The following is a 70,699-nucleotide window of genomic DNA, read 5'->3' as shown; positions in this document are numbered from 1 at the left end:
CTCTCTCTCTGCTTTAGTGCACTGGTCAACCATGCAACAATTAAGCACCAAAGCAAATATCCTCACCCTCAAATTAGTATATATCGGTGACGACTAAATCGGATTTTGAGTCACCGAGACAGGGCAATTTCCATAAAATTTAGGCCACTCATGCGTGCCGCCGGTCTGGCGCACGAAGGGGCATGCCGCAGCGGCCGGCCGCGCGCCATTGACGGTTTTTCCGATCCGCGACTCTGAACTCTGGAGCATGTGGGCAGCAGGATACTACCCTTGTAACCGTCCGGTCCGGCGCGGCCTGCGCCGAAAAGAAGCGCGCCGGTCCAAGAAGGACCAAGCTGGATCGTCTCTGTAGCTTCTGGATCGCCCGTCCCGACACCGCGTTGCATTGCATGCTGAAAGGCCAGGCGCGTACGAGCTAAAAGCGACCGCGCAAGGACCGGGCCGGGTGACTGGGGCGTGCGCACAGTGCTGCCGGAGTCGAGAGTTGGGTACTTGGGTAGTGGGTACTCTGCTGGCTGCTGCCTGCTGCCTGCTGCCAGTGCCAGTGTAGAGATCAGGGGCAGCTGGGATGGCAAGAACAAGAAGCTTGTAGGGAGGGAGAGGAGAGGGAGCGGGGAAAGCGAGCTGGTCAGCCTGCGTCGCCCACGTGGGCATGCAACCCATATCCATGGATGGAAATGTGTCATGGAGGTGGAGGGAGGGCCACGGCGGTCATGTCCCCGGCCGGACGCTGTCGCGCTCACACGGCCGGGCCGGCAGGCGGCAGGGTAGCTGCAAGCGACCCAGCATGCTAGTGTTGCTAAGGCTAAGTAGTGGTGCGTCCTACGACTACGAGCGGCACTGCGCTGCGCACATGGCTACTTGGCTAGGCATATGTGCCTGCGTGCGTGGCATAGCAGGGCTATAGGAGCACGGGCCGGAGTGAGTAGCTCTGGTAGCCTCTATCTAGCCTGGTACCAGCGCTTAGCTTAGCTAGCTCATGTGCTTGGCAAGGAACGAAACACACATGTCCTGTTGCTGGAGCTGGACTCTGCTTCACTTTCCAGTTCCTTGGACAGTTACGTACTAGCTGACTGCGTTCCAGTTCCTCGGGACAGTTAATATCACCGACTTCAGTTCAGAGTGCCTCTGCTAGCTTCTTCGACAGTTCAGACTTCACTCCAGAAGTCCAGAGCGAAGGTTTCAATCTGTTAACTGACCAAACTTTTCTGCTGTAACAGGAAATTCAAGACCTGGGAGTGCGGATTACTTGTTGCGTTAATGGACAGCTTCAGACTCATAAAGAGCGAGAATTAATAGCTAGCTAGTATAATAACTCGATCGGCCATTGTTGGTTGCATTCACGGACCGGTCAGGCGGGCCTCATGTCATGCTTCAGACTCAGGAGGAAGAATTCGCAACGCAAGAACTTCAGAGGAGGCCCATTAATTGTTGCGTAATATTATGGTCCAGTCGGGCGGCCCATTCAAATACGCGCTGCGCTCCTGTGTCCCCTCCCATTTTTTATCGTCTGGAGAACGTAGAGTGGGCTCACCCGACAAGTGCATCCTATAGACTGTGTGGGCTTCACATACGCGACGGCATTGGGCGCTACTGCAAAACGATTTTGATTGAGCCCCATAATGAATGATTTTTTTTCCGCAACCCATACGTACGCTAAGCCCCTAGGTACACATTGAACTCAAAAAATGTGGATGCCAACAAAGTTAACATGCCTTCTGTCACAACTCAACCAAGTTATCGGGCCCACGTACATCAATCCTTGCCCTCAAGGCCTCGAATAGATATGTAAGTGGATTAGATAACTTATTCGAGGTGCCGAGTTTCGATGAACTCGTTCAATTTCCAAGGACCATTCGCACAAAGATGCAAATATTATAATAACCAATCCAGAACATAAACTTTAAAAACAGGAGTTGAGCGGAAGTCTTTACAATAAGATAATATACATTAACAAGCTAATAAGCTTACAAACCACGAAGTATTTATTATTACATGCCCAAGGTAGAGTTAAAGTGCTAACTTATTACATAAACTGGGAAGAAACCATCTTCCTGCAGCACCCACATAATGCACACAACTACACAAGTAAAAGTCACCATTATGAGTTTAACAAAACTCATATGTGTTGATAGTTTCTCCTGCAGCAACAATGGGATAAACCCTGAGTATGGAAATACACAGCAAGACTGATCCGACTAAAGAAAAAGACTCGCAAGGATATGCTAGTTGTTGGGAATCAAGGTAAGGCTTACCAAATTTCAAAGACTCAATTTTGCAGAAAAGCTTACTAGTAGTGGATGCTTAAGCCAAACTTTTACTTCACAAGTTAAGTACTTTTCCAGAGTCTAGATTTGCCTAATCTAGAGCATTCACTTGTCCTACACTAGCTTCTTTTTAATAGCTTTAGTTTCACTTGTTATCTACGCTGAAGGTCGAAGATCTAGTCTTCATATCCGATAAGTTCGGCGATCCGAATCGATTAATACCCAGCTGGGGATCTCCAACCACACGACATATGTAGCACTTAACCCTTGCATATGTCAACTCGCCCACGGGTTTCTCTAGACCAGAACGGGTCCCCGCCAATCGAGAGCTCAGTACCCCACCATCCAGCCTCTTGCCAGGTGGATACACGATACTCTCGCCATCTCTCCACTCCCATAGCGGGCCGACCTTTCTAGTATTGGTCCAACTGAGGCTAAGCTTACCCATGATGAGACATGTGGCCAGTTAAAGGGTCCTAGATCAGCAGACCAACAATCGGAACAGTCCTTAAGCGACACAGACGGGCGACATTTCCTACTCAACATCTGGTGTCATATTAAGTTATTTCTGAAAACCTGGTACCTGTCAGAGTACCCTACTGAAATGATGAAGTCATCAAGGCCTTTGATACCTTCATCACTCCAGCCTCTTTTTCTTTATAAAAATATGATTCATAGATCAAAACATTTTGTTCTTAGTCTATGAGCATACTAAGCACATCTAGCTTTTTAAAACAGGTATCAAGGATGGTAATCAATAGTTCAAGGAAGTTATGCAACAAAGGTTTAATCATTCAACTCCTACCACCTAATGCAGCATATAAGCGATAAAAGTTTAAAAACAGCAAGGAGGTAACAAATGCACTAGGGCTTGCCTTTGTGAGGAGGAGAGTCAGGCTCTTCTACTAGGATATTACAGTTAGCAGCAAATCCAAATGGGGCACCTTATAGAGGACCTTCAGTGACAACCTCAGTTGGAAAAGTTTCAGATGGAGGAATAGGCTCCCCTTCGACTTCTACTTCAAATTCTTCTTCAAGGTGCTCTACAAGTCAATTCGAAGTATATGAATGCTTATGTAATAATATGCTATGCAAATTCTCGCTTGGGGAGACGTAGAAAAGTTTAAATACTTTTAACTAAGCATACAGTGATTATACACATGGTTCTAGGTTTCTTAATAGTGGCCTAAAATTATCAAATTAAACTTACTTCAAACAATTAGAGAACTAAATAGATTAAAGTTTACTAAACTAGTTTCTGGTTCTCTAAGTAAATCAAACCTAAACATACTCAAATTTCTACCAGGAGTTATTCCAAGGGTATATAACTTTCCTGTAAATTTTCATAATTTTTGGTGCGCTGGTTTTATTTCTAAAATTCATTTATGCATTCGAGAGGCACTTTTAATTACCCAAAAACTTAATTATTGCTACAAAAATCCTAAAACTATTCCTAGCAAAAACTACAGGATTTTGCGGATTCAACAAAATTGGTTTCACAATTTTTACATTTTTCTCCATTTTATGGCGCATTTTACAATTTGTCAACTAAAAGAGAGAAAAGAAAAAAACTGCAATAGTGACTGGGCCGATTTCAGCCCCTTCGCTGACCTAACATTGCCAGAGCACACGACGACCGCCGCAGTCCGCAGCCATGCGCCCATTTGTTCTTAACGCTCTAGGGTTTAATTTATTTACATACGGACCCTTAATACTATTTCTTGTGTCGTGGTTGAAAGGGAAATGTGCCCTTGGGCCATTTCTAAGTATTTTGGTGATTAAGTGCCAACACAAGTGCTTTTATGCTAATCTATGCAAAGTGGTGGACAAAGTGAAAATCTTGTCAAAAGGTATGTTTCTAGACTTAGTACATTGTTTTTATGGACTAATGTATTGTGTCTAAGTGCTGGAAACACGAAAGATTGAATTGGAAATGAGATGGCTTTGTTCAGCCAAAGTCTGCTCGGTCTAGGTGCACCGGACAGTGTCCGGTGCACCAGGCTGGCTCTGGCGAACAGGCTGCTCTCGGGACTTCGACGACGGTGTACGGCTAAAATTCACCGGTCGGTCCGGTGGCGCACCGGACTGTCCGGTGAGCCGTTCACAGGCGAACTCGTCGCTCTCGGGAGATGATTAACGGCGTACGACTAAAATTCACCGGACTGTCCGGTGGTGCACCGGACTGTCCGGTGGTGCAACGGTCAGCCGGGGCAACGGTCGACCGAGGATTCCGCGCGTGACGCGTGGCCGAGCCAACGGTCACATTGGTGCACCGGACTGTCCGGTGTGCACCGGACAGTGTTCGGTGCGCCAACGGCTCTCAGACTCCAACGGTCGGCTTCGCCAAATAAGGAAGGAGATCTGCACCGGATAGTGTCCGGTGGTGCACCGGACTGTCCGGTGCGCCAGTCGACAGAAGGCAAGATCTGCCTTCCAGGATTGTTCTCAACGGCTCCTAGCTGCCTTGGGGCTATAAAAGGGACCCCTAGGCACATGGAGGAGAAGACCAAGTATTCCTTGAGCAATCTTGATCACTCACACTTCATTCTTGCGCACTTGTTCATCATTCTAGTGATTTGAGCTCCGTTCTAGTGTGCTAGTCTTTTGAGCTTAAGTCTGGGTCTTGTGTGTGCGTATTTGCTGAGATCTCTGTGTCTTGTGTGAGTTGCTAATCCCTCCCTTACTCCGTGCTTCTTTGTGAACTTCAAGTGTAAGGGCGAGAGGCTCCAAGTTGTGGAGATTCCTCGCGAACGGGATTAAGAAAAGCAAGCAAAACACCGTGGTATTCAAGTGGGTCTTTGGACCGCTTGAGAGGGGTTGATTGCAACCCTCGTCCGTTGGGACGCCACAACGTGGAGTAGGCAAGCGTTGGTCTTGGCCGAACCACGGGATAACCACCGTGCCATCTCTGTGATTGATCTCTTGTGGTTATTGTGTTTTGTTGAGACTTCTCTCTAGCCACTTGGCAATTATTGTGCTAACACTTAACCAAGTCTTTGTGGCTTAAGTTTCAAGTTTCACAGGATCACCTATTCACCCCCCCTCTAGGTGCTCTCAATTGGTATCAGAGTCGTTCTCTTCACAAAGGGACTAATCGCCCGAAGAGATGGATCCTAAGGGGAAGGGAATCGTGATCAACGACAAAGAGAAGGAGTCCTTCGTCAACGAGCCTAAGGATGATAAGCCTACCGACTCGGGCTCGGGCCATAGACGCAAAGATGGAAGGAAGAAGAAGACGAGACACATCAAGGAGATCGTCTACTACGACGACAGTGATGAGTCCACTTCTTCCCATAAGGACAACGACAACCACGACTACGACAAACGAAAGACGGTTAACTCAAACTTTTCTTTCGATTATTCGCGTATTCCTCAAAGTTCAAATTCACATTTACTTTCCATTCCTCTCGACAAGCCTCCACACTTTGATGGGGAGGACTACGGATTTTGGAGTCACAAAATGCGTAGTCATTTGTTCTCTCTCCATCCAAGCATATGGGAGATTGTTGAGAATGGAATGAAGTTTGATAGCTCGGATAGTCCTATTTTTATTAATGAACAGATTCATAGAAATGCACAAGCTACTACTGTGTTGTTAGCCTCCTTGTGCAGAGACGAGTACCATAAAGTGAGCGGCTTGGACAATGCCAAGCAGATCTGGGACACCCTCAAGATCTCTCATGAGGGGAACGACGTCACCTTGCTCACTAAGATGGAGTTGGTGGAGGGCGAGCTTGGATGATTCGCGATGATAAGGGGCGAGGAGCCAACCCAAACATACAACCGGCTCAAGACCCTCATCAATAAAATAAGGAGCTACGGAAGCACGCGATGGACGGACCACGGCGTTGTCTGACTAATGCTAAGGTCCTTTACCGTTCTTGATCCACATTTGGTGAATAATATTCATGAGAATCACAGGTACACCAAAATGTCGCCCGAAGAAGTCCTTGGAAAATTTGTAAGCGGGCGAATGATGATCAAGGAGGCGAGGTACGTGGACGACGCACTGAATGGTCCAATCAATGAGCCTCAACCCGTTGCTCTCAAGGCAACGAGAAGCAAGGAGGCGTTACCTAGCAAGGTGGCGCAAGTTGAGGCGGCACGGCTCAATGATGAAGAGATGGCCCTCATTATCAAGCGCTTCAAGATGGCGCTTAAGGGTCGCAAGGGACAGCCAAGCAAGACCAAAACAAAGGGGAAGCGCTCATGCTTCAAATGCGGTAAGCTTGGTCATTTTATTGCTAACTGTCCCGAAAATGATAGTGACCAGGAAAAGGGAAACAAGAGGGAGAAGAAGAAGAATTACAAGAAGGCCAAGGGCGAGGCACATATCGGAAAGGAGTGGGATTCGGATTGCTCCTCCTCCGACTCCGACAATGAAGGACTCGCCGCCACTGCCTTCAACAAGTCATCCCTCTTCCCCAACGAACATCATACATGCCTCATGGCGAAGGAGAAGAAGGTATGTACTCGGGATACCACTTATGCTTTTTCAAGTGATGATGATTCTAGCGATGAGGAAATAGATTACTCTAGCTTGTTCAAGGGATTAGATAGAAATAAAATTGATAAAATCAATGAATTGATTGATGCCTTGAATGAAAAGGATAGACTTTTAGAGAAGCAAGAGGATTTGTTGTATGAAGAACATGATAAATTTGTAGAGGCACAAAAATCTTATGCTTTAGAAGTTAAAAGAAATGAAATGCTTTCTTATGAACTATCTACTTGTCATGAAACCATTTCTACTTTAAAAGGTGTTAATGATGATTTAAATGCTAAACTAGAAGTAGCTAGTAAATTTAACTCTTGTGTAGAACATGTTTGCACTAGGTGTAAAGATCTTAATGTTGATACTTGTAATGAACACCTAGAGTGCATTTCTAAACTAAATGATGAAATAGCTAGTCTTAATGCTCAACTTAAGACTAGCAAGAGTGAATTTGACAAATTAAAATTTGCAAGGGATGCCTACACGATTGGTAGACACCCCTCAATTAAGGATGGACTTGGCTTCAAGAGGGAAGCCAAGGACTTAACAAGCCATAAGGCTCCCATCTCCACCAAGGAGAAAGGGAAGGCCCCTATGGCTAGTAGTGCTAAAAAGAATCATGCTTTTATGTATTATGACAGGAGACAATCTAGAAATGCTTATAGAAGTTATAATGCATATGATGCTTTTGATTCTCATGCCATGTTTGCTTCTAGTTCTTCCTATGTGCATGATAGAAATGTTAGTAGGAGAAATGTTGTTCATAATATGCCTAGAAGAAATGTTGTTAATATTCCTAGGAAAGTTAATGAACCTTCTACCATATATCATGCTTGCAATGCTTCTTTTGCTATTTATAGAAAAAATAAGAAGGTAATTGCTAGGAAGTTAGGGGCCAAATGTAAGGGAGACAAGACTTGCATTTGGGTCCCTAAGACAATTGTGACTAACCTTGTAGGACCCAACAAGAGTTGGGTACCTAAGACCCAAGCCTAAATTTGCCTTGCAGGTTTATGCATCCGGGGGTTCAAGCTGGATTATCGACAGCGGATGCACAAACCATATGACGGGGGAGAAGAAGATGTTCACCTCCTACGTCAAAAACAAGGATTCCCAAGATTCAATAATATTCGGTGATGGGAACCAAGGCAAGGTAAAAGGGTTAGGTAAAATTGCTATTTCATCCGAGCACTCTATTTCTAACGTGTTTTTAGTTGAGTCTCTTGGATATAATTTGTTATCTGTTAGTCAATTATGCAAAATGGGATATAATTGTCTATTTACAAATGTAGATGTGTCTGTCTTTAGAAGATGTGATGGTTCACTAGCTTTTAAAGGTGTACTAGACGGCAAACTTTATTTGGTTGATTTTGCAAAAGAAGAGGCCGGTCTAGATGCATGCTTAATTGCTAAGACTTGCATGGGCTGGCTGTGGCATCGCCGCTTAGCACATGTGGGGATGAAGAACCTCCACAAGCTTCTAAAGGGAGAACACGTGATAGGTCTAACTAATGTACATTTCGGAAAAGATAGACCTTGTGCAGCTTGTCAAGAAGGGAAACAGGTGGGAGGCTCTCATCACACCAAAAATGTGATGACCACATCAAGACCCTTGGAGATGCTTCATATGGACCTCTTCGGACCCGTCGCCTATCTAAGTATAGGAGGAAGTAAGTATGGTCTTGTTATAGTTGATGATTTTTCCCGCTTCACTTGGGTATTCTTTTTGCAGGATAAATCTGAAACCCAAGGGACCCTCAAGCGCTTCCTCAGGAGAGCTCAAAATGAGTTTGAGCTCAAGGTGAAGAAGATAAGGAGCGACAACGGGTCCGAGTTCAAGAACCTTCAAGTGGAGGAGTTCCTTGAGGAGGAAGGAATCAAGCACGAGTTCTCCGCTCCCTACACACCTCAGCAAAATGGTGTGGTAGAGAGGAAGAACAGGACGCTCATCGATGTGACAAGGACTATGCTTGGAGAGTTCAAGACCCCCGAGCGTTTTTGGTCGGAAGCCGTGAACACGGCTTGCCACGCCATCAACAGGGTTTATCTTCACCGCCTCCTCAAGAAGACTTCATATGAGCTGCTAACTGGTAACAAACCCAATGTGTCTTATTTTCGTGTATTTGGGAGCAAGTGTTATATTCTTGTGAAGAAAGGTAGAACTTCTAAATTTGCTCCCAAAGCTGTAGAAGGGTTTTTGTTAGGTTATGACTCAAATACAAAGGCGTATAGGGTCGTCAACAAATCATCGGGTTTAGTTGAAGTCTCTAGCGACGTTGTATTTGATGAGACTAATGGCTCTCCAAGAGAGCAAGTTGTTGATCTTGATGATGTAGATGAAGAAGACGTTCCAACGGCCGCAATGCGCACCATGGCAATTGGAGATGTGAGGCCACTGGAACAAAAGGAGCAAGATCAACCCTCTTCCTCAACTATGGTGCATCCCCCAACCCAAGATGACGAACAGGTACCTCAAGTGGAGGCGCATGATCAAGGGGGAGCACAGGATGTTCAAAGTGAAGAGGAAGAAGCACCTCAGGCACCTCCAACCCAAGTTCGAGCAATGATTCAAAGGAATCATCCCGTCGACCAAATTTTGGGTGATATTAGCAAGGGAGTAACTACTCGTTCAAGATTAGTTAATTTTTGTGAGCATTACTCCTTTGTCTCTTCTATTGAGCCTTTCAGGGTAGAAGAGGCCTTGCTAGATCCGGACTGGGTGTTGGCCATGCAGGAGGAACTCAACAACTTCAAGCGCAATGAAGTTTGGACACTGGTGCCTCGTCCCAAGCAAAATGTTGTGGGAACCAAGTGGGTGTTCCGCAACAAACAGGACGAGCACGGGGTGGTGACGAGGAACAAGGCTCGACTTGTGGCAAAAGGTTATGCCCAAGTCGCAGGTTTGGACTTTGAGGAGACGTTTGCTCCTGTGGCTAGGCTAGAATCAATTCGTATTTTGCTAGCATATGCCGCTCACCATTCTTTCAGGTTGTACCAAATGGATGTGAAGAGCGCTTTCCTCAACGGGCCGATCAAGGAGGAGGTGTACGTGGAGCAACCCCCTGGCTTCGAGGATGAACGGTACCCCGACCACGTGTGTAAGCTCTCTAAGGTGCTCTATGGACTTAAGCAAGCCCCAAGAGCATGGTATGAATGCCTTAGAGACTTTTTAATTGCTAATGCTTTCAAGGTTGGGAAAGCCGATCCAACTCTGTTCACTAAGACTTGCGATGGTGATCTTTTTGTGTGCCAAATTTATGTCGATGACATAATATTTGGTTCTACTAACCAAAAGTCTTGTGAAGAGTTTAGCAGGGTGATGACGCAGAAATTCGAGATGTCAATGATGGGCGAGTTGAACTACTTCCTTGGGTTCCAAGTGAAGCAACTCAAGGACGGCACCTTCATCTCCCAAACGAAGTACACACAAGACTTGCTAAAGCGGTTTGGGATGAAGGACGCCAAGCCCGCTAAGACACCGATGGGAACCGACGGACACACCGACCTCAACAAAGGAGGTAAGTCCGTTGATCAAAAGGCATACCGGTCTATGATAGGGTCTTTACTTTATTTGTGTGCTAGTAGACCGGATATTATGCTTAGCGTATGCATGTGTGCTAGATTTCAATCCGATCCAAGGGAGTGTCACTTAGTGACCGTGAAGCGAATTCTTAGATATTTAGTCGCTATGCCTTGCTTCGGGATCTGGTATCCAAAGGGGTCTAACTTTGACTTGATTGGATATTCAGATTCCGACTATGCTGGATGTAAGGTCGATAGGAAGAGTAAATCGGGGACGTGCCAATTCTTAGGAAGGTCCCTGGTGTCGTGGAACTCTAAGAAACAAACCTCCGTTGCCCTGTCCACCGTTGAGGCCGAGTACGTTGTCGTAGGACAGTGTTGCGCGCAACTACTTTGGATGAGGCAAACCCTCCGGGACTTTGGCTACAATCTGAGCAAAGTCCCACTCCTATGTGACAATGAGAGTGCTATCCGAATAGCGGAAAATCCTGTTGAGCACAGCCGCACAAAGCACATTGACATCCGGCATCACTTTTTGAGAGACCACCAGCAAAAGGGAGATATCGAAGTGTTTCATATTAGCACCGAGAACCAGCTAGCCGATATCTTTACCAAGCCTTTAGATGAGAAGACCTTTTGCAGGCTGCGTATTGAGCTAAATGTCCTAGATTCGTGGAACTTGGATTGATTTATAACATACATGTGTTTATGCCTTTGATCATGTTCCTTATGCATTTTGTTGCTTACTTGTGGTGCTCAAGTTGTACAAACACTCTCTGGACCTCACAAGTCCTTTTTGCAAGTAATGCACATATTTAGGGGGAGCTGTGCTACAACTTGATCCTTTGAGACTAACCGTGTGCTTGAGTTTGCTTGTTTTAGTCTCAAAGGAGGTTTGAAAGGGAAAAGGTGGACTTGGACAATGAAAGACTTCCACTGCACTCCGATGAGAGGGTAATTTATTCCAAGTTCATCTCCTGTACTCTTATTGCCTTTGTATTCTTATTGAAGATTTTGGTGAGGCAATGGGGCTCTAGGGTCAAGATTGATCCCGTTTTGGTGCTTGATGCCAAAGGGGGAGAAAATAAAGACCAAAGCAATAGATGGATCATCTACTACTTGAGAAATTTTTGAAAATAGTAGATTAGAGCTTTTGGTTTGTCAAAACTCTTTTATTGTCTCTTTTGTCAAAAGTTGGCCTCTTGTGGGGAGAAGTGTTGATTATGGGAAAAAGGGGGAGTCTTTGAGATTCTTGATCAATTTCTTTGGATTACCTCTCTTTATGTCTCTACAAGTGGATTTGACTTAGAGATAGGAATTTGAGTTTGATTTGCAAAAACAAACCAAGTGGTGGCAAAGAGTGATCCATATATGTCAAAATTGAATCAAAACAATTTTGAGTGTTCATTTGCATTGTTATTGCACTTGTTCTAGTTGCTTTATGTTGAGTTGGCATAAATCACCAAAAAGGGGGAGATTGAAAGGGAAATGTGCCCTTGGGCCATTTCTAAGTATTTTGGTGATTGAGTGCCAACACAAGTGCTTTTATGCTAATCTATGCAAAGTGGTGGACAAAGTGAAAATCTTGTCAAAAGGTATGTTTCTAGACTTAGTACATTGTTTTTATGGACTAATGTATTGTGTCTAAGTGCTGGAAACAGGAAAGATTGAATTGGAAATGAGATGGCTTTGTTCAGCCAAAGTCTGCTCGGTCTGGGTGCACCGGACTGTCCGGTGGTGCACCGGACAGTGTCCAGTGCGCCAGGCTGGCTCTGGCGAACAGGCTGCTCTCGGGACTTCGACGGCGGTGTACGGCTAAAATTCACCGGTCGGTCCGGTGGCGCACCGGACTGTCCGGTGAGCCGTTCACAGGCGAACTCGTCGCTCTCGGGAGATGATTAACGGCGTACGGCTAAAATTCACCGGTCTGTCCGGTGGTGCACCGGACTGTCCGGTGAGTCAACGGTCAGCCGGGGCAACGGTCGGCCGAGGATTCCGCGCGTGACGCGTGGCCGAGCCAACGGTCACATTGGTGCACCGGACTGTCCGGTGTGCACGGACAGTGTCCGGTGCGCCAATGGCTCTCAGATTCCAACGGTCGGCTTCGCCAAATAAGGAAGGAGATCTGCACCGGACAGTGTCCGGTGGTGCACCGGACTGTCCGGTGCGCCAGTCGACAGAAGGCAAGATCTGCCTTCCAGGATTGTTCTCAACGGCTCCTAGCTGCCTTGGGGCTATAAAAGGGACCCCTAGGCGCATGGAGGAGAAGACCAAACATTCCTTGAGCAATCTTGATCACTCACACTTCATTCTTGCGCACTTGTTCGACATTCTAGTGATTTGAGCTCCGTTCTAGTGTGCTAGTCTTTTGAGCTTAAGTCTGGGTCTTGTGTGTGCGTATTTGCTGAGATCTCTGTGTCTTGTGTGAGTTGCTAATCCCTCCCTTACTCCGTGCTTCTTTGTGAACTTCAAGTGTAAGGGCGAGAGGCTCCAAGTTGTGGAGATTCCTCGCGAACGGGATTAAGAAAAGCAAGCAAAACACCGTGGTATTCAAGTGGGTCTTTGGACCGCTTGAGAGGGGTTGATTGCAACCCTCGTCCGTTGGGACGCCACAACGTGGAGTAGGCAAGCGTTGGTCTTGGCCAAACCACGGGATAACCACCGTGCCATCTCTGTGATTGATCTCTTGTGGTTATTGTGTTTTGTTGAGACTTCTCTCTAGCCACTTGGCAATTATTGTGCTAACACTTAACCAAGTCTTTGTGGCTTAAGTTTCAAGTTTCACAGGATCACCTATTCATCCCCCTCTAGGTGCTCTCAGTGGTCATTCACACAGGAACCCCTCCCTTTCATCAAATTTGTGACAGGATGTCCCTGATATTGCCTAGCACCCGCACCAGTGAATCGTGGTTAACACGACCTATGCAACTACCCATGAGTACTATGACACCCAGCAACTTGGAAGCATAAACACCCTAACCTAGGAGCACCTTACGGTCTGTAGCCCGACGAGGTAGAATATCGACGGCACGACACCAGCAGCAGGGACGACGATGCGCGACGGAGACAGATAGAGGCAGTAACGCGAGCAGGTGAACGCAGACGCAAAAGCAGAGCTATTGGTGCATATGGTCAGTTTGGCAAGGAACCAGGGAACCCCACAGTGTTTCCACCGAGCAGATTATAACGCCGAGGAAGTACAGGTTTCAAACCAGCGTTTTTCTGCCTGTGCTGTGGTCGAACGAGCTGGCGCGAACACGTCAAAGGTCTGGACGCGCGCCGCGGCCTCAGATTACCACGTTGCCACGACCACACAGTAAATATTAGCTGTGTCCGACACCCAGCTACATGTAGAAACTACTGGAAAAAATATTCACCGGTTGGGATCACTTCTTTCCCCTCCTTGGGATAAGACTGTAATAGTTTGAAGTCCTTTCGTAGAATCTCCCATTGAAAAGATAACAGAATGAGATCTTTTGCCGATATTTTCTATTTCTCTGAACCCAGCCACATTAGCTTTACTGAACCCACATGTTTATCCTTGTCTCATTCCAAAATTTTAATGGCACCAAGTCAAAACAGTTAGACAAACATGTCCTCCGACCATAGCGCTATCAGATTGACTCACTTGCCCAAAACCACGGGTGCAGGGATCAAGAGTTATCAGGTCCAACAAAATGTTGAGGATAACACTGAAAACTGGTTTCAGTTAACAAAAACGACACCTGACCGAAGATAGTTTTGGGCTTAGGACTCCAACTTCAGTACAATCTCAAGACATAATCACTTCAAGGGGCTTACTCACCTTTGTATGGACTTCCATTTTGCCAGAACATTTCAGGGCCAAAAGCGCACAAATCACAAGTTGACAGGCTCTAAAGTAGAGCAAAAAAACACTGATACAGATATTCAGTACTAATTTCAGTTGCAGTCCCAAAACAGCCTAGGAGTGTACCAGAGAGTACAATTCGCCCATAACCCTATATAGTACCAAGCTCATCTTCTCCAACACACTTGCTCTCCTTGGAAGGATCTTTCCACATACTATAGGTACCTTGGTTCAAAATTGTACGAATTAACCGCAGAAGAACTTCATAACCGAGTAAAACTCACTGACTCAGACTTGGCTACTATTCCTAGTCTGAAAACCGCCTAGAGCCTGCCAGCCCATCTTCAGGCACATTTCTTTGTGATTTTTGTGCAGAACCAAGCCAGCCTCCCTTAAGCAAACTTGCACACAAATATATGTTATTCAACTTTGCTATAAAAGGTATGGCTTAATACTCCAAGGATCAACCACTAGAGAGCTCCAAAGTTGAGCCAAACACATAATGTCTGTGTGCAGAAATAAGACTAAGTCTGAATTTAGATTTAGCACATTGAATCTTTGAACTACTGTTACTGTCCGTTACAACTGGTTTTAGTGGCATTACCCTTAACCAAACTTGCACACCAAAGTGTGGGCTTCCACCTTGGTACAACACTCATAGCCCAGAACTGCATGGATCAGCCCTTAAGGAGTATCTCAAATCCGCTTCAGACTGAAAAATCAGCAGGTCTGAATTTTTATCTAAGTTCGATTTTCCAAACTGAACACTGCATCTTTAGGCTCCTTTTTCTACCAGTTCCATATAGATTTAGATCTTCAATACTGAATAAAAGTTGTTCTCCTATAGTTAATCTACAAGTTTACTATAGCAACCTTTTGGTAAAATCCCACAGATTTTTAAAAAATACAGGGGTCCAAAATAGATAAACCAAACTATTTTTAGTTGAACCAAAACTGTATTAAATATGAAATCTGCAAATTACTCCAAATTTCTCTTTAAAACTTGAAAATCTCAACACATGAAAATTGTTTGGTTTTGGAAACTCTACAACTTTGGTATTTTGATTTTTGGCAAATTATGGCTATATCTCAGCTTTCACTTTTGAGCTCAAAACTAGAGTTTTTTTCAAACTAGGTTTTCCACTCTATCCATCACCACCTCTCCTTTTGAGTTTTTCTTGGTCCTATTGAATGCATTCTAAGTGTGTTATAATACAAAGATGCCAATGCATATGATGTCATGCCAAGTTTTAATTTCCGGTAACACTTGAGGTGTTACATCCTTTCCCCCTAAAAAGAAATCTCGTCCCGAGATTAAGGCTCGAGGCTAAGTAGTGGAAAAGGAAACGCGTCATAATCTCATTTCCTTATTTCTGTTACAAGGCAGGGGTGTGGGTGCCCCAGTCAGTTTACATTAAGTAGAATTTACAATAGACTTAAGATTTACAAGACTCTAAAAACTTAGGAAACCGATTATTCAAGAACTCCTCAGATTCCCATGTAGCTTCATCCTCAGAATGATTATTCCATTGCACTTTGTAGAATTTGATAGTCTTTCTGCGGGTAACCCTTTCCTGTTGATCTACAATCTTTATAGGGTGATCGGAGTAAGTCAAATCTGGTTCCAGATCAACATCAGAAATTTGTACAACTTTGTCAGGCACTTGAAGGCATTCCTTAAGTTGGGATACATGAAATACATTATGTATGGCCGAAAGATGTTCAGGTAGTTTCACTTTATAAGCCACAGCTCCACACCGTGCTAGTATTTCAAAAGGACCAACGTAGCGTGGTGCTAACTTTCCCTTAATGCCAAAACAATTTACTCCTTTCATAGGTGAAACCTTCAGATACACAAAATCGCCCACTTGGAAAAATAAGGGTCGTCTTCGCTGGTCCGCATAACGTTTGTGGCGGTGTTGTGCAACCTTTAAACGGTGTTGAATAAGTTTCACTTTTTCTTCCGCCTCTTTTACTAAATCTAGCCCAAAGAAAAACCGTTCACCGAGCCCTGACCAGTTGATTGGAGTTCTGCACCGCTGCCCATAAAGAGCCTCAAAAGGTGCCATCTGGATACTCTCTTGGTAACTATTGTTGTAAGAGAATTCAGCCAATGACAAACACTCATCCCATTTTTCCGAATAGACTAATACACATGCTCGCAACATATCTTCCAAGATCTGATTTACCCTTTTGGTTTGCCCACTAGTTTGGGGATGATAAGCCGAACTATGAATTAGCTTAGTACCAAGAGACTTGTGGAATTCCTCCCAAAATCTTGAAACGAACTGAGGTCCTCGATCAGACACTATGGTCTTAGGCACACCATGCAAACTCATAATCCGAGCAATATATAGTTCAACATAAGTCTTTGTTGGATACAAAGTTCTCACCGGCAAGAAATGTGCGACCTTAGTAAAACGGTCCACAATTACCCAAATAGAGTCATAACCCTTTGATGTTTTTGGTAAACCTATGATAAAATCCATGCTGATATCCTCCCATTTCCCTTCTGAGATAGGCAACGATTGCAACGGCCCAGCAGACTTTAGATGTACCGCCTTTACTCGTTGGCAAACATCACATCTCGCAACATAACGAGCAATCTCAAATTTCATCTTAGTCCACCAAAATCGCGATTTCAGGTCTTGATACATCTTATTACTCCTAGGATGGATAGAATACCGGGAGGTATGAGATTCATCTAGTATCTGTTGCCTCAACTCAGGAACCTTTGGAACTACTAATCGGTTCTTAAACCAAAGAATACCTTTGTTATCCATGTGGAAACACGTAGTAGGATCCATTGCCATGTGTTCCTTGATATGGGTTATCCCAGCATCTGTCTTCTGAGCTTCCACAATTTGATCAATTAAAGTTGACTCCAGTTGTAGATTAGCTAGTAGGGCAGGTTGGAACATACTCAGATTTAGTCGTTCCATTTCTTGACAAATTGTGGTCTCAAGAGGACTAGCCGATAGATAACATAAATGCTCCTTGCGACTGAGCGCATCTGCGACCACATTCGCCTTGCCAGGATGATAATGCACTTCTAGATCATAGTCCTTGATTAACTCAAGTCACCTTTGCTGTATCATATTTAATTCCGCTTGAGTGAAGATGTACTTGAGACTTTTATGATCTGTATAAATATGGCAAGTATTGCCCAGAAGATAATGACGCCAAATTTTTAAAGCATGCACAACTGCCGCAAGCTCCAGATCATGAGTAGGATAATGTTCTTCATGTCTCTTTAATTGTCGTGAAGCATATGCTATTACACGGCCTTCTTGCATTAACACACATCCAATGCCCATACCGGAAGCATCACAATATACGTCGAAAGACTTCTCAATATCAAGTTGTGCTAACACAGGTGTCGTGGTTAGAAATTTCTTTAACTTCTCAAAGGCTTCATTACACTCCGGTGTCCAATTAAACCTCACGTTGTTCTTCAACAGCTCGGTGATAGGCTTAGAAATTTTTGAAAAATCAGGAATGAACCGACGATAATATCCTGCCATGCCCAGGAAGCTTCGAACAAGATGAACCGTGGTAGGTGGCTTCTATTCTAGGATATCCTTTACTTTACTAGGATCCACGGCTACTCCTTCTGCTGACAAAATATGACCAAGAAATGGAACTTGATCTAACTAAAACTCACATTTACTCAATTTAGCATATAACTTATGTTCTCGAAGTCGAGTCAGCACCACCCGAAGATGAGTAGCATGTTCTTCTTTGCTCTTGGAATAAATCAGGATATCATCAATGAAGACTACCACGAACTTATCCAACTCTAGCATAAATACCAATTCATTAAATAAGTGAAATGGACAGGGGCATTAGTAAGTCTGAATGACATTACCAAATACTCATACAACCCATATCTTGTCGTAAAAGCCGTCTTCGGAATATCTTCTGGCCGAACCCGAATTTGATGATAACCGGAACGGAGATCAATCTTGGAAAATACCTTTGCCCCAACAAGCTGATCAAACAAAAGGTCTATTTGCGGCAACGGATATTTGTTCTTGATGGTTACCTCATTTAGTGGTCTATAGTCAACACACATCCTTAAAGTTTGATCCTTCTTTTTCGCAAAGATGGCAGGGCAGCCCTAGGGTGAGGAACTGGGTCGAATAAAACCTTTTTCTAATAGATCTTGCAGTTGCGTATTCAATTCTGCCAGCTCATTTGGGGGCATTCTATACGACCTCCGAGAGACAGGAGCTGTACCAGGTTTTAATTCAATAGAGAATTCCACATCACGTTCTGGTGGCAAACCTGACAACTCTTCTGGAAACACATCTTGGAAATCTCGCACCACCGGAATATTGATTAATTCTTCAACTACCACACTATAAGCCCTTCCTAGCACTTCTTCTAAAGAGGACAACTGAATTGTCAACTGACTTTCTCCCATCACTGTTTTTATCTGAATAGTCAGTTTCCTCGTGTCAATAATGGCTTCATGTTGAGCTAGCCAATTCATACCCAGGATCACTTCTATGTCCTGTCCCTTCAATACTATCATATTGGTGGGGTAGATATGCCCACCCAATTCTACTGGCACATGAAAGGCTACCTCCTTTGTGCCTAACTTTCCCCCAGGAGATTTTATAATAACTCCCATATTTGTTTCTTGAATTGGAACATCATAATTCACCGCAAAAGTTCTACTAATGAATGTGTGAGATGCACCAGTATCAAAAAGTACTTTGACAGGATGATGGGCAACAAGAAACGTACCCATAAGCATAGGATTTTCCTCTGGAGTCACATCCACTTGAGTATATAATACTCGCCCGAATTTTCTGTTGTCCCTTCCTTTTGCACTGTTGCTAGAAGTATTCTTGTTCTGATTTTGAGAATTATTTCCTGCTGGTTTCTGGAAATTTGAGCTGTTTTGGCGGGGGTAGGGACAGTCTTTAATGAAATGCCCTGCTTTTCCACAGTTATAGCAAGGATATTTGGTGCCAGTGGGAGCAGGCAAACGGGGAGCTTGGTTATTTGTAGGTAGTGATTGGCGTTGCATATTGGTGGGACGAATGAAGATAGGAGTTTTAACAGGGTAAGTGGCTGAACGGTAAGGAGTGTTGGTAGAGCCAGCTGTTCTGATGATTACCTTTTGATGCTTGGCTGGATCCTGAGAAGATCCAGTTCCAGATCCTTTCCACATCCTTTTTGCATTTTGGTGCACCCGCCCCTTGTCTTCTACTGCAATCGCCACACTGACTGCTCTATTAAATGTCAAGTCATAACAAGTTGCCATTTTCTTCTGCAGTTTAAAACTCAAACCCCGCATGAAACAATCTCGCTTTTTACCATCAGTGTTCACATGATCAACAACATACTGGGACAAGTGATTGAACTTCCCAAGATATTGCATCACCGTCAGGACCTTGCTTAAGCCTTAAAAATTCCTCTAGTTCATTTGCAGGACTCCATCTGGAATATAATGTGCTCTAAAAGCTTCCTTAAATTCAGCCCAAGTAATTTGATGTCCTGCTGGTTGTACAACCACAAAGTTTGCCCACCAAGTACTGGTAGGTCCACGAAGTAACTGAGCTGCGAACTGAGGTTTTTGCACTTCTGTACATTGGATCAACCCAAACTTTTGCTCCACCACCCAAAGCCATTCATCAGCTTCAAGTGGCTCTTCTACCTTTATAAAAGTGGGAGGCCGAGTCTCCATGAATTCCATGTAAGAAGCATTTCTGGCATTGTTTGGAGGTACCCGAGCCCCAGGTTGATTTTGGTTCTGAAGTACTTCACGCAAAACACGTGCATTATCAGCCGTCGCATCTACCAGTGTGGCAATTGCATTAGCTAGTGTTGGAGGAATTGGTGGCGGTGGAGGATTAGAGTCATCTTCCACACCGCCCTGAGAGGTGCCAGCTATATCAGATAGTCGAACACGCCTAGGCATCTGAAATGAAACAGAACTCATAAATGGGCGTCCACAACTAGGAATATATTACAAAAAACAAAATACATGATCCTTAGTGGTTACAATACCAAAATTTCCAGACTACTGCTGGTACTAATATTACAATAGAGGATACACTCAGAGACCTAGTGCCTATTCTAATCCTTTGCATCAGTGTCTATCTCTGACACATCACTACCCCCTGGAGAATTTCCACCTGGTGCAAACACAGGAGCTGCTTCTTCCTCTGAGTCTGCATCCGGTTCACCCCCATCGGCTAACACAACGCCACTCTCTGCCTCTGCGGGTCCTGGTGCGTCATCGGGGTGCAGCTGGTAGTACAGTTGGTGAACTTCCTCATGCAATACATTGGAGTAGTCTTCCAGATCATTGTAGGCCATAACCAAATCCTGAAAACGGTCCCTCAAATGATTTTCACGGGCAAACGCTGCCTCCCTAGATCGCATTGTTGCGGCCAGTTGCTCCTTCTGTTCAGCTAACTGCTTCTGAAGCTGCTTCTTTTCAGCCAGTAGCTCCAGAATATGAGCAGCGTCCAAGCCCCGTTCGTTGACTGATGCTTTTAAATCTTGCTGTAGTTGTGCCACCAGCGACGGAGGTGCGTGACGGCCACTGTTTGCCTCCACCTGCGATGGAGGTGCACGACTGCTACTGCCGGTCTCCACATTACGGGAGGCCAGTCGATGCTTGGGCACGCCTCACGGTCCAACATGCATGCGAGGTGTCTGCTTAGGGGGAACCATTCTGAATTTTTAAAGAATAAAGATATAAGAAAAGATCATGGATTAGTAGAGTTAGTCAGAAAAATTTTTAAACCCACATATATTCTGGTAACCATCTTGCGTTAGGGGGAAAACTTTTTAATAAAAGAGTGAATGTTATGATGCATGCTTCGGGTCCTATTCGCCCCTCAACCACTGCCAAAGTATATGGCTATCACGTTCTATAATGGTGGCAACCCTACTCACTCCGAGATTAACTAGTCGTAATCTGCTAGTATTTCGTTAGTGTACCTGCAGAAGATTCTAGCCTAAGTTGTGGGTTAGTGGTTAGTACCTTCAACTAAACCACCTATTAGTCCTTAACTTATTATAGTACTAATTGCTCTTCTTACTACCAGGCATGTAATCCTATATTTAGAGTTTTCCAAAAATTCATTTGAACTCAAATTCCTTTAAAGATAGGTTCTCACGATTATTCTATTACTTGCAAATTGTGTGAAGGGCTCCGATACCAGCTGTCACAACCCAACCAAGTTATCGGGCCCACGTACACCAATCCTTGCCCTCAAGGCCTCAGATAAATATGTAAGTGGATCAGATAACTTACTCGAGGTGCCGAGTTTCGATGAACTCATTCATTTCCAAGGACCATTCACGCAAAGTTGCAAATATTACAATAACCAATCCAGACCATAAACTTTAAAAACAGGAGTTGAGTGGAAGTCTTTACAATAAGATAATATACATTAACAAGCTAATAAGTTTACAAACCACGAATTATTTATTATTACATGCCCGAGGTAGAGTTAAAGTGCTAACTTAGTACATCAACTGGGAAGAAACCATCTTCCCACAGCACCCACATAATGCACACAAGTAAAAGTCACCATTATGAGTTTAACAAAACTCATATGTGTTGATAGTTTCTCCTGCAGCAACAATGGGATCAACCCTGAGTATGGAAATACTCAGCAAGACTGAACCGACTAAAGAAAAAGACTCACAAGGATATGCTAGTTGTTGGGAATCAAGGTAAGGCTTACCAAATTTCAAAGACTCAATTTTGCAGGAAAGCTTACTAGTAGTGGATGCTTAAGCCAAACTTTTACTTCACAAGTTAAGTACTTTTCCTGAGTCTAGATTTGCCTAATCTAGAGCATTCACTTGTCCTACACTAGCTTCTTTTTAATAGCTTTAGTTTCACTTGTTATCTACGCTGAAGGTCGAAGATCCAGTCTTCATATCCGAGAAGTTCGGTGATCCGAATTGATTAATACCCAGCTGGGGATCTCTAATCACACGACATATGTAGCACTTAACCCTTACATATGTCAACTCGCTCATGGGTTTCTCCAGACCAGAACGGGTCCCCGCCAACCGAGAGCTCAGTACCCCACCATCCAGCCTCTTGCCAGGTGGATACATGATACTCTCGCCATCTCTCCACTCCCATTGCGGGCTGGCCTTTCTGGTATTGGTCCAACCGAGGCTAAGCTTACCCATGATGAGGCATGTGGCCAGTTAAAGGGTCCTAGATCAGCAGGCCAACAATCGGAACGGTCCTTAAGCGACACAGACGGGCAACATTTCTTGCTCAACGTCTGGTCTCATATTAAGTTATTTCTGAAAACCTGGTACCTGTCAGAGGTACCCTACTGAAATGATGAAGTCATCAAGGCCTTTGATACCTTCATCACTCCAGCCTCTTTTTCTTTGTAAAAACATGATTCATAGATCAAAACATTTTGTTCTTAGTCTATGAGCATACTAAGCACATCTAGCTTTTTAAAACAGGTATCAAGGATGGTAATCAATAGTTCAAGGAAGTTATGCAACAAAGGTTTAATCATTCAACTCCTACCACCTAATGCAGCATATAAGCGATAAAAGTTTAAAAACAGCAAGGAGGTGACAAATGCACCGGGGCTTGCCTTTGTGAGGAGGAGAGTCAGGCTCTTCTACCAGGATATTACAGTTAGCAGCAAATCCAAATGGGGCACCTTCTGGAGGACCTTCAGTGACAACCTCAGTTGGAAAAGTTTCAGATGGAGGAACAGGCTCCCCTTCCACTTCCACTTCAAATTCTTCTTCAAGGTGCTCTACAAGTCAATCCGATTTCAGCCCCTTCGCTGACCTAACATTACTAGAGCACACGACGACCGCCGCAGTCCGCAGCCATGCGCCCATTTGTTCTTAACGCTCTAGGGTTTAACTTATTTACATACGGACCCTTACTACTATTTCTTGTGCCGTGGTCATTCACACCGGAACCCCTCCCTTTCATCAAATTTGTGACAGGATGTCCCCGATATTGCCTAGCACCCGCACCAGTGAATCGTGGTTAACACGACCTATGCACTACCCCATGAGTACTACGACACCCAGCAACTTGGAAGCATAAACACCCTAACCTAGGAGCACCTTACGGTCTGTAGCCCGACGAGGTAGAATATCGACGGCTCGGCACCAGCAGCAGGGACGGCGATGCGCGACGGAGACAGACAGAGGCAATAACGTGAGCAGGTGAACGCAGACGCGAAAGCAGAGCTATTGGTGCATACAGTCAGTTTGGCAAGGAACCAGGGAACCCCACAGTGTTTCCACCGAGCAGATTATAACGCCGAGGAAGTACAGGTTTCAAACCAGCGTTTTTCTGCCTGTGCTGCGGTCGAACGAGCTGGCGCGAACACGTCAAAGGTCTGGACGCGCGCCGCGGCCTCAGATTACCATGTTGCCACGACCACACAGTAAATATTAGCTGTATCCGACACCCAGCTGCATGTAGAAACTACTGGAAAAAATATTCGCCGGTTGGGATCACTTCTTTTGTGCAGAACCAAGCCATACTCCCTTGAGCAAACTTGCACACAAATATATGTTCTTCAACTTTGCTATAAAAGGTATGGCTTGATACTCCAAGGATCAAACACTAGAGAGCTCCAAAGTTGAGCCAAACACACAATGTCTGTGTGCAGAAATAAGGGTCTGTTTGGTTGAGCTGTGGCTGTGCAAAAAGTTGTTGTGGGCAGTGAGCTGTGGAAAAAGCTGCTGTAGGCTGTGAGCTGTTAAAAAGCTAAAAACTGTTTGGTAGAAACCACTAAAAGTCGTTAAAAGTTCTTCGATATATGTTTTCACAGTTTCATCCAAAAGCCACTAAAAGCAGGTCCAGGGGTGCTTTCAATTTTGCACTGCGAGAACGTCGGCTTTTAGAAAAAGCTACTTCTTGAATCCAGCCCTTTGGTTGGCTTTTAACTTTTAGAGGGCAAAAGCCAAAGCCAAAAGCCAAACCAAACACACCCTAAGACTAAGTCTGAATTCAGATTTAGCACATTGAATCTTTGAACTACTGTTACTGTCTGTTATAACTGGTTTTAGTGGCATTACCCTTAATCAAACTTGCACGCCAAAGTATGGGCTTCCACCTTGGTACAACACTCATAGCCTAGAACTGCATGGATCAGCCCTTAAGGAGTATCCCAAATCTGCTTCAGACTGAAAAATCAGCAGGTCTGAATTTTTATCTAAGTCTGATTTTCCAAACTGAACACTGCATCTTTAGGCTCCTTTTTCTACCAGTTCCATATAGATTTAGAGCTTCAATACTCAATAAAAGTTGTTCTCCTATAGTTAATCTACAAGTTTACTATAGCAACCTTTTGCTAAAAGCCCACAGATTTTTAAAAAATACAAGGGTCCAAAATAGATAAACCAAACTGTTTTTAGTTGAACCAAAACTGTATTAAATATGAAATCTGCAAATTACTCCAAATTTCTCTTCAAAACTTGAAAATCTCAACACATGAAAATTGTTTGGTTTTGGAAACTCTACAACTTTGGTATTTTGATTTTTGGCAAATTATGGCTATATCTCAGCTTTCACTTTTGAGCTCAAAACTAGAGTTTTTTTCAAACTAGGTTTTCCACTCTATCCATCACCACCTCTCCTTTTGAGTTTTTCTTGGTCCTATTGAATGCATTCTAAGTGTGTTATAATACAAAGATACCAATACATATGATATCATGCCAAGTTTTAATTTCCGGTAACACCCGGGGTGTTACACCTTCATTGTCAACGTACACGTCACGAACTAATCTATCGTCTCCCCAAGAGACTCTTCATTTTTAGCTCTCTATTTGACTCTATATTTACATTTTTATAAAAAATACACTCTTTATGTAGAATATCACTCCAACACACTATCTATTTAGTTTGGGTAGTCAGAATGACTAACCAAGTTTGGCTAGTGAGGGAACACTAATTTAAAGAGCCGGATAGCTTGACAAGTTAGATAACTAGTCTGTTGGAGAGTTATTTTACTGTTGAGTAGCTAAAATTTAGTTTGACGAGTCATTTGGTACAACTAAGCTACATGTAGCATCTCTTTCATGTGGTTTTCAAGACTTTAAAAGCGGGTTGACATAAATTTTCATTTTCATAAAACCTATTTATCTTAAATGCTATAATATATCATATAAAATGGTGATGTGACACAATCTCTACTACTTCTTAAGAGCAGACCGTAGGCGTCCACACCTATCACGGTTCTGCCTCCCACCCGACATCCTCCGCTCCGCGCTTTCATCGCCGCCATCAACGGTCGTCGCTATCCCGTCCGTGATGCTCGCCGCCCCTGCTCCCCCACGCTCTGCCATCCTCGCCCTCCTCCGCGCACGCGTCGGACGCTCGCCATGCTCGCCTCCCTCCCCTCCGGCCCTTCCCTCGCGCGGGCTCGGAAAAAAGTCTAGCCCCAAACTCCCCAGCGGGGGGCGAGCCTAGGAGCTGAACCAACCGTACAACAGTTTCTCCCCAATTCCTCCGCCGTCTGCCCCCTTCGGAAACCCAATGGCGTCGCCCGACGACGAGACCGCGCAGCCACCATCGAAGCGGCCCCGACACGATGCCGAACCTGAGGTGGACGCCGCTGAGCCATCACCGCGCGTGGTGCTCAACCCAGCGTTCTGCGATCTCGGTACGCACCCGACAACCCCGACCTCCCACGTCTTCTCTACGCTTCTGTTTCTGTTACGCGCATCTCTAATCGTGTTCTCACCGCGGCGTCCATCCAGACTTCGATGTAGGCGGGGGCGGTCTCCGGGGGAGCGCGCTTCACGAGGGCGGCTTCGCCTACTGCTGGTCCGGCGCGCGCGCGATGGTGGGCGCCAGGGGCGGCGGGCGGTACTGCATCGGGTGCAGAATCGTCGCTGAGCAGCCGGTGGAGATGGATCCCACGACCTCCGGGGAGCGCCACCTCTGCCGCATTGGGGTCTCGAGAGGGGATGATCTCGTAGGTGCGCTCGGGGAGTCCCAGCACAGCTTCGGGTTCGGGGGCACGGGGAAGTTCTCCCACCAGCGCAGGCTTATCAACTACAACGTCAAGTTCGGCGTCGGCGACACGGTCGTCTGCGCCGTGGACCTCGATTCCAAGCCCATGGCATCGATAGGGTTCGCGAGAAATGGCGAATGGCTTGGTATTGCGAGGCATTTTGATGCGGGGTGAGAAAGGGCTTGGTCTGGTTGACACTCCTCTGAGGCCGATGCGATGGGGATCCGCACTGTTTCCCCATGTCCTGCTGAAGAATGTTATCGTGGAGATGCAGTTCAGTAGGGAGGATGGGCTGCTGCCTGTTGATGGTTATGAACCCTGGGCCTCAGCTTTTTCTCAAAGGAATTCAGAATTTGGCCCTTCGTTTGAGCAAAATAAATGTGAGGTCATGATGATGGTCGGTCTTCCGGCCACTGGCAAGTCAACATGGGCAGAGAAATGGGTCAAGGAGCATCAGGAGAAACGTTATATCCTTCTCGGAACTAACCTTGTATTGGAGCAAATGAAGGTTGGTTTCCTTCTGGTGGCAATTGTATTAGGGAGTTCCCTTAATCCTGCAACCTTTTTTTCAATATATAACTAATACCTTGATCATTGCAGGTGCCAGGATTATTGCGTAAGAATAACTATGGTGAGCGTTTTGAACGACTGATGGATTGTGCTACATGGATTTTCAACAAACTGCTGACTAGGGCTGCAAATACCCCTCGCAACTTCATTATCGATCAAACGAATGTTTACAAGAATGCTCGCATTCGCAAGTTGAGGCCATTTGCTAACTACCGCAAGGTAAGCTGTAAAAGAGAAAAAGGAAATGATAGGTTTCCTGTATGGTAGCACTGGATTGGTTCATAAATACTCCCATATGCAACAGACTGATGTGGTCATGTTCCCAACTCCAAGTGAACTGAAATCCAGGGCAGCGAAGCGTTTCAATGAGATGGGAAAGGAAATACCAGCTGAAGCAGTTAACGAAATGACAGGTACCTGGACATACACACATTATCATTTAACATGTTCGCTGTCTAGCTCCTTTTTTTCCCATTATCTATACATCCATTACTTACCAGTTACCTTAAATTATCTTTTTCAGCCAATTTTGTCCTACCACTCTCGAAGGATATGCCTCATTCGAAGGAGCCTTTTGATGAGGTATACTCAAATGTTGATATTATTGTACATCTTCTGACTAGCGTCAAATGATTACTTAGCTCATTGAGCTTTAAAAACATTTTCAGGTAATCTTCACAGAGCTTTCTAGGGATGAGGCTCAGAGAACCCTAGATGATATGCAGCGTGTGTTGCCAAGAAATGTGACCCCAAGCTATGGAAACTCTGGCAACCAAAAACATGTAATGGTGCCTTTATTGTTATTTTTGAAACAGTGCCTTGTATGTTTTATGTCATCATGGATCAGATTAGTGTAAATATGCAACGCTATACAACAATGTTCTGATGTTCTGGGACTGCTGCTCCACTTGATCCTGAAGCCACTTTGCAAATCAAGGTGCACAGTTTTCAAACATCTGGTGTTATTTTCCTATTTATTTAGTGAGACATTTGGAGTTCATTTTGTCTGAATTAAACAACAAGTTTCAGTTGAGGTTAACTGAAATACGTGATTTTGTATAAACTGAACCAACGTAAACCAATTTTATTAGGCTACTTAGTAGCAGGGATATAAATTAATATAAAGAATGGAAGTTGTTAACTTACATAAACTACTGTGTTGAATTCATGTTCATTTTAGCCTTGTCTGCACCTGTTAACTATCCATTTGTCTATACAACTAAGTGCAGTTCATAGTCCAAACTAAGGTATCACCATTTTGTCTTAATTATTGCATACAAAACTAATGAAACATGATTATGTTTCTGCATTTTAACGAGTGAGTAGTCCCATAAAATATCAAGAACGACATCCAAAACTAATCCGTTTTTTTCACGAGGTTTGCTGACATAAGTGGCTTTTGTTTTTGTAGTAGCCAGTTGTCCTTTCTGAACCCTCTCATGCATTGAACCCTCTCATCTGTTGTTATGTTTGTACAACAGTGTTGTACGAGTGCCCGCGACAGGAGCTTGTACGCCAGTGTGTTTTCTTCCGGCTGATTGTTTTGCTCTGTGAAGGTTTGAATTCTCGAACATAGTATAGATCAATCATTCAATTAGATGCATTATGTTGGCATCAATATCCAGTGATCTGAGTAGCTTGTACAAAACATTATGCCAACCTAATGATAAAACTGTTTTGAATGATTGATACTCAATATCCAGTGAGCTGCTATAACACTTATACGCATTTTCACTCTTTTGATCCAAGAATAAAATTGCGTATATATTCTGGATCAAAAGAGTGAAACTGTGTATAAGTGCTATAACAGCTTGTGTAGTTCTCATGAGGGAATTTGACCCGGGGAACATTGTCTTTTATATTTTTGTTCGGCTGCAGTCGTTGGTGCCACCATCACACTGCTAGCGTGCAGAAACTCCTCTGTTGATTTAATCCTATCTCCATCAGTGATATAAAGGTACAAGTTGAAGTAAAAGACATGGATATGATGCAGCAAGTCAAGTCTAACAATTTTTTATGTCTCGGTTCCTTCTTGTCCTGGCGCATATGTGCTCTTCCTTTTATTTATGATCTTTCTAGAAGATAACCTATCTAATTGGGGATGCTTTCACCATAGCCGAGTTATTCTTTAATCATTGATTATTGTGACCGTAATTTCTGATTTCTCAATTTTCTATCTGAAGTTTGAGCTCCTGAAGTTTGAGCTCCTGAAAAACTCTTGGAACGACAAGATGTCTACGTCATAAAAAATGTTTCGTATATTGTAGGGATTGTTTCACACTATGTATCGGTGGACCTGGTTGGTATACTGCTAGAACAGGAGTTCGAATATCTAATATAAAATCAGAAAGAAACAATGTATAGCAAAAGATATCAATGTCCATGTATTCATATAGTTGTTGTGTAATTTATGGGTCGTAGTAACACATGGGTATTGTTTAATCACGAATTTTGCCGTCACTATTGTACTTACCCCGTTCGTCGTCAAGGTCCCGAGTTGTTGGAGGCTCGTCAATTTGTATGCCGTTGCAACGCACGGGCACATACCTAGTAATATATAAGCAGTGTTAACACTATAATCATTAGAACGAGAGAGGTCGATGTCGACGTTATATACGTAATAACGAACTCAATATTTGTAATAATAAGCGACGTGAGATTCGGCCCATCCATTTTCGTCGAATTTCTTTTCGCATCAACTTGTTTTCATACAGTATTAGGCTACGTTTGATTTAGCTGTCAGCTGTGTACAAGGTGATGTAAGTTGTTTGCTTTAAAAAAGCTGCTGCGAGAAAAAACTGAAATTTGGTTGGCAAACTGCTGTAAGTTATCCATAATAAACAATATATATTGTTTATATACACTATATTTAACTATATTATTTAATTAATATATCAAATTAAAAAATGATTTTATATTTATGTTTATGATATATATCATTTCTGCTTCGGGCTTTTCCTGTCCGCTCTCACAGTCCCACTTCCGGTAATAAGGGTCTGTTTGGTTCGTGGCTAACTACGCCACACTTTGCCTAAAGTTAGTCGTTCAAATTGAAGAACTAACCTTAGGCAAAAAAGTTAGGCAAAGTGTGGCAAGTTAGGCAGGAAACCAAACATGCCCTTAGGGTTCCGATTCCGGCAACTGAAAAAACGAGAGAGTCGTTCGTTTTCATCCCTACCGGCCGCCTCTTCTCCTCTCCACCTCTCAATTTCCCAAATTGAATCCTCCTCCTCCCCGCCTAGGGTTCCGATTCCGCACCGTCCGAGAACCACCCAAGCGGCGGCAACTGTCCCTTCTCGTCGGCCACCGCCGCACAACTCAGTTGCTTGTTCAGCCGCTCCGCTGCCGACCCGCCTATCGCCTGAGGTAGGCACCTGCAGTCCCGTACTTCTACTTTTCCGGTCGATCGTTGCCCTCGGAGTGCGTGCCCCTCGTCCCCGAGTCGCCGGAGGGCGTGGTCTGGGGTGAGTTGGCACAGGCGCAGACCGCGGAGTGCGCGAGCGGCCTCCTCGGAGCGGGGCCGAGTTGGTGATCGGTCCATTTTTCATGCTGGGGCCTGGGGGTAGAGCGGATGTCCAGCCGGCCCCAGATCCACCCACGCGGTGTTTCGCTACTGTAAAGAAGCGTTGATTGTTTGGTCGATCGATTGGCCCCGCATTTCCCCAAGCCTAATTTTGTGGGCAGAAACACTTCTGAATCCTTAGATAGACCCATGTTCTGCCACTCCGCAGAGCTTAGATGGTCAGACAGGGGTTTGTGTGGCTCAGGGTGGGGCATGTGCCCACTTGCGCTTCTAGATGTGAGGAAGGAGCGAATTCTTGGCACTTTTCAGTGCCCAGTGTTTCATCTTGTTATGGTCAATGGTCATGATATTGTTCACAAAGTTAGCCTGTGGAAGTGGCTCATTGCTAGATTAACATGTTTTTGGTAGCGTACGACTAGGAATGTACTATATCTAGAGCCAATTTTCCAACTACATGTTCTTGGCAAAATTGTTCCTTGGGGCAATTTATTGAAGATGTGGATATGTGCCAGCAATAGCTACTTGCAGTTAATGCGCCTTCTCATTTCTTAGAAGCATTGAATTACTACTGTGGAACTTGTGTGTGCAGCTCCAACGGAGTTACCCAGAAACCATGATTTTGAGGCTCTCTAATTGGTCTCCCAAACAACAACGCTCCACAGCAAATTCACAATTTATTTCATTCTCCATCTTTTAAAAGTGACACGTAACAACTTTGTACCGCTCCTTACCTGTCTGTCACATCGCAATTGTTCCCCACCAGCGTGTATCGTGGGTCCTTCCGCTTCACCCAACCACGAGGAAGTAAGTCATCTGCTGTGGGCACCAGTTACCCTTCGTGTAGAATACTGTTTCGTTCATTTCACAACTATTGCTGTCATATTTGAAAACAATTTCTATGTGCTTTCTCACGGTTCATTATTTAGTTTCACAGTAATATTTTGAGAGCTCCAATTTTTTAAGAATGTGGGCATGTGGCTGCTCTGCACATGCACAATCAGTAGTTTTCCTTCATTTAGTATTGCCATGATTTTAAGCTCTCTTTCAGCCTACAAAGTTATCCACATCTAGCTCACAACTAGTATTACTACTGCAGTTCAGCCATATACACATTGCTTGGCAGAACACAGTTCAGGTAGCAACACATTGGTGCCAACATATATCTTCACACAAATAAAACTGAAAAGATGACTCCCTGCCAAAGTTCTGAAACTTGTTGCAGCAGAGCTGCTGCTGCTCTTAAAACTGTCATTTCAGAAGTACTACAGGTAGCAAGCAGTGGTGTAGATTCCATACAAATTTAATTCAATGTCCAAACTAATATGATCAGTAGTTCCTGGTGGCACTGAAAAGCAATACAAAAGGATCATTGTCTTTCCGATGGCACTCAGGAAGTACAAAAAATACAGATTATCAAATTTTAAAAACTAGAATCGCCCAAGAAATAACTACAGGGAGTCCTTTTATGTCTCTTTGAGTTGCTCTAAGGAGTGGGTTGCTAATTTTGCGTAACTTTCGTCTTTGATCCTTGGATGTTTAGGCAATGGCGAAGCTAGAGTAAATCAGAGGAGGGTGCAAATGCCCTGAGGATGCATAGTAATAATTTGTAGGTGGTGCATATATGGTGAAAAATTGATCAAAATCACTAGTTTTATAATTTTTCATGGGTGCATATGCATCCACAACATTCTACCGGGCTTCGCCCCAGTGTTTAGGTATTAACTTATGCTGTCAACACTAAACAACATGTAAATGATAAATTGGGTGGTTAAGGTTTCCGAGTAGCACCTCTAGGCCCTGGGTTCGATCCCCCTCGGGGGCGAATTTATGGTTTGGTTAAAAAAATCCCCTCACTGTGTCCCGCTTGCTCCTGGGTTACGTCCTACGCGCCACCCTTCGGCTGGGCCGTTGCAGAGTGGGCGGTGACGGCCTGCTAGTGATGGAGGACAGGGTTTGGGGGTTATCTCGTCCGGGACCATGTTTCGATCTCTTCTTAATATAATACCGGGAGGGCGGTCTTTTTCTCTCCCGCCGGTTTTTTTTAGATCAAATAAATTTTAGTTGCATAGGTATTGTGCTTGCCACAGTTAAGTGTTATACTTGAAATGCTGATACACTTGGTTTCTGTAGGTTCTTACGGTGCCACGGAGTTGCAACTGCACAAAGGCCTTTTGTGGTCACAAAGGGTGCTATTGTGTTACAACAACAGTTCTAGTTGAAGTAATAAGACATTTTTTAAACTGTCTGCTACATTGCTTCCATGGTGAGCATTACAAGTTCTCAATTTTTAAGGACTTCTTGTGCTGTGAAAGAGAATCATTACAACTTAGCAGTACTGTATCCCATGATTGTAATGGAATGTCTATGACACTGAAGGCAACCAATGAGAACCTCCCACCAAATGTCATCAGGCAATTGGCTAAAGAACTGAAGAATCTTAATGAGTCACCTGCAGAAGGAATTAATGTGACTGTCAATGATGATGACTTCACTACTATTTTTGCTGATATTGAAGGCCCTGGTAATATTTTTGGTCTCCATATATGAACATGATTTGTTCATAGTTTCCATTTTCACTATTTTTAATAGTTTATCTTAAAATTTTAATCTGGACATCGTGCAGCTGGAACTCCATATGAGAATGGAGTGTTCAGGATGAAGCTATTATTGTCTCATGATTTCCCTCAATCTCCCCCAAAAGGTAGTTATCTTCTGAGATTTCCAAACTTCTTCCTTTGTTGAAATGAAACCTGCAGTTAAAAATATGTTGACTCTTTGTCATTACTTCGATTTGCAGGATTCTTCTTGACAAAAATTTTCCATCCAAACATAGCTACTAGTGGTGAGATATGTGTAAACACACTGAAGAAGGATTGGAATCCTAGCCTTGGATTAAGACATGTTCTTCTGGTAAGATCGACATTCAACAGACATAAACCAGTCTATTATTTTATTTGTAGTACTACAAAATCTGTTTTTTTATCTAGTAGACCACAGCTGGATATGTTGCAGTTGTCCAACATGGTTGAAGCATACTGAGTTGCTTGTTGGCATGCCTTGTAGGTAGTGAGATGCCTTCTGGTCGAACCATTTCCTGAATCTGCACTTAATGAACAAGCTGGGAAGATGCTACTCGAAAATTATGAGGAATATGCACGGCATGCAAGGTCAGCCCTTGAACTTACATTATCAACTTGGAGTGCTCATACGTGTCCTCTTATTGGTGAAAAGTACTGTATCAGGAACCTTCGATTCTTTATGCCAGCAATACTGACACTACAGCAATTATGTTACTCCATAATGCAGGTTATACACTGGCATCCATGCCCTCAAGAATAAGTCCAAGACTGGAGCTATATCTGAGTCGACCACAGCTCTGAATGTCGACAAGTCAAGCACTGCTCCCAACGAGAACGCACCATCGATGCCACCGGCAATACCTACCTCCGCTGCATCCAGAGCACTTGGCACAAATTTGCAGGATCAGAGCCCTACTGTATCTGATCCTACTGTAGGAGCGGCGGCGGCGGCGGCGGCACGAAGGAAGGATGGCCCAATGCCTTCCAAAGTACCTGTTGATAGGAAAAAGATGGATGCACGGAAGAAGAGCTTGAAGAGATTATAGGCGGAACCTTCATAGTCCAGCATTTAAATCTGTCGGAAATTTAGCAGATGCCTAGCGAAGCTGGGAGAGAGACAATTAGTTGGGAGGCATCTGATGACCTGGCTTCCGGGAGGTAGGGGTCCTGGGCTGGGACAAAAGTGAATAATGTGGCCTGGGTGAGTCCTTCGGGACAACTGTATGTGCAATGTCCAATCATTTGGAAGAACACCTGCCTATTTCCTTCTGTCCTCTGTATTTTGTTAGCTTAGCGGTAGTGTTAGCTAGCTCATAGGGGCAATTCCCTGTCTAGCCATGGGCTGCTGCTCCGTACTCTGCTTGAATAATAATTTGTCCGTGCAATTACAGCTATTGTTTTGTTTGGAGGAATAGTTGCCTTTTTCTGTTGATTCCCGGCCACTCTCCCTTTGTTAAGCCTTTGTTGTTGTTCCTCTACAGAAGAGATTAGATGCTCCGTGTACGATGGACATGGAGTAGGTAGCTAGCAGTTGAGTGAGCCTGAAGCTTTCTTTGACGATGCGCCGAGTGCTAAAGTGACCAAAGGCAGTAGAGGAGGAGCGTGGAAACGAGAAAACAACAGCAAAATTAATGATTGTTTCGGCGATTGCAAATCCTTTCCCCCACTTCGTCTTCGTGGTAGGGCTGGGGCCTAAACTTGGAAACACTTTCCTTCCGGGCTGATTCTGATTCTCAGCCCACTTCCTTCTGTCCTGTCCCCTTCAGGAGTACTTGAGAAAGGCCTTTTATACCAACACTAAAATCTGCCTCCCCATCATGCTAGCACCACACTACTCCATCTTCTTGTTTTCCTTCTCGATATACGATTTCTCGTTTCTGTTTCCCTTTTTATTTTCGAGACATATCGTTTCTGTTTCGTCCTGGCAACGCCAACGTTCTTCTCAGTTTATATGTCGCAATGTGGCTACTGCCATGGTTAGGTAGTAGCGCTCAAGATCCAAGAAAGGCCTCCCGATGACAAAGACGTTCCAGGTGAGCCAGCCTTTTACACTTTGGTCTGCCATGAGTGACGTGCTATGCCGGCCATGCGATGCTTTTCCCAAGTTCTCGTGACCCAAGGAGGATCCAGGAACTTGCCGCGCCACCGGGCAAGGCTGGCTTCGCTATGCTTTGCGCCTTTGTCTTTCTGCCCTTTTGCTTTGTTTTTTTTTCCAGCACAAATAGGTATAGGCGTATATTTGCGCGGCCCGTTTTGATGGACCGGCTCGAAGCACGAAAAAGGCACGGCCCAGTCACAGTACCACCTGAAATATTTTAGTGTCGGTCTGGCATGACCCGATATATCGGACCGGGTTTGGGTCGAGGTCGCGGCCTATGGGCAGGCACGAGCACGACCCGTTTAAGGTATGTACGAAATGATCCATATAGAGGCACGAAAAGGTCTACAATATTATTTATCTTTACTATATTAAAGTAGCACCAGTTTCAATGGTCGTCCCACGTCATATTTTTACGAATAACCCCTCACATCTATCTCAAATTAACCCGTTGCGCCTCTCAGTGCAGACAACCTCCACGTCCGACCCGTTAGCTAGTGGGGCCATTTGGTTAAATTAGTGTAAATGTTAAAAAAATGGTGTACGAAGTGGGGACACTGAGTAAAGCTGTCTAACCAGTAGAACATCATGGTCAAGTGTTTTTAATATTGAATATAAAATTTTCATATGTATATACGATTTTTATAAAATAAAAAATATAATCGTGCTCGGCCGGGTCACCACTACGGGCCGAGGCTACGGTCCAAGCACGACACGACGCTCATGCCAGGCTGGCCCAGGCACTATTAAATGGGTCGTGCCCTGGGCCAGCCCACCAGACATGACCCATTTGGCCATCTATATCTCGCACAATAATGATGGTTCTCGTCTCAGTTGCTGCACCTCTTTGCCATCCTGCTTCTTTTCTCTCTCCCCTCATGCCTCCGCCTCCGCGCCCATTCTCGGTAGAGGGCGTGGGAGCAAGCGCCTCCTCCCCGTATTCGTCCGACACCAGCCCCGACACCGACCCGCGCAGTGGCTATTGCACGTCCACGAGGATGTTTTACAGCATACATGCACCATTGTTTTCGCCATTGTCGGACGTCCTGTTCGTCTTCTGCCCTTCGCTCTGTTCTTCCTCCCCAACCCGCTGCCCCCGCCCACGATCACAGCCGCGAACCGACCGATGCTCATCGACGCGGGTACGGCCGAGTCGGTCTTACTCCTGGCTTTTCTTCGCGCGTGGCGCCGAGGAGGACACGGTGGCGACTGCCACACTTAGGTTATCTTGGCGATGAGGAGTCCAGATTTGAGATATTGGACAACCAAGGCCCGTAGCACGACAACAATCGACATATGCTACAGAGTTGGTGGTGGTGTTGTGTCGCCTCGGCGGGTCCATGGCTAGGAAGCACTCGCATTCTCTCGCCCTTCTCGGACTGACTCCTGGTGCGGGTGCCTCTCAGTTTGGAGCTGCTCCGGCTGGGCTTTTTTCTCCGCTTGCGTGCTCTCTCCCTGTATGTATCTAGCGGTATACTACATATGTCGTCTCTAGATGCTCATGTATTCGTCGTGTCCTTCTCCGGCAACGAACAGGTATGCCCGCCTCTTCCCTTCCCTTACTGCTCTACGAACCCTTGGAAGTGGGGGATGCGATGGACGGGGTCCCTGATTTGCTGCTTATGGTACCCGTGCGTTCATAAAAAAATATTATGCGGAAGCGGAGACATTCAATAAAAAATCTTGAGATCTTTTTGGTGGATAGTTTACGTGGGTATTGTTATTGTGAGCCGTCGCAACACATGAGTAACCGACTAGTATTCATTAAAACCACACTTCATTCCACACTTTCATGTACTTGATAAAAATACAAAGCTAGAGATGGTGCTAGTTAGATGTTTTTTGTAGCTTTAAATTAAAGTATGTGATATAATTTTACTTTTGTTATGAACATTAGATAATGAACTGAACTTACAAACTCTGTATAGAGCTGATTATACTCTTTTTCTTTCTAACAAAATGACCTTTTAACGAGGTAGTCCTTGCATAGCTCCGGTAACTTAAGGGTGTGTTTGGTTTGACTTTTGGCTTTGGCTTTTGCCCCCTTAAAAGCCAAAAGCCAACCAAAGGGCTGGATCCAGGAAGCAACTTTTTCTAAAAGTCGACTTTCTCGTAGTGCAAATCTGAAAGCACACCTGGACATGCTTTTAGTGGCTTTTCGGATGGAACTATGATAACATATATCGAAGAATTTTTAACGACTTTTAGTGGTTTCCACCAAACGGTTTTTAGCTTTTTAACATCTTACAGCCTACAACAGCTTTTTCCACAGCTCACAGCTCACAGCAACTTTTTTCACAGCCACAGCCCAACCAAACAGACCCTAATACAAATATGAACTTTGTTTTTGGTCAAATTTATTTGTTTTAATAAATTTATTTTAAATTTAAGGCTCTGATGTGAATTTCGGGTCAAAAATTGAATTTCGTGCCGCCCGAAAATAAGTCTGACACGTTTAAGCAATTACGTGCTAGGTCGTGGACCGGTTCGGTATGACCCGAAATTCTAACAGGCCGAGCCTTTTTGCGCTTGGACCGGGTCTGACAGCCCAAATGTACACCTATACAAATAGGTGCTTTAACATGGTCACTTAACTGTCGTCAGAAGCTTATTTTTTTGTCCCTCAGCTATTAACACGGTCGCTCAAGTACTTGATCTATATCTTCTAGGCCCATGGCCGTCCTTTGGGCGATGTGGCCGTGGCAAGCCACATCGACGATCTAACTTATCATTATCATCATTATCATCATCATTGTCGTCGTGTCTTAAGGAACCTCATGAGGTGACAATCGTGTCCTTCTCTTTATTTTAGTTGGAGACGGTTCATATTATTCCAATTTGGTTTGTGCGGCAGCGGTATATATGCCGTATACAGGACAAAACAGGTGATTCATATACGACGGAGGGAAGAAAAAGCATGTCTGATGCCTGTGACATAACAAAGATTCAAGTTTGCGACATAAATAAACAACACTAGCTCATGTGGCTGACATACCAGGTACTCATTTTTTTTGCCATCCGGTAGAATCTCGGAGGAGGTGCTTGTACTGATACTTGTCCAAGCGCCCAACTACGTACCTTTAAAGCTTACCCAACCAAATTACCTATATATCCATAATTCCCATTAAATTCACCAAATAAGTTGTATATAGATTTAACACACTATTAAAATCAACGGTTCAAATAGTTAAATAATCTGCTCTTCCTTTCTCGCCACTTGCTCTTCCTTTCCCCGCCACTGCCAATCCATTCTTTCTTAGACCCTGTTCGTTTTTATCAAACCCATGGGGATTGAGAGTGATTAAATCCCCTACAAGTTAAAATCCTCCTCAATCTCCCTCAATCCCCATAAATTATGGATGTACAAAGTCTTATTGTGGTCGACCCCTCTACTCCTAGGGTGCGTTTGGTTGAATGCACAAAGAGGGACGGAACGAGGCGGCCACAGTTTCAGTCATGTTTGGATGAGGGTCAAGCAGAGGCGAGTTGAACCCTAGACCATTTTCGGTGGCGGCGCCGTCCCCAAAAACGAGCGGATGAAGTCGCCCCCGCCCCTGTCGCGGTGCTGAAAAAATCGTGTTGCCTCCCAACAAGTGACAAAACCACCATTCAAACAAAAACTGGATTGGTTCCATCCAAGTTTATCCCTTCAACCAAACAAAAACAGCAGTGACTCTTAAGGATGACCCTGCCCCTAAATTAGGGATGACCCTATCCCATCCTATTTTGACTCCAAACCAAACACAAGAGATCGCAGTGTTAGCCTAGACAAGAAGCTAGTTTAGTACTGGCTATCAGTACGTGGTCGTTTCGTTCGATTAGTCAACTAAGAGCAACTCCAATAGTTATGTAAATTTTAGCTCTCTAAATCACAGATTTAAGAAGTTGCTAAATAACTTTGGGAGTAAAAAAAATATGAGTTCTCCAATAGTTCTCTAAATATAGGTTGTAGTTTTGTTTTGTATCTATCCATATAAAAAAATAAAGTCACAAATGTCATCAATTACCTTCATTATCTACATAATGCAGTAAACATTTTTGTTTAGAGAGTTGCTAAATGATTGCCAAATGTAGAGAGAAAATAAGGTTAGATGAGAAGTTGTTAAATTTAGAAAGTTCATTTAGAGAACTGTTGGAGATGAGTTTTTGTGTTAACTACTTAAATTGTTGATTTAGTAAGTCTATTAGAGAACTACTGGAGTTGCTCTAATCATGCGGGAATAAAGTATGAATCTCAAGTGTCCATATCCATCATATATATCCTTTCACACTGAGTCTTATTTCTCCATTTTTTTAAATTTTTTCGCTGAACGCGAGCGAGAGGAGGCGCTGGTCTCCCGGCGACCTGGCCGTGCCTCGTCACTTTCTAGTCCTTCCAGGCGAACAGCAGTTGACCCTCAACGGTTCTACGGATTGGCCAAGAGCTCGCGCGAGGAGTATACCAAATTTCTCTCGCAAGTCGCAACAACAACGTCGTCCGGACGTGGAGCCATCGGTGGAGGACTTTTGTGCAATAGAAGACCGTGTGCATATATGAACTAGCTAGGCGCTAGACCTCAACGGGTTAAGGCTGTCTCCAGCAACGTACTCTATATTCATCCTCTATATTCGTTCTTTACAGTCTCCTCTAAAAGATTCCATTCTCTATATCTCCTTCCTCTCCAACAACGTCCTCTAAATCACGTCCTCTATACTCAAATATCTATATTAGAAACATTTTTTATTTTTATTTTTTGTACATACGTATTTGTCATACTCTCAAATGTATTGTACATATTTTAGTTTTGCTAAACCGGTTATTTAAAGTATTCAAATGGATAGAAGATCGTTTAGAGGAACTCTATATATAGAGAATCCAGCAGCGTCCTCTAAATTTAGAGGACCGTTTAGAGGACGCTGCTGGAGGGCGTAGAGGACCATTCGATCCTCTATATTTAGGGTACAGAACCCTTTAGGGTCCCTTGTTGGAGCTAGTCTAAGGCTGTTTCCAAACAATGTCCTCTAAATTTCATCCACTAGAAGAATATTTTTAATTATTTACAACACTCTAGAAGATTCAATCGTATATATTTTCTTTATCTCTAGCAGCAATACCTTCTAAATTTGGTTATCTATATTTACAGTGTTAAAACAAAGAAACTACAATATTTATCCTATCTCTTGCATATAATTTGAATTTAACCTATTAACATACTTAAGTAAAAAAACTAATTAATATTTTTCACTACAACGTTCAGTCAAAGGCGCAGCTCAAGTAAATGAATATGACACTGTTGACTTTTTTTATGAACGGAGGTATTACTTCCAACTCAGGGCTTGTTCGGTTATTCCCAATACACATGGATTGGATGGGATTGGAAAAAATTGTGAAGAAGTTTGACTTGTTTGGGATTCAAACCCATCCAATCCCGCTCAATCCACATGGATTGAGAGCTAACCGAACAAGCCCTCACTGATGTATTCGACAAACCTAGTATATCAAGCAACTTCTTAATGCAGCGCTCAGTCAATGGCGCAGAATGAATACATGTGTATTCGCGTACGTAGAATGTAGATAGATATACAGTACTTCTTAATGCAACGCTCAGTCAAAGGCGCTGCTCAAGTAGTCGCGGTCGCCGGTCAAGCCCGCGCACACACTGCTGAGGCGGTTTCGTCGCTCTCGCGTAGGCCCGCATCGCCGTGCAAATGCATCGTTGTCGATCGACGTTGTACTACTGCGTGTCTAGGTCACCTGGTTTTGGAAAGATCCTGTTCCTGTCCCCCCGAGAGACTACCACCGATGAGAGAAGAGAAGGTACTGTACTACCTGCAGAAACGCGGAGGTCACACGTTCCAATTCGTGGCCAGGGGCGTGCGACGCCGTCACTCTCACTCCTCACTCGTCAGAAACAAGCCTAAAAAATCTACGAGCAAGCGGGCCTGGCACCCTGGCCAGGACAGGAGGAAACGAATAGGAGACAAAACCCGGCACGAACAGAGCTATGCCCGCAAGGGCACACATGAGGCCATTTCCAACCATTTCTCAATATTTCTCTCCCCATACGTACTCTTTATTGTATTTCACTATATCTCCCTAAAACATACCATCATATACAGAAAGTGTTCAATCATTCACCCTATACAATTTCCCTACATAACTCGGTTATTTAATATTTTTTCTGTCAACTTTTAAAGTTTTAGACTATCGTAAACTATTTGTACCGCTATAATACACAGTGTTATCATGCTAAATAGCTCGAAAAGGATTAATATATCGCAGAAATGACATTATTAAATTATGAGGGAAGATTGGAGCTCATTATGAGAGCTTTGAAAAATCTGTTGGAGAATAATGTTACTCCAAAGCTCCCCTACAACTATGTTTAGTTGTAGGTGGATTGAAGGAGATTAAATTTCTTCTCATTTAAAATTGAATAGGATCTCTTCTAGTTTTTTCTCAATCTACCACTAACCGAACTAGTGCGGAAGGGTTGGGGAGGCGTTGGAGAAAGCGTGAGGGAGGCGCAACGCAGACCACGATCAGGGGCGGACCTATGTGTAGCCCAGTGAGGGCACATGCCCCCGCTCATTTCTCGATTACAAGTAATACAGTCTAGATTTTCACTATTAGGTCCTCTGCTCGATCTAATTTAAATGTCCTCGCTCTGACATTTTAGTGTTGATTGTTGTAAATGTACCCTTACTCCTATTTCGTCCTGGGTCCGCCCCTGGCCACGATGGGCGACCGCGATATCCATCCCCGTACGGGTGGGGGCACATATTCCCTCCCCCCATGAGGTACACGCATGCTACATTGTTGCTACCGAGGAGCAGCCATAAGTGAGTCGGTGCTGCGACCACGATATTGGCATCCCCGAGCCCCCCACCTCCTTGTCACCCGGCCCCGACCAGACTGCCCCTGTTTGGTTGGGATTCTGGGCGGCTTCTGGCCGCCAGAAGCTGAAGCCGCGGCCAAACACCTAGCTTCTGGGCAGCTTCTGGCGGTCGCGCTTCTCACAGAAGCCGCACGCCTTCAGGAAACCCAAAAGCCGCCCGAGCGACGCTTCCGCTGCAAGCCGACCTTACTCGCGAGGGTTTCCACAACCGCCGCCCGAGCGACGCGTCGTCTCCGCGCCTCAGCTCTCCGTCGGCTGCCGCCTCCTCCTCCGCCGCATCGGGGACCTCGACCACACTCCCTTCCGCGGTATTCGCTTCTCAGGTACATTCCTCCATTCCGTTCCGTATCCGCTCGTCCCCGGCTGCCTCCTATCGCAAACCTCCTTGACCGTTGACGTCGCTAGGGTTTGGGCCGCGCCGCCGCCAGTTCGTCCACAAGGTTGGAGTCGTCCCGGTTCCGAACTCCTCGTAATCGCAGGTACATTAATCGTCTCGTCCCCTAAGCGCTGTTACGGATCCGGTATTCCCCATGTACTGCTTAGGGTTTAGGGTTTACGGATCCGGTAATCCCCATGAACTGATTAGGGTCTAGGTTGCATGAAAACTTGGTCGTGCAATGAACTAAATTTGTGAACTGCTTAGTAACGAATATCATCTCATATTTGATGTTCAGATCTCGTGGAGTTCGGTGTTTGTCTCTGTTGCATGACAACCTCCTCTCCTACGAAGGTGATGTTCACATCAATTTTTCCATCCCTCTTACTGGTTTACAATTTTAAGATTGCTGTGTATGTTTTCCAAGATCCAGTTGCAAATATGTTCACGGTGTCTGGTTAATCCGTTCATACTGTCTTCGTATTGTTATTAGTGCATAGGAGACTAGTAATTAGTCGTAGTTGTACCCTCCTTTGTCACCAGCCTAGGCAGTGGACATGTAAGTACGCATAATTTGTGTAGATACTCCCCATGTCTGCTATACTAACGACCTAATAAATCCACATCAGATGGATTCAGCAGACTCCATAGCCGACAAGGCAATTGGAAGGATGCAAGAGATTGCGGACAAGATTTTTTCGGTAGCGAGGGAAACAATCCGTCCTGGTCGGGGGTTGACCTCATTTGACGCTACAAAACTTCGTGTAGCATTGGAGGACATAGCTTGCATGCTGGAGCAAGACTCTCTGGTGTTGCAAGAGAATTTGGACATCGTGAACAACGTAAACAACCCGGGTGACAGCAGCTATGAACCTTCTACCTTGTCCTCACCACCCCCTGCTGACGACGACCTTACTCCTGAGCGGGACTTTGCGGAGCATTTCGAAAACTTCTGGGGTGTTGAATATGATTCCGATCATATGCCTTCATTTAGTGACAATGAGGTTTAGGTTAGAGCATGCTGAACCTACCTGACAGGTGTAAGGGTAACAGGGAGAAATCAACCTTTTGCTTACTGCGCAGTTGTAAATTGTTCCCTGTCCTTTTGTGTCTACCACAACATGACTTCGTTAAGTCTTTATATGTAATTATGTCAAACCGAATGTGACTCCTTATGGTACTACCTTATGTTATTATATGGTCAGTTAAGTGTTGATGTTGTTTGCTTAGTAAAAGCACTTCAATACGTATTTTCATATCGTGTACACTTGTTTTGCACTAGATGGACAAGTCTGGCAAAGTCATTGCTAAGTGGGATAGTAGAGCAACAAAAATATACACAAAAATTTGTGTAGAAGAGGTCAATGCACGGAACAGGCCACAACAATTTCTTAATGCCGAAGGGTACGCTAACCTCATAAGGAAGTTTAAGGAACGCACTGGTCGCACTTACACCAGGGATCAAATGAAGAATAGGTGGGATTCGTTGAAGAGAATGTTCACCCAGTGGAAAACTCTTAATGAAAGGGCTACAGGTCTTGGTCGAGACCCTCATACTGGTTCAATCAGTGCGCCAGATGAGTGGTGGGCCAAGCAAAATGAAGTAAGTTCATCTTTTTTTTCGTAGACTAACATTAGTATTGGCCATCTAAAAGTAGGAACTACCATTTGGTGCAGGCAATGCCAGGTTGTATTATGTTCAAAACAGCCCCCTAGAGAATGAGGACGAGCTAAAGGTTATGTTTGGACCCATTGTCTGCACAAATGAAAGAACCCTGGTTCCTGGCGTCGAGGATGCTAATTCATCTTCTGATGATCATTTGCAATACACTTTAGGTGGGGGTGAAAACAGCACACCTGACCCCTGCACAAATGCTACTGGGAAGCGTAAGATGCGGCATGATTCCCCAAAACCAAAGAAGAAAAAAGATTCGAGGGAAGAGTACATGAAAAGACTAGTGGAGGCTTTTGAGTCCCGCTCAATGACCACAAACAAGTCCATTACCTCTTCTGACAATGACCCAGTTCGAATAGAGCTTAAACAGCAGTTGCAACAAGTCATGGATGATGGATCACCAGAAGGGAGAGAACTACATTTGTTTGCGACTCATCTTCTGATTCAGAAGAAGTATAGAGATGTTTTTGCAACCTTGGAGACAAAAGAAGGAAGAATCGCTTGGCTTCGCAATGCTTACGAGTTAGAAACTAAAAAGAGCACTTAGCTGGTGGACGTCGGACAACAGAGGCCTACATGTTTACTATTATCGTTGTTTATGTGTTTTCATCAGTCATGTTGTTTCATTAGATGTTAAAAAGTCCACCTACATACTGCTGCTCCGACAACAGAGGCTTATATGTTCAGTATTATGTTAGTTGTGTTTGCTTATTGAGTCATGTCGTGTCAGTTTTCGTACGTATCATTTTCGCTTTCAAACAATTTTCCAAATATTCGAGTTGAACATGTATTTGAATAATCAGAGTTGTAACTTTGTGACCTATGTGAATCTGTGAACTTCATATGCCTGTAAACTGTTCGACTTCTTTAATATGTGTTTTATAAACTGTGGTTGCATATGAATTTGTGGCTCTTGGTTGTCTGCATGCAGATGTGTGACCCTTATGAACACACATCTGATGATGAAATGGATGCACACACATCTGATGATCAAACAGATGGAGAAATGCTTGTTGCTCTTTATGCTGTAGACATTTGGGGCAGGCATTTCAGTCAGGCTCCTAGAAGAACATTGGTCGAATCTGGTATTCAATGGGTTCAGAGAACGTTGGAGATTAGTAACGACTGTTTTGACATGTTTCGCATGCGAAGAACTGTTTTTAGACGATTGCATGACACGTTGGTACAAAATTATGGTCTGCTTCCAAGCAGGGGTGTCAGTACTATGGAAGCACTTGGCATATTCTTGTGGGCATGTGGGGGTCCACAATCGTTTAGGCAGATCAGAAATAAATTTGGTCACTCATTGGAAACAATTAGCCGCAAGTATAGTGATGTCCTTAATGCACTTTATAAGATGTCATCTGACATAATCAAGCCGAAAGACCCACATTTCGTCGAGATTCATCATCGTTTGCGAGAGGCGAGGTTTTGGCCACACTTCAAGGATTGCATAGGCGCAATAGATGGTAGTCACTTTCCAGCGGCAGTCCCGGCTTCGGAACAAGCGAAATATATTGGCCGACACGGTTACACGTCGCAGAATGTAATGGCCGTATGTGACTTCGATATGAGGTTCACATTTGTGGTGACAGGATGGCCAGGTTCCGTACATGACACAAGAGTACTACAGGATACTTTAATAACTTATGCGGACAGGTTCCCCCATCCACCGGAAGGTATATAAATATTTTGTACATTTGTATAATACAGTACTATTTTATGTCATATGTACGTAACATTTGTATTTTGTGTTTGTGCAGGTAAATACTATCTTGTCGATTCGGGTTATCCAAATAGAAAGGGGTACCTTGCACCTTATAAGGGTCAGAAGTACCACATTACGGAATGGCAAAATGCGAGGCAACCTATTGGGAGTAAAGAAGTATTCAACTATGCGCACTCATCCCTACGAAATGTTATTGAGCGATCATTTGGGGTGCTAAAAATGAAGTGGAGAATTCTATTAAGTCTCCCTTCATTTTCGCTTGAGAAACAATCGAAGATAATTATTGCATGTATGACACTGCATAACTTCATTAGAGATAGTGCTCTACACGATAGAGATTTTGATGAAGTAGGACCTAATAGCCTAAGTCATGATCTACCTGCAGGTGAGAGTAGTACTAGCACATCTTATGAGTTAGACATGAGTGATTTTCGAGATGCAATTGCAAATGCATTAGTGTCGTAGTTAACTTAGTGCAATTGTAACGGTACTTATGATGTCATCAACTCCACTAATTATTTTGTAATGACCTTTATCTGCGTTATGGGTTTCATTTTATCGTTTGTTCGAACAGAATCTGCAATTTGAGAATCTGTATCCAAACACGTAGATTCTGACGAACAACTTTTCTGCACAGCTGGCGAACCAAACACCTAAATTCTAACCACCAGCTTTCCCCAACAGCCAGCTTTTCCCTACAGCCAGCTTTTCAGATAAGCTGGCCAGAAAAAAGCCGAACCAAACACGCCCACCGCGCCAGCGTGAGCCGAGACGCGCCCAATCTTCACGCCACGCAGTCAACAAAACAAATCCACCCGCCCGCGTGCCCGGTGTCTCCAACTTTTTAGAACATCTCCAGTAATGTTTCAAACTGGTGCCTCAAATTGAAATATAGGGCTCTACACAAGAAAAATTACTCCAAAAGTGTCTCAATTTATAAAATTTGGTAAAAAAATATAGGGCACTATCTCAAGTGCCTCAAATAAACTATACCGTAGTGGACTATATTATAATCTAGATTTGAGACTTTGTTGTTAGAGCATAATATTTGTTGGTGCCCTAAGGGCGTGTTTGATTTCTAGGACTAATTTTAGTCCATCCATTTTATTTTATTTTAGTCTCTAAATTACTAAATACAGAAAATAAAATAGAGTTTTAGTTTCATTATTAGTTAATTTAGGGACTAAGATAAAATAAAATGAATCCACTAAAATATAGTCTCTAAAAATTAAACAACCCCTAAATAGTATAAAATATATTTATTTTAGATTATAGGGTATTTTTAGAGAACATAGATGTTTTTACGCCTGCTGTTGCGTTGCATGTATAGATGTCCACGAAGTTCACTGTTTGGGCCCGGGCCGGCCCGTCACGAATAAGCGGGCCGAGCTCGGACAAGAAATTAGGCACGGTGGGCTAGACCAGCACGACTCGTTTATTTCTAAGCCAGTTTTTCTGCACTAAAACGTGTTTACCAGCTCACTTAACTCGTTTTGCCCCGGTTTTTCGTGCTAAACGAGTCAGGCTCGGACAGGAAAAAATGCCCGCAGGCTTAGACAACCCGTCCCGGTTTTCTAATCGTATCTGACGGGCCGAGTCGGGCGGCCCATTTGGCCATCTCTAGTTGCATGCTCCCCTCCTCCTCCCCAGCTAGTAACTTGGCAGCCGCTACTTGCCTTGTCAGTTGCGTCGCTGGTCGTCCACCCTCTCCTCTGTCTCCGCCCCCCGTCTCCTCTGTCCACTCCGCACCCTCCTTGCCTCGGCGGCTCGGCCCCATTGCTCCGAGCGCGGCGGCTCTGGGCAACCGGCGGCGGCTTCTGAGCGGCTGCGATCCGACCGGGGGGCTCGGCGCGGCGCCCACGCCGAACGGTGTGATCGAGCCCGTTGGGAACTGGGGAAGCCAGGCCATGCAGCGTGCTCCGGGGTGCCGCCGCGGCGCGGGGCCGATCCTGCTGCTGGCGCTGGTCGCATTGGCGGCGGCCGCGCCGAGGCTCGTGCGCGCGGTCACCGACGCTGCCGACGGTACGCTCGTGCACCCCTTCCCCGCTTCCTCTGCTCGCAGCGAGTTGGTTCCGTCCGTGGACTACCGCTTCGCCGCCGCTCGTGCTAGCTGCTCGATCGTGCGCTCGTCTGGGGGTGGGGTGGGGGTTGCGTGCGCGGGTGGGTTGTTTGTTCCGGCCTTGTCGGTGGTACTGTACTGTACTGCGATGCGAAGCACCCAGGCAGGGGCATCGGATTGATTCTGCGCGGTGCTGACGTGCTGTGCATGCTGCTGGGCCGGGAGCGGCGGTTCGTGCTCTCGCACTTTGCTTTTCGCCTGCCTCTGCTTTTGTGGATTACAACAACTCCGTGAGCGAACACGACATCCGAGCTCGTCGGATTGTTAAGCTTTTGCCATCGAAACCTGCAATCTCGTATCTGCCTGCTAGCACAGGTCGGCTGTAATTTGGATCGCTTTCGCTTGGTGTTTCATTCAGTTTGTTCGGGCCGTCCCTTTCAGCTGGGATTAACGAACGTTTTTTTTTTTGGAGGCGTTATCTCTTATGACAGCAACGAGAGACGTGGATGTGCTGCTCGCATGTTGGATCCGTGGATATTGATAGCATGCAGACGCAGGAGAAAATCATGGTTTGCTAATTATGTTAGACGTACATGTAGCAGGATGGTTTGTTAACTACACTAGCAGTACAAAGTACAAACAGCACGGGAGCTTTAATCATACTACTAGTGTTAATTGTCACGTTTGGTACTGCACATAGTGTACATGGTGAGGACCCTACTCATGTTGGGATCCAAGGATGGTAGTCTAATTGACAATAATATTGATTAGTGTTGTAGTTGCTCATTAGTCAATTATTAAGTATTGATGTGGGATCATGTTCCTAGAATTATTGAACTTCTACATGCTTTGAAAGTGCAAAATTTTCCTTTATACGCTGTTTTCAGGTCAGGTGTTGTGCAATGCAGGCAGTGTGGATTATTTTTCTAATACTAATTGCTTCTTCATGCTTCTTTTATCATATGTAGTCTTTGCAATAAATGGGCTGTACATTTCACTGGGATCACCACCTCTTCCTGGATGGACTGGAGATGGTGGAGACCCTTGTGGTGAGGGCTGGCAGGGTGTTCTGTGTACCGGCTCTTCTATAACTGGAATGTATGTCAGTTTCTTCATTACATTTCCTTTTATGTATTATATTTGTTTTACTTTTGACATTGTCAACTCACTGTTTCTAGAACCATGAATGCTGCAAACTTGGGAGGACAGCTGGGAAGTTTAGGAAACTTCAATGCCATCACCAGCATGTAAGGATGTTCACACTAAATTTGTTACTCATTTATTTGAGTTCTTTTTATTATATCCTTGTGCCATGATCAACACTATGTTGCAGTCTGAATTAGAATATTTTCTACTGGTTGAGTTTATCGCCTCGTCATACACAGGTTGTCTGTCTTACCAATGACTTTATCTTATCTATAGAGAGCTTAACAACAATAATATTGGTGGAAGCATACCAGAGGACCTACCTGTTACTTTGCAGAGTCTGTATGTTCATCGATCATTCATGCAGCCCATTTAGCCTTTGAGACCATTAATTCATGGAATTGTCTTTGTTTCTCTTGCTACAGTTTCCTCTCTGCTAATCAAATTACTGGAAGCATACCAAGTTCACTGTCAAAACTCGAAAACTTATCAGCCATGTAATGCCTGCCTCTCCTTATATGCAAGATCGTATTCATGCTAGTTTGGTATGTAAACCACATACTGTGTGATCCTTTTTTCCAGGTCAGTCAACGGCAACCATCTAAGTGGAGGCCTACCAGACACTTTTGATTCACTCAATAGACTTGTAAATTTGTAAGATGTGTCCTGTTCCCTACATTCACTCATTGGACTTGTAAATTTGTAAGACATATGTGTGCAAATGTGGACCAATATGATGTCTTGATTGGCTGACCATACCGTCTGCACTTGCTTTACAGGGATATTTCTTCGAATAACTTGACTGGCGTGTTACCGTCGTCAATGAAAAGTTTGGCATCTTTAACTTCATTGTAAGTTTTCTTCTTTTGTGGCCTTTGTTATGTTATTTCCCTCCTTTTGTTTTCCCAAACTTGAAGGGTAGTCTGCCAGCCTGGTGCAGTGGTGAGAGTTGTCTCACTGAGTCACTAGGTCGCTGGTTCGAAGTGTTAGAGTGGATATACTAACCAGTTCAACTCAAAAGCTTAAGCTAATGCGAGAAGGTAGCCAATCCACTTATATACTTCAACATCCCCACTCACATGTAGCCAGACCAGAGAGAAAGGCTCAAGCGCAGCCAGGGAGAAAGAACTAAACATAGAAATAAATGTGTGGAGACATAATAAAGTCTCTGTTAGGATTCGAACTTGAGACATCTGCTTTGATACTATATTAGAGTGGACGCACTAACCAGTTCAATCCGAAAGCTTAAGCTAGCGGAAGAAGGTAGTCAATCCACTTATACACTTCAACATTCTCTCATTACCTTAATCTTTTGAATTGAACTGGTTAGTGCATCCACTCTAACATGATATCAAAGCCAGATGTGTAGAGCTCGAATCCTGGCAGAGGCTTTATTTATGCATCCACCCATTTTATTCTCATGTTTGTGCCTTTCTCTTTGGTTGTACGTGAGTGTGAGTGTTGAAGTGTATAAATGTATTGACTACCTTCTCCCACCAGTTTCAACTTTTGAGTTGAACTGGTTAGTGCGTCCACTCTAACGTGAAGCAGTCTCTCCACATTTGTGGGGGAAGGCTTGTCGTTTTATTTTTCCCCCGAACCCACCCATGTGGGTCTCTGGCGCACTGGCACCCCTGTTTTTCAAAACTTATTTCCTTTTTATCCACCACTTCTATGATAGGCACATGCAAGACAATCAACTGTCTGGGACCCTTAACGTTTTGCAAGGTCTCCCACTGAAAGACTTGTAATACCTCAATCTCATATCTCTTCTTCCATAGTTGTTCTGTTACATTTGTATTGATAATTGAAGGCATGCCATTTATCATTATCTTCTCATTTACATAACTTAGCCTATATGTTGACTTTCCCTATGGTACATGGCATTGCAATACAATGTGCCGTCAATTTCCATTGTTGATTTCCAAAGAGTGTAACATTTCATATTGGTTCCAGACACTACAAGTTTGACTTGAACATTAGTTTAACAGATCATGATTGGCTGATGTCTACAATCCAGAAGCTTGTGCTCGGTTGCTAAAGGAATTAGCATTTTTAACAAACTATCTCTTGCTGCCTTCTCGTAGTATGTTGCACTTGCACTTCTCTCATGTGCCGCTCACTGATATCTGGAGGCAATGATATCTAGAAGGGTAGGCTTAGTGTAGTGGTGAGAGCTGTCTCATCGAGTCACCTGGTGGAACGTTCGAAGCAGTCTCTCCATATTTACGGGTAAAGGTTTGCCTCAGTTTATCCCTTCCCCATACACCACTCGTATGGAAGCCTTCGGCACTAGATTTTCCCTTTAATGATATTTTAATAAGGTTTTCTTCATTGGAGAAAGTAACACATGTTTCATTTACCATGATCTTGCAAATGAACACTTAGTCAACACTAAGGAAGCGTTAAACAGTTTATGTCAAGCTCAGCATTCATGCAGTACAGCCGCTCTACTCTTATACTTGAATTGAATTACTGAAACCAAACTCTGACCTATTATATTGAAATATTACTTTGATCGTTAACTGTTTACATTTTTTAATATACTTTCCTGACTTCGGACAGGAACATAGAGAATAATATTTTTTCTGGACCGGTGCCTGCGAGCTTGCTTAACATACCAAACTTCAAGTGAGATACCTTCTTCCTTTCACATTTACCTTAATCAGCTTCATTAAACCTCCACGATGTTGTCTGTAGCATTGTTATTTCATCTATTAGACAAATATATAATATTATTTAGATAGGTTGTCTCGTCTATATGAACTTGTTAAGCGACTAATAGTATATCATCACAGAAAGGACGGGAATCCATTCAATACCACATCTGCATCTCCGCCTTCAACAGGACCCGACCCAACTCTAACACCAGCACCTAACACTTCAAATTCAACGCCCCCAGCACCAGCACCCCCATCTCCTTCAAGAGCTACTCCCCCGCCTAAAACAACCTCAAATTATCCTGAAGGATCAACTACCCGAGACAGCACTTCATCATCTAGGAAACACAATACATCAACCCTCAAGATTGTTGGTTTTGTTCTTGCTGGAGTAGTGCTGTTTATTGTTATAGTCTTCCTAGTATTATTTTGTCTATCCAAGTACCAAGGGAGACAGTCGAGATACGATCGTAATAGAAGTCAGCTGGGAGGGGTGCATCATAGGGTTGAACCGCAAATCAAGCCACCTCCAGTGCAACAAAGCAATGATATTAAAGAAGGTAAACCTTTCATCCCACTATTATATAGCTTTGTGTTTATTTTTTGCGTTCATGTAATTGGTTTATTTGATAAGTTCAGGCGAGACACCGGACAGGAGGGTCCATCAACTAAGTTCATCTGCAGCAGGTATAAAGTCTTTATGACAAAGTGCATCTAAGTTATATTCACCAACTACAGATGTCAGAAAGTTTGCGTGCTATTGTTTACAGCTCTCCCAAAGAAGTCTCCTGAAAACCAAAAGGAGCACATAATTAATTTTGATCAAACAGATTCAGATCTGTTTCATGTTTCTCTACCACCTCCTCCTCCACCACCGCCATTAACCCCAATTGAAAGAGTTGCTGCAAATCTCATTGTTCCACTAGAAAAGCGATATATTCCTCCACCAAAGACAAGTAGCTCGACTTCTTCCGCGTCATTCTCTGTTGCATCTCTTCAGCAATATACAGATAGTCTCAGAGAGGAGAATGTGATCAGAGAGAGTAGATTAGGAAGGGTTTACCTAGCAGAGCTTCCTGATGGCAAGGTACAAACTAAGTATTACCTGTCTTGATGAAAGAGCAGTCATTATGCTCAGCATTCTGTTCAAGTATTAAGCTAGTATCATTGTATTTTGTGTAGTTATTGGAGGTTTTAAAGATTGGCAATGCTAATGGAAGAATATCAGTAGATGACTTCCTAGAACAGATTGAATGTATCTCAGATATCAAGCATCCTAACATTCTTGAGTTAGTCGGATACTGTGCTGAATATGGGCAGAGGTTACTCGTATACGAACACTTCAGCAGAACGACACTGGATGATGCAATTCATGATGGAAAGGATACTGAAAGTGCACTGTCATGGAATGCCCGCCTCCAGGTTGCTCTTGGTTCAGGAAAAGCCTTAGAGTAAGTCAAATTATTATTCTATTAATTCGTATAATATTTTTTTTTGAAAAAAGCTATAATTATTATTAGATATATGTATACAAACTGTTTTCAGCTATATATATATATATATATATATATATATATATATGAATCCAACACATATATGGTGTTCTTTAAAGCAGTTGAGCTTTCTGTCAATTTATTTTCAAATTACTTTTCCCCTGCAGGTATCTCCATCATAGCTTCCATTCTCCAATTGTGCACCAGAACTTTGAACCAGCTAATGTGCTCCTTGATAAAAAGTTCTCAGTGTGTGTTGCTGAATGTGGACTGGCAGAATTGATGACATCAAGTTCAGTCACTCAGGTAAGCTATAGTATTGTGTTTCACGTCTTTAGAACACCTAAAAATGGGGATGATGCAATCATGGTTCTATTTACATCTTTTCTGTCATGTCCAATCTGTTTGAATTGCTCATATTACTATGGCTGAAATATCTCAAAACTAGACTATTATCTTGAATCCTTGATTCATAGGTGCTAATGGTTAACGGTTTTATCAGGCGTAATATCTACTTGTTCACTGTAGGATAGTTTGTGTCGACAAGCCTGGGATTTCTCATGTTGTAAATTGTAATAAAATTAGCTAGTGCAATTGCCTAGTGCCAAATTTCTATCTTAATGTTTTTCAACAAGGACATTTTCATCCTTTAGCTATTTTGTTCATAACAATCCAATTTGCTTTATTAATGGTGGGTGCAAAGGCCCAGTGGGACCTCCAACGCTAGGTCTAGTGGGTGTGGCTGCAGGCTGCAGTAGATGATAATCAAAAGGTCACAAATTGGTGAATGCAATCAAAAGATTACCCCCCCCCCCCCCCCCCCCCCCCGGGGCCCCGGTGGATTTGGCATGTAATCAAACTGCTTTCTGTTAATGCAATGACACAGAGTTCTCCTGAGTGTTTGAGAAAAAAAAAAGAAAGGCCTGGAACAGAGTAACTGAATGTTGATTGCAAAAAATAAATAAATCATGTAGTATATGCAACTAAGGTTTGTACAACGCTGCTGCTGGTATTTGTCCACTACTCTAGCAACTCCTTGCTCAGTTGAGTAACCAGATTCTGACTTGCATAGATCTATGCCAGCTTTTGACTCAACTTGTTACAAAATGCTACATAGGCCTTTGGTTTGAACTTGGAAGCGATTAAATTGTTATTTATGTAAAGATTTTGATTACCTTATCTTCTCATAGTTGCGCCTAATGCTTTCCTAGTATTGTTGCAAATGATTGGCATAGTCTGTTTCATGTTGCTAAGGTGTGACAAAAATTGCATCTTCTTGTGCTGAATGGCAGAAATTGCAAGTGTACTCACATGTATTGTTTATTCATTGCAGCTGTCAGGTCGGATGCGTGCATCACTGGACTACGAAGCACCTGAATTCCAGGATTATGGGGTCATTTCAGAAAGGGGTGATGTCTACAGCTTTGGTGTAGTGATGCTGGAACTTCTTACGGGGCGTAAACCATATGATAGGTATGGGGTTACTGAAAGCAAAAAGGCTAAACTCGTTCTGTATGTTTTCCTAGTCGTTTCAGATAATTTTTTTTGAAGTTAAAAATGGCTTTCTGTTGACATACCCGTTTTATGGAAAATACGTAGTTCACGCCCGCGTCATGAGCAACATCTTGTTAGATGGGCCAGTTGGCAGCTTCATGACATTGAATCCCTATCCAAGATGGTGGACCCACCTATACGTGGACAATGTTCTGAGAAAGCATTGTCACATTTTGCTGACATAATCAGCCGCTGTATCCAGGTAATTCATTTTTTCTTTCTTCATCCTTTTATTGTAGTCTGCAATATCTAAGCGACATGTTCCATCTGATTATTTGCACAAAGCGTTTAGTATCAAGAGATCAAGATCATGTTTCTGATCTGAATCTTTCATAATGCAGCGGCAGCCAGAGTTCAGGCCACCAATGTCTGATATTGTACAAGACCTAACTAGACTTGTAAATGCTACTGGTGAGGAATCAGAGTAAAGAAAAACCATGGGGATATACAATACAACCCTCGTGACCAAGTTGCGTGTTGTACAAAATTTTGGGAAGATAATTGTCTTGCCACAATCTGAGGACAATATTGTAAGGATGTATTTTCTTCAGAGATCATTCCACACTAACTCATGTCAAATTGGAGTTTCATTTACACATGGCTGGAGAGTGGAGGTACAGCAATTTGTGCACCTGGTCGTTGATCATCAAATCCATCTTTTTGCATACATGATATTGTACATAGCAAGGCCCTGAATTCTTGTAACTAACAGTCAGGAGTTCGATAAATTGGTTAGTCTAAAGCTAGTCATTTAATTATTCGCTTGTTCATCATGTTGGATGGATCTACTCTCAGCAGTCGAAGAAAAATTGTTCGGCCATTTACTTCTTGTAGAGAATAGAGATGATTTGGTTACTGCTGTAAAACCCAGTTGTATTCTCCTTTCAGCTCTTGCCTGTTGAAATTTGAATGTTTATCTGTGGATTTATTCCCGCAATGCTGAAAAAAACATGTAGCGTGAATTTTGTTCATAGTGGATATGTATGAAGATGTAAAATTTGTCTGGATGTAAAATTTGTTGTTGAGGCCCAAACAAACATAGGGTCTGTTTGGTTCGGCTTTTTTCTGAATAGCTTTTCGGAAAAGCTGGCTGTGGGGAAAAGCTGGTGGTTAGAATTTAGATGTTTGGTTCGCCAGCTATGCAGAAAAGCTGTTGGTTAGAATCTAGGTGTTTGGATACGCAGATTCTCAGATTGCAGATTCTGTTTGAACAAACGATACACATAAACACCGAACCAACAAAAGGTCATTACATTATAATTAGTAGAGTTAATTACAACATAACTATCGTTACAGTGACATATTAAACTACGACACTAATGCATCAGCAATTTCATCTCGAAATGCACTCATGTCTAACTCATCAGATGTGCTACTACTACTCTTACCTACGGGTACATCATGACCAAGGCTATTAGGTCCAAGTTGATCAAAGTCTCTATCGTGTAGAGCACTTTCTTTAATGAAGTTATGCAATGTCATACAAGCAATAATTATCTTCGATTGTTTCTTAAGCGAAAAAGAAGGGAGACTTAGGAGAATTCTCCACTTTATTTTAAGCACCCCAAAAGATCGCTCTATAACATTGCGTAGCGAAGAGTGTGCAAAGTTGAATACTTCTTTGCTCCCAATAGGTTGCCTCGCATTTTGTCATTCTAAAATGTGGTACTTCTGACCCTTATAAGGTGCAAGGTACCCCTTTCTATTTGGATAACCTGAATTCACAAGATAGTATTTACCTGCACAAACAAAAATATAAAGTTAAATACATAAGACATAAATTAATAACGTATGATACAAAAGTACAACATACTTATATACCTTCCGGTGGACGCGGGAACCTGTCCGCATAAGTTATCAAAGTATCTTGTAATACTTTAGTGTCATGTACTGAACCTGACCAACCTGTGACAACAAATGTGAACCTCATATCGAAGTCACAAATGACCATTACATTCTGGGATGCGTAACCGTGCCGACCAATATATTTGGCTTGCTCCGTGGCCGGGACAGACGCGGGAAAGTGACTACCATCAATTGCTCCTATGCAATCCTTGAAGTGGGGCCAAAATCTACTCTCTCGCAATCGAGGGTGAATCTCTATGAAATTTGGGTCTTTGGGCTTGATTACGTCAGAAGACATCTTATATAGTGCATTAAGGACTTCACTATACTTGCGACTAATAGTTTCCAAAGAGTGACCAAACTTATTCCTTATCTGCCTAAATGACTGTGGACCCCCACATGCCCACAAGAAAATACCTAAAGCTTCCGTTGTACTGACACCTCGGCTTGGAAGCAGACCATAACTTTCCACCAACGTATCATGCAAACGTCGGAACACAGTTCGCCGCATGTGAAACATGTCGAAACAGTCGCCACTACTCTCCAATGTTCGCTCAACCCATTGGATACCTGTTTCAACCATTGTTCTTCTAGAAACCCCACTGGGCGAGCTCCCCCATATGTCTACAGCACATAGGGCAACAAGCAATTCTCCAGCCCTCTCATCATCAGATGTGTGTGTATCAGGTTCACACATCTGCAAACACAGAAACAGTAACCACATTTCTTGAATAAGCACAATATATTACAAACATATTCATGTATCATAACTCAAAGAAGGCTCACAGATTGACATTGTTCACACACATACAACTCTTATTATTGAAAATACATGTTCAACTCGAAAAATTGGAAAATTGTGCGATGCGGAACAGATGCATACGACATGTATAGTTTGTAACACGACTGCACGATGAAAAAAGACTCAAACTGACGACAGTTAAAAACTCTAACAACAGCACCAACATAGTTCGGACATAGCAGCATCGTTGTCAGACGAGCACCATCTAACTAGACTTAACATTCATCTCGAAAGCACGGCGCAGCCAAGCGTTCCTTCCTTCTTTGGTCTTCAGGATTGCAAATACATCTCTATACCGTTTCTCCATCAACAAGTGAGTGGCAAAGAAACGTAAGTCGCTGCCTTCCTCTGATCCATCTTCAATTACTTGTTGCAACTGAGCAGCAACCTCTACACGTACTAGGTCGGTCTCAAAAGATGCTATGGACTTGTTAGTGTTCATGGAACGCGACTCAAAAGCCTCCACAAGGCGTTTCATGTATTCATCCTTCGTATATTTTTTCTTCTTAGGTTTAGGAGAATCATGCAGCACCTTACGCTTCCCTATCGCATTTGAGCAGGGGTCTGGTGTGCTGTTTTCACCCCCACCTAAATTGGCTTGCACGTGGTCATCAGATGAAGAATTTGCATCCTCAACTCCAGGAACAAGGGTTGTTTCATTGGTGCAGACAATGGGTCCAAACATAACCTTAAGCTCGTCCTCATTCTCAAGGGGGGCTATTTTGAACATAATACACCCTGTCATTGCCTGCAGTAAATGTTATTTCCTACTTTCATATGTCCATTAGTATTGTTAAACTAGGAAAACAAAATTTTTTGTCTACTTACTTCATTTTGCTTAGCCCACCACTCATCTGGTGCACTGATAGAACCAGTATGAGGGTCTCGACCAAGACCTGTAGCCCTTTCATTAAGTGTTTTCCACTGGGTGAACATTCTCTTTAAGGAGTCCCATCTATTCTTCATTTGATCCCTGGTGTAAGTGCGACCAGTCCGTTCCTTAAACTTCCTTATGAGGTTAGCATACCCTTCTACATTTAGAAAATGTTGGGGCCTGTTGCGTGCATTCACCTCTTCTACACAAATTTCTGTGTAAATTTTTGTTGCTCTACTATCCCACTTTGCAATCACTTTGCCAGACTTGTCCATCTAATGCAAAACAAGTGTAGAGTTTTGAAAATACGTAGTGCAGTCGAATTAAGAAGAAAACAAAATTAACACTCAAGGGACCATAATAACATTAGGTAGTACCATAAGTAGTAACATTCGGTTTTCCTTAATTACATATAGACTACCTTAATTAAACTGCTGGTGGACACAAAAGGACAGGGAACACATTACAGCAGTGCATTAAGCAAAAGTCTGATCCTATCCCTGTTTCCCTAAGACCTTACTACAAGCTTAACCAAGTTCTAACTTAAACCTCATTGTCACTAAACGAAGGCATCTGATCGGAGTCATATTCAATACCCCAAAACTTTTCAAAGTGCTCGGCAAAGTCCCAGTCTAGACTAAGGTTGTCTTCACCAGGGGGTGGTGAGGACAAGTCTGAGGGTTCGTAGTTGCTGTCAGGCTGGTGGGTAACGTAGTTGACCTTGTCTAAATACTCTTGGAACACCAGAGAATCTTGCTCCATCATGCAAGCAATGTCCTCCAATGCTACACGAAGTTCAGTAGCATCAAATGAGGTCAATCCGTGTCCAGGACGGATTGTTTCCCGAGCTACGGAAAATATCTTGTCCACAATCTCTTGCATCCTTCCAATTGCCTTGTCGGCTATGGAGTCTGCTGAATCCATCTGATGTGGATTTAGATGGTTAGTGTACTAGACAAGGGGACAATCTACTAACTTCCATGTATTGACATGAATGCGTGCTAACATGGACAAACTTTGGTTGAAGCTACTAACATACAGGTAGTAACAAACAAAGTATGAACTGAACCCTAAACATACAGGTTGTGACAAACAAACTAAGAACTAATCCCTGAACAAATAATAGTGATACAATAGATCAATGGTATCCCTAGTAAACCATAAACAAAAATTGGTTCAGCCCATGTTGACAGTAAAGTGTGCAACAAATTGAGTATCACATTACCTTGGTTGCACTGGATCTTGGAACTGAAGACAAAGACCCCGAGTTGATACGGAAATCTGAAGGCGCCATTGGACAAAAAATTAGTTAGTACGTCGATCCATACCCGTTATGATGTACTGAATTAACTGGAAATTAGCCGGCCATGGATGAAGCCTAAACAAATAGTAAACGGGGCAAGACGAACCCTAGCAACACGAGAGGAGGGGGCGGCGAGGGTCGGGATCGAGGCGAGCTACACCGTACATGCGAAGATGACGACACGACGGGGGGGGGGGGGGGAGCAGAGGAACCTTCACGACGGAGCAGCGGTGCCGGTGTGGGTGCGGCAACCCTAGCGACAGTGAAGGGTCAAGGAACGACCGCACCTGCGGTGGTGAATGAGAGGGTCCGTATGGAGGAGAGAGCTCGTACCTGCGAAGACGAAGACAGGGGGGAGAGGTTCCTTCGCGACGGGTCTGAGGCGCCGACGTGGGTGCGCGAACCCTAGCCAAGACGGGAATGAGATGTGGTGTAGGAGGAGAACAGACGGTCGGGATGGAGGAGTTCGCGGAGGAGGTAGCCCGTACCTGCGAAGACGACGATGCGGGGAGGAGAGGGACCGGCGGCGGCGCGTTGGGTTCACGGCGGCGGAGGCGCGTTGCATGGGCTACAACCCTAGCGAAGTGGGTGGGGGGCTTCTAACCGAAGCCAACTGAAGGCCACTTCTAGTGGACCGTGGCGGGGGGGGCTTCTAACAGAAGCGCGTCACGCAGAAGCCGCGCGAAAATCTGGCCGTTTGGTTCCAGCTTCTGCTTCTGGCGGCCAGAAGCCGCCTAGAAGCTAAACCAAATAGGGACATAGTAATAATCAACCTAGATCAATTGAGCTGGACCTCCTTCTCCTTTTCATTGAAAGCAACTTTCAAAACAAAAAAGTCATCATAATGACAAGTCATTCAACATAATGAAACAAGCTACAAAAGACAGAGGTGACGATCTAGCAATCGCAAATCACTAGACCTCAGGTGTAAGTACACACAAAAGGAGAAGGACACATAAAAATGTGTCAAAAATAAAGAAAAACACCAAAGAGGCACAAGAGGAAGCAAAACTAACATCCTAGTCAAAGGCAATCAATCATGTCATTTGAAAGCATCTAGGTCCCTGATTGATTTTAGTAATTAATGACAACATAAGAATACTTGTAACTAACGTGTGTTTTGCAGAGCAAATAGTAAGTTAGGTCACAATGCAGAAAATTGCGCTACAACCGTGAAAACAATTTCTCATATGAGAACTTGAAGCAACGACTGAAAAAGGTGAACCAAAAGATGTAGGTCTACATATGCTAAGTGTCAAAGGAGTTGTGGGACCTTGGTATAGAGTTAGAACTTCTATTTTTATTTTAGCCATACTATAAAGAAGGGTCGTGGATGGTGAAAGGGAAATAGGCTTACACCTTTTCCCAAATTGATTGTGGTGGTTGAAATGCCCAACACAAATAATTGGACTGACTAGTTTGCTCTAGATTATGAGTTCTACAGGTACCAAAGGTTCACAACAAACCAATAAAAAGACCGAGAAAGGATTCAAATATTGAGAGCTAAAGTCAGCCGAAGTGTCCCCTGGTCTGGCGCACCAGACACTGTCCGGTGCACGAGGGACTTCAACTCCAAACCGCTCACCTTCGGGAATTCTGGAGGCCTGAGAGCACCTAGAGGGGGGGTGAATAGGTGATCCTGTAAAACTTAAACTTATAGCCACAAAAACTTGTTAAGTGTTAGCACAATAAATGCCAAGTGGCTAGAAAGGAGTCTCAACAAAACACAATACCACAAGAGATCAATCACAGAGACGACATAGTGGTTTATCCCGTGGTTCGGCCAAGACCAACGCTTGCCTACTCCACGTTGTGGCGTCCCAACGGACGAGGGTTGCAATCAACCCCTCTCAAGCGGTCCAAAGACCCACTTGAATACCACGGTGTTTTGCTTGCTTTTTCTCAATCCCGTTTGCGAGGAATCTCCACAACTTGGAGCCTCTCGCCCTTACAATTGAAGTTCACAAAGAACACAGAGCAAAGGGGGAATGAGCAACACACACAAGACTTCAAAAGATCAGAGCAACAACACGCACACAAGTCGCAACAAGAGCTCGCAACACAACTCAAAGAGTTCGCAACTCAACAAGAGCTCTAGATGCTATCACAATGAAACGAATACGTGAGATCGATGTCTTGGTGCTTAGGAATGTTGTAGGAATGCTTGGTGTTCTCCTCCATGCACCTAGGGGTCTCTTTTATAGCCCCAAGGTAGCTAGGAGCCGTTGAGAACAAATCTGGAAGGCCATCCTTGCCTTCTGTCATCGGGCGCACCGGACAGTGTCCGGTGCCCGATTCCTTTCCTTAAATGGCGAAGCCGACCGTTGCAGATCTGGGAGCCGTTGGCGCACCGGACATGTCCGGTGCACACCGGACAGTCCGGTGCCCCCTTCCGACCGTTGGCTTGGCCACGTGTCGCGCGCAGAATCCGCGGCGGACCGTTGGCCCGGCCGACCGTTGGCTCACCGGACAGTCCGGTGAATTTTAGCCGTACGCCGTCAGCAAATTCCCGAGAGCGGCCTCTTCGGCCGAGGCAGCCTGGCGCACCGGACACTGTCCGGTGCACCACCGGACAGTCCGGTGCTCCAGACCGAACAACCTCTTGGCTGAACACAGCCAACTCCCCTCTTTTCTTCTTCTTCCTATTTCTGATACTTAGACAAGTATATTAGTACACAAAACCAATGTACTAAGACATGGAAACATACCTTTGCTCTTGATTTGCACTTTATTCATCCATGGCATAAATCCACATTTAAGTACCTGTGTTGGCACTCAATCACCAAAATACTTAGAAATGGCCCAAGGGCACATTTCCCTTTCAATCTCCCCCTTTTTGGTGATTTATGCCAACACAACATAAAGCAACTAGAACAAGTGCAATATCACTTCAAATAAAAACTCAAATTTATTTTGATTCAATTTGGCATATATGGATCATCCTTTGCCACCACTTGGTTTGTTTTTCAAATCAGCCTCAAAATCCTATCTCTAAGTCAAATCCACTTGTAGAGACATAAAGAGAGGTTTTCCAAAGAAAATTGATTCAATATTCCAAAAACTCCCCCTATTTCCCATAATCAATACTTTTCCCACAAGAAGTCAACTTTTGACAAGAGAGACAACAAAAGAGATTTGACAAACCAAAAGCTCTATTCTACTGTTTTCAAAATCTCTCAAGTGGTAGCTGATCCATTTATCACTTTGGCCTTTATTTTCTCCCCCTTTGGCATCAAGCACCAAAACGGGATCAATCTTGGCCCTTTAACCCCATTGCCTCACCAAAATCTTCAATTAAGAGCAAATAGGCAATAAGAGTTTAAAGATGAACTTGGAATAAGTTACCCTCTCATCGGAGTGCAGTGGAAGTCTTTCACGGTCCAAGTCCACCTTTTCCCTTTCAATCCTTCTTTGAGACTAAAGCATCAAACTCAAGCACAGGGTTAGTCTCAAAGGGTCAAGTTGTAACACATCTCCCCCTAAACATGTGCATCACTTTGCAACGGACTTGTGAGGTCCAGGGAGTGTTTGTACAACTTGAGCACAATTATTAAGCAACAAAATGCATAAGGAATATGATCAAAGGCATAAACACATGTATGCTACAAATCAATCCAAGTTCCGCGATTCTAAGACATTTAGTTCACTATGCAACCTGCACAAGGTCTTCTCATCTAGAGGCTTGGTAAAGATATCGGCTAGCTGGTTCTCGGTGCTAACATGAAACACTTCGATATCTCCTTTTTGCTGGTGGTCTCTCAAAAAGTGATGCCGGATGTCTATGTGCTTTGTGCGGCTGTGCTCAACAGGATTTTCCGCCATGCGGATAGCACTCTCATTGTCACATAGGAGTGGGACTTTGCTCAGATTGTAGCCAAAGTCCCGGAGGGTTTGCCTCATCCAAAGTAGTTGCGCGCAACACTGTCCTGCGGCAACATACTCGGCCTCAGCGGTGGATAGGGCAACGGAAGTTTGTTTCTTAGAGTTCCACGACACTAGGGACCTTCCTAAGAATTGGCACGTCCCCGATGTACTCTTCCTATCGACCTTACATCCAGCATAGTCGGAATCTGAGTATCCAACCAAGTCAAAGGTAGACCCTTTTGGATACCAGAGCCCGAAGCAAGGCGTAGCAACCAAATATCTCAGAATTCGCTTCACCGCCACTAAGTGACACTCCTTAGGATCAGATTGAAATCTAGCACACATGCATACGCTAAGCATAATATCCGGTCTACTAGCACATAAATAAAGTAACGACCCTATCATTGACCGGTATGCTTTTTGATCAACGGACTTACCTCCTTTGTTGAGGTCGGTGTGTCCGTCGGTCCCCATCAGAGTCTTTGCGGGCTTGGCGTCCTTCATCCCAAACCGCTTTAGCAGATCTTGCGTGTACTTCGTTTGGGAGATGAAGGTGCCGTCCTTGAGTTGCTTCACTTGGAACCCAAGGAAATAGTTCAACTCGCCCATCATCGACATCTCGAATTTCTGCGTCATCACCCTGCTAAACTCTTCACAAGACTTTTGGTTAGTAGAACCAAATATTATGTCATCGACATAAATTTGGCACACAAACAAATCACCATCACATGTCTTAGTAAAAAGAGTTGGATCGGCTTTCCCAACCTTGAAAGCATTAACAATTAGAAAGTCTCTAAGGCATTCATACCATGCTCTTGGGGCTTGCTTAAGTCCATAGAGCGCCTTAGAGAGCTTACACACATGGTCGGGGTACCGTTCATCCTCGAAACCAGGGGGTTGCTCCACGTACACCTCCTCCTTGATTGGCCTGTTGAGGAAAGCGCTCTTCACATCCATTTGGTACAACCTGAAAGAATGGTGAGCGGCATATGCTAGCAAGATACGAATTGATTCTAGCCTAGCCACAGGAGCAAACGTCTCCTCAAAGTCCAAACCTGCGACTTGGGCATAACCTTTTGCCACAAGTCGAGCCTTGTTCCTCGTCACCACTCCGTGCTCGTCCTGTTTGTTGCGGAACACCCACTTGGTTCCCACAACGTTTTGCTTGGGACGAGGCACCAGTGTCCAAACTTCATTGCGCTTGAAGTTGTTGAGTTCCTCCTGCATGGCCAACACCCAGTCCGGATCTAGCAAGGCCTCTTCTACCCTGAAAGGCTCAATAGAAGAGACAAAGGAGTAATGCTCACAAAAATTAACTAATCGAGATCGAGTAGTTACTCCCTTGCTAATATCACCCAGAATTTGATCGACGGGATGATCCCTTTGAATCATCGCTCGAACTTGGGTTGGAGGTGCCGGTTGCGCTTCTTCCTCCATCACATGATCATCTTGTGCTCCCCCTTGATCACACACCTCCTGTTGATGAACCTGTTCATCGTCTTGAGTTGGGGGTTGCACCGTTGTTGAGGAAGAAGGTTGATCTCGTCCATCTTGTTCCTGTGGCCGCACTTCTCCAATCGCCATGGTTCGTATAGCTGCCGTCGGAACATCTTCTTCATCTACATCATCACAATCAACAACTTGCTCTCTTGGAGAGCCATTAGTCTCATCAAATACAACGTCGCTAGAGACTTCAACCAAACCTGATGATTTGTTGAAGACTCTATACGCCTTTGTATTTGAGTCATAACCTAACAAAAACCCTTCTACAGCTTTGGGAGCAAACTTAGAATTTCTACCCTTCTTCACTAGAATGTAGCATTTGCTCCCAAATACACGAAAGTAAGATACATTGGGTTTGTTACCGGTTAGAAGCTCATATGACGTCTTCTTGAGGAGGCGGTGAAGGTAGACCCTGTTGATGGCGTGGCAAGCCGTGTTCACGGCTTCCGACCAGAAACACTCGGGGGTCTTGAATTCTCCAAGCATCATCCTCGCCATATCGATTAGCGTCCTGTTCTTCCTCTCTACCACACCATTTTGTTGTGGTGTGTAGGGAGCGGAGAACTCGTGCTTGATCCCTTCCTCCTCAAGGAACTCCTCCACTTGAAGGTTCTTGAACTCGGACCCGTTGTCGCTCCTTATCTTCTTCACCTTGAGCTCAAACTCATTTTGAGCTCTCCTGAGGAAGCGCTTGAGGGTCCCTTGGGTTTCAGACTTATCCTGCAAAAAGAACACCCAAGTGAAGCGGGAAAAGTCATCAACGATAACTAGACCATACTTACTTCCTCCTATGCTCAGATAGGCGACGGGTCCGAAGAGGTCCATATGCAGCAGCTCCAGGGGTCTTGAAGTGGTCATCACATTCTTGCTGTGATGCGCTCCTCCCACTTGTTTACCTGCCTGACAAGCTGCACAAGGTCTATCTTTTTCGAATTGCACGTTAGTCAAACCTATCACGTGTTCTCCCTTTAGAAGCTTGTGAAGGTTCTTCATCCCCACATGTGCTAAGCGGCGATGCCACAGCCAGCCCATGCTAGTCTTAGCTATTAAGCATGCATCTAGACCGGCCTCTTCTTTTGCAAAATCAACTAAATAAAGTTTGTCGTCTAATACACCCTTAAAAGCTAGTGAACCATCACTTCTTCTAAAGACAGACACATCTACATTTGTAAATAGACAGTTATACCCCATGTTGCATAATTGACTAACAGATAGCAAATTATATCCGAGAGACTCTACTAAAAACACATTAGATATGGAGTGCTCATTAGAAATTGCAATTTTACCTAACCCTTTTACCTTGCCTTGATTCCCATCACCGAATATAATTGAATCTTGGGAATCCTTATTCTTGACATAGGAGGTGAACATCTTCTTCTCCCCCGTCATATGGTTTGTGCATCCGCTATCAATAATCCAGCTTGAACCCCTGGATGCATAAACCTGCAAGGCAAATTTAGGCTTGGGACTTAGGTACCCAACTCTTGTTGGGTCCTACAAGGTTAGTCACAATTGTCTTAGGGACCCAAATGCAAGTTTTATCACCCTTGCATTTTGCCCCTAATTTCCTAGCAATCACCTTTCTATCCTTTCTACAAATTGCAAAGGAAGCATTCAAAGCATGATATATTGTAGAAGGTTCATTTACTTTCCTAGGAACATTAATAACATTTCTCCTAGGCATATTATGAACAGCATTTTTCCTACCAACATTTCTATCATGCACATAAGAAGAGCTAGAAGCAAACATGGCATGAGAATCAAAGGCATTATATGCATTACAACTCCTATAAGCATTTCTAGGTTGTCTTCTATCATAGTACATAAAGGCATGGTTCTTTTGCACACTACTAGCCATAGGGGCCTTCCCTTTCTCCTTGGCGGAGATGGGAGCCTTATGGCTTGTCAAGTTCTTGGCTTCCCTTTTGTAGCCAAGTCCATCCTTAATTGAGGGATGTCTACCAATCGTATAGGCATCCCTTGCAAATTTTAATTTATCAAATTCACTTTTGCTAGTCTTAAGTTGGGCATTAAGACTAGCCACTTCATCATTCAATTTAGAAATTGAAACTAGGTGTTCACTACAAGCATCAACACTAAAATCTTTACACCTAGTGCAAACCATAACCTGTTCTACATAAGAGTTAGATTTACTAGCCACTTCTAGTTTAGCATTTAAATCATTATTAACACCTTTTAAAGTAGCAATGGTTTCATGACAAGAAGATAATTCACTAGAAAGCACTTCATTTCTTTTAACTTCTAAAGCATAGGATTTTTGTGCCTCTATAAACTTATCATGTTCATCATACAACAAATCCTCTTGCTTTTCTAAAAGCCTATCCTTTTCATTCAAGGCATCAATCAATTCATTGATTTTATCAATTTTATTTCTATCCAATCCCTTGAACAAACTAGAGTAATCTATTTCATCATCACTAGACTCATCGTCACTAGAAGAATCATAAGTGATATCATTACGAGTGATTACCTTCTTCTCTCTTGCCATGAGGCAAGTGTGACGCTCGTTGGGGAAGAGGGATGACTTGTTGAATGCAGTGGCGGCGAGTCCCTCATTGTCGGAGTCAGACGAGGAGCAGTCCGAATCCCACTCCTTGCCAAGATGAGCCTCGCCCTTCTTATAATTCTTCTTCTTCTCCCTCTTGTTCCCTTGGTCCTGATCACTATCATTGTCGGGACAGTTAGCAATAAAATGACCAAGCTTACCGCATTTGAAGCACGAACGCTTCCCCTTGGCTTTGGTCTTGCTTGGCTGTCCCTTGCGACCTTTAAGCGCCGTCTTGAATCTTTTGATGATGAGGGCCATCTCTTCATCATTAAGTCCGGCCGCCTCAATTTGTGCCACCCTGCTAGGTAGCGCCTCCTTGCTTCTTGTTGCCTTAAGAGCAAGGGGTTGAGGCTCGTTGATCGGTCCATTCAAGGCGTCGTCCACGTATCTTGCCTCCTTGATCATCATCCGCCCGCTTACGAATTTTCCGAGTACCTCCTCGGGCGTCATCTTCGTGTACCTGGGATTCTCACGAATATTGTTCACGAGATGAGGATCAAGAACGGTAAATGACCTTAGCATTAGGCGGACGACGTCGTGGTCCGTCCATCGCGTGCTTCCGTAGCTCCTTATTTTGTTGATAAGGATCTTGAGCCGGTTGTATGTTTGCGTCGGCTCCTCGCCCCTTATCATCGCGAATCGTCCGAGCTCGCCCTCCACCAACTCCATCTTGGTGAGTAAGGTGACATCATTCCCCTCATGAGAGATCTTGAGGGTGTCCCAAATTTGCTTGGCATTGTCCAAGCCGCTCACCTTGTGATACTCGTCCCTGCACAAAGAGGCTAGCAACACAGTAGTAGCTTGTGCATTTTTATGGATCTGTTCATTAATAAACGAAGGACTATCCGAGCTATCAAATTTCATTCCACTTTCCACAATCTCCCAAATGCTTGGATGGAGAGAAAATAGGTGTGTACGCATTTTGTGACTCCAAAATCCGTAGTCCTCTCCATCAAAGTGAGGAGGCTTGCCAAGTGGAATGGGGAGCAAATGAGCATTTGAGTTGTGCGGAATGCGCGAATAATCAAAAGAAAAGTTTGAGTTAACCGTCTTTTGTTTGTCGTAGTCGTCGTCCTTGTGGGAAGAAGTAGACTCGTCGCTGTCGTAGTAGACGATCTCCTTGATACGTCTTGTCTTCTTCTTCTTCCCATCTTTATGTCTGTGGCCCGAGCCAGAGTCGTTGGATTTGTCATCTTTTGGCTCGTTGACGAAGGACTCCTTTTCCTTGTCGTTGATCACGATTCCCTTCCCCTTAGGATCCATCTCTTCGGGCGGTTAGTCCCTTTCTTGAAGAGAATGGCTCCGATACCAATTGAGAGCACCTAGAGGGGGGGGGTGAATAGGTGATCCTGTAAAACTTAAACTTATAGCCACAAAAACTTGTTAAGTGTTAGCACAATAAATGCCAAGTGGCTAGAAAGGAGTCTCAACAAAACACAATACCACAAGAGATCAATCACAGAGACGACACAGTGGTTTATCCCGTGGTTCGGTCAAGACCAACGCTTGCCTACTCCACGTTGTGGCGTCCCAACGGACGAGGGTTGCAATCAACCCCTCTCAAGCGGTCCAAAGACCCACTTGAATACCATGGTGTTTTGCTTGCTTTTTCTCAATCCCGTTTGCGAGGAATCTCCACAACTTGGAGCCTCTCGCCCTTACAATTGAAGTTCACAAAGAACACAGAGCAAAGGGGGAATGAGCAACGCACACAAGACTTCAAAAGATCAGAGCAACAACACGCACACAAGTCGCAACAAGAGCTCGCAACACAACTCAAAGAGTTCGCAACTCAACAAGAGCTCTAGATGCTATCACAATGAAACGAATACGTGAGATCGATGTCTTGGTGCTTAGGAATGTTGTAGGAATGCTTGGTGTTCTCCTCCATGCGCCTAGGGGTCTCTTTTATAGCCCCAAGGCAGCTAGGAGCCGTTGAGAACAAATCTGGAAGGCCATCCTTGCCTTCTGTCATCGGGCGCACCGGACAGTCCGGTGCACACCGGACAGTGTCCGGTGCCCGATTCCTTTCCTTAAATGGCGAAGCCGACCGTTGCAGATCTAGGAGCCGTTGGCGCACCGGACATGTCCGGTGCACACCGGACAGTCCGGTGCCCCCTTCCGACCGTTGGCTTGGCCACGTGTCGCGCGCAGAATCCGCGGCGGACCGTTGGCCCGGCCGACCGTTGGCTCACCGGACAGTCCGGTGCACACCGGACAGTCCGGTGAATTTTAGCCGTACGCCGTCAGCAAATTCCCGAGAGCGGCCTCTTCGGCCGAGGCAGCCTGGCGCACCGGACACTGTCCGGTGCACCACCGGACAGTCCGGTGCTCCAGACCGAACAACCTCTTGGCTGAACACAGCCAACTCCCCTCTTTTCTTCTTCTTCCTGTTTCTGATACTTAGACAAGTATATTAGTACACAAAACCAATGTACTAAGACATGGAAACATACATTTGCTCTTGATTTGCACTTTATTCATCCATGGCATAAATCCACATTTAAGTACCTGTGTTGGCACTCAATCACCAAAATACTTAGAAATGGCCCAAGGGCACATTTCCCTTTCAAGGCCGCTCCGCTATAATTCACCGGACTGTCCGGTGTGCCAGCGGAGCAACATCTACTTCGCGCCAACGGTCGTCTGCAGAAAGCATTAAATGCGCTACAGTGCGCGCCAGAGTCAGAGCAGAGCCAGATGGCGCACCGGACACTGAACAGTGCCTGTCCGGTGCACCACCGGACTGTCCGGTGGCCCAGAAGACAGAAGCTCCAACGGTCGGAATCCAACGACTTGGTGACGTGGCAGGCGCACCGGACAGTGTCCGGTGGCGCACCAGACTGTCCAGTGTGCCATGCGACAGCGGCCTTCACCAAACGGCTAGTTTGGTGGTTGGGGCTATAAATACCCCCAACCACCCACCATTCATTGCATCCAAGTTTTCTAACTTCCCACACCTTACAAGAGCTATAGCATTCAATACAAGACACACCAAAGAGATCAAATCCTCTCCCAAGTCCATAGATCATTCCCAATCAATTAGTGACTAGTGAGAGAGTGACTTGTGTTCATTTTGAGCTCTTGTGCTTGGATTGCTTCTTTTTCTCATTCTCTCTTGTGATCAACTCAATTGTAACCGAGGCAAGAGACGCCAATTGTGTGGTGGTCCTTGCGGGGACTTTGTGTCCCATTTGATTGAGAAGAGAAGCTCACTCGGTCTAAGTGACCGTTTGAGAGAGGGAAAGGGTTGAAAGAGACCCGGTCTTTGTGCCCACCTCAACGAGGAGTAGGTTTGCAAGAACCGAACCTCGGTAAAACAAATCCTTGTGTCTTACTCTTTATTTGCTTGCGATTTGTTTTTCACCCTCTCTCTCGGACTCGTTCATATTTCTAACGCTAACCTGGCTTGTAGTTGTGCTTAAGTTTATAAATTTCAGATTCACCCTATTCACCCCCCTCTAGGCGACTTTCAATTAGTATCAGAGGC

General features: G+C 44.2%; 4 protein-coding genes across 7 annotated transcripts; 3 read left to right on the top strand and 1 right to left on the bottom strand.

Moving 5' to 3' along the window:
* Nucleotides 1–25,368: 25,368 nt before the first annotated feature.
* LOC100192810 (Heterogeneous nuclear ribonucleoprotein U-like protein 1) lies at nt 25,369–27,629 on the top strand. The gene is made up of 6 exons (NM_001138003.1): nt 25,369–25,755; nt 25,853–26,617; nt 26,710–26,898; nt 26,984–27,092; nt 27,203–27,261; nt 27,348–27,629. Exons 2-6 carry the CDS (start codon nt 26,240–26,242, stop codon nt 27,534–27,536), a joined length of 924 nt encoding a protein of 307 aa, NP_001131475.1. The 5' UTR covers nt 25,369–25,755; nt 25,853–26,239; the 3' UTR covers nt 27,537–27,629.
* A 2,143-nt stretch (nt 27,630–29,772) lies between these two features.
* Nucleotides 29,773–34,205, top strand: LOC100384009 (uncharacterized). Of its 2 annotated transcripts, XM_020539110.2 has the most exons (8): nt 29,773–30,045; nt 30,792–31,006; nt 32,333–32,465; nt 32,579–32,723; nt 32,826–32,903; nt 33,000–33,112; nt 33,266–33,369; nt 33,509–34,205. In XM_020539110.2, exons 3-8 carry the CDS (start codon nt 32,463–32,465, stop codon nt 33,825–33,827), a joined length of 762 nt encoding a protein of 253 aa, XP_020394699.1. In that variant the 5' UTR covers nt 29,773–30,045; nt 30,792–31,006; nt 32,333–32,462; the 3' UTR covers nt 33,828–34,205. The 2 variants fall into 2 exon arrangements, with proteins under 2 accessions (XP_020394699.1, NP_001170091.1); NM_001176620.1 differs by lacking the exon at nt 30,792–31,006 and having other exon boundaries at nt 29,870–30,045; nt 33,509–34,191.
* A 12,953-nt stretch (nt 34,206–47,158) lies between these two features.
* On the top strand, nt 47,159–55,420 carry LOC103629681 (protein STRUBBELIG-RECEPTOR FAMILY 3). 3 transcript variants are annotated; one of them, XM_020539360.1, is made up of 17 exons: nt 47,159–47,559; nt 48,565–48,694; nt 48,775–48,843; nt 49,019–49,084; nt 49,168–49,239; nt 49,325–49,396; nt 49,522–49,593; nt 50,424–50,489; nt 51,308–51,373; nt 51,541–51,962; nt 52,042–52,089; nt 52,173–52,489; nt 52,585–52,853; nt 53,063–53,201; nt 54,229–54,368; nt 54,495–54,651; nt 54,791–55,420. In XM_020539360.1, exons 1-17 carry the CDS (start codon nt 47,166–47,168, stop codon nt 54,875–54,877), a joined length of 2,586 nt encoding a protein of 861 aa, XP_020394949.1. In that variant the 5' UTR covers nt 47,159–47,165; the 3' UTR covers nt 54,878–55,420. The 3 variants fall into 3 exon arrangements, with proteins under 3 accessions (XP_020394949.1, XP_020394950.1, XP_020394951.1); XM_020539362.3 differs by lacking the exon at nt 47,159–47,559 and adding an exon at nt 47,743–47,971 and having other exon boundaries at nt 48,088–48,694; XM_020539361.1 differs by lacking the exon at nt 50,424–50,489.
* Nucleotides 55,421–56,099: 679 nt separating this feature from the next.
* LOC103629680 (L10-interacting MYB domain-containing protein-like) lies at nt 56,100–58,245 on the bottom strand. Its single transcript, XM_035960292.1, has 5 exons — nt 57,925–58,245; nt 57,317–57,844; nt 56,865–56,991; nt 56,271–56,354; nt 56,100–56,188 (listed from the first exon to the last, which is right to left on the bottom strand). The coding sequence occupies exons 1-5, from the start codon at nt 58,243–58,245 to the stop codon at nt 56,100–56,102; spliced, it is 1,149 nt and encodes a 382-aa protein (XP_035816185.1).
* Between the last annotated feature and the right edge of the window lie 12,454 nt (nt 58,246–70,699).

This window comes from Zea mays, chromosome 6 (genome assembly GCF_902167145.1).
Source record: "Zea mays cultivar B73 chromosome 6, Zm-B73-REFERENCE-NAM-5.0, whole genome shotgun sequence".
Classification (NCBI taxonomy): Eukaryota; Viridiplantae; Streptophyta; class Magnoliopsida; order Poales; family Poaceae; genus Zea; species Zea mays.
The sequence above is the reverse complement of the archived record's forward strand: the minus strand, read 5'-3'. Positions and strand labels throughout refer to the sequence as shown.

Excerpts from the sequence above, each read along its gene's own strand:
- LOC100192810 (NM_001138003.1), top strand. The coding sequence starts at position 26,240 with ATGGCGAATGGCTTGGTATTGCGAGGCATTTTGATGCGGGGTGAGAAA. Across the intron at positions 26,618-26,709 it reads TTGTATTGGAGCAAATGAAG|GTGCCAGGATTATTGCGTAA; the intron begins GTTGGTTTCCTT and ends TGATCATTGCAG. Across the intron at positions 26,899-26,983 it reads CATTTGCTAACTACCGCAAG|ACTGATGTGGTCATGTTCCC; the intron begins GTAAGCTGTAAA and ends CATATGCAACAG.
- LOC100384009 (XM_020539110.2), top strand. Across the intron at positions 32,904-32,999 it reads CCCTCAATCTCCCCCAAAAG|GATTCTTCTTGACAAAAATT; the intron begins GTAGTTATCTTC and ends TTCGATTTGCAG. Across the intron at positions 33,113-33,265 it reads GATTAAGACATGTTCTTCTG|GTAGTGAGATGCCTTCTGGT; the intron begins GTAAGATCGACA and ends CATGCCTTGTAG.
- LOC103629681 (XM_020539360.1), top strand. The coding sequence starts at position 47,166 with ATGCTCCCCTCCTCCTCCCCAGCTAGTAACTTGGCAGCCGCTACTTGC. Across the intron at positions 51,374-51,540 it reads CTTAACATACCAAACTTCAA|AAAGGACGGGAATCCATTCA; the intron begins GTGAGATACCTT and ends ATATCATCACAG. Across the intron at positions 51,963-52,041 it reads AAGCAATGATATTAAAGAAG|GCGAGACACCGGACAGGAGG; the intron begins GTAAACCTTTCA and ends TGATAAGTTCAG.
- LOC103629680 (XM_035960292.1), bottom strand. The coding sequence starts at position 58,245 with ATGGACAAGTCTGGCAAAGTGATTGCAAAGTGGGATAGTAGAGCAACA. Across the intron at positions 57,845-57,924 it reads GGTGGGCTAAGCAAAATGAA|GCAATGACAGGGTGTATTAT; the intron begins GTAAGTAGACAA and ends CATTTACTGCAG. Across the intron at positions 56,992-57,316 it reads GCCGTGCTTTCGAGATGAAT|ATGTGTGAACCTGATACACA; the intron begins GTTAAGTCTAGT and ends CTGTGTTTGCAG.